Here is a 60948-nt window from a genome sequence, read left to right as displayed (position 1 = left end):
GTTTATGGAATCTTTTTCTCTCTCTTGCTTCAATTTTAACCAAAGTTCGACCCTGGAGAGGAAAAGTATGTTTGGATTAAATGTGGTCAGGAAACGTTCAAATCAGGCACGCAGCTTTAAAAATAAACACCCCATCTCTCTTTGCCCATTCTTTGAAATTCTTCTAGGAGCCTGGCAATATCTAAGCCAGAATGTGGTCCAGATACTGACTAGGTCATTTTTATTCCAACAGGCATGTAGGATAATTGTGAGATCATATATAATGTATAAGATTTTCAAATACAAATATAATATATATAATACAAATTGTTATATACTAAAGCCAGAATGTTTTTTTTTTAAATAACACTGCCATCAGAATTGTTTTGAATGTAATAACTTTATTGATAAGACACACCAGTAGTTACCACCTTCACTTTTTTTTAACCACAAATATACAGGACGTCGTAAACACAGGTGCCAAGTTGGCAGGATTTATGTTAGTTGGTGGAGGGAGAGGTACTGGAGAGGAGAAAACGGGTCAGTTGGGGTGGAGCTTAGAATTGGACATTTTGGGGATCCTGCAGCAGGCCACCCTTTCATTGTCACATATGTATACACGTGTGTGTGCGTGTGTGTGTATAGTTTTATATTATACCTCTTTCTATATAGTATATGTACTATATACACAAGCAATAATGCTGTGAGGGACGCAGAGATCCCCAACAATGTTACGAATGCCCCAAGGGCAGCGAGATTGTCAGAACAAATAGTTTGCGTGTATGGCATGAGGCAAAATGAACTGACCTATGATTCCTTATTCCCAGGTATGTTCCAGTTTAGATTCCTAAGCAGAACAGCCTCTGTCTTGGCATCTGAGGTAATGCCTGTGTGCTTGTTGTGCATGTACAGGGAGCTGGTAGTATACTGAATACCAAGGCACTCCTGATTATTACCAGGATGAGGAAAGAGAAGCGAAAGAGGATACCTAGACTTTATTTTAGCTGCAGTAACAGCTAGAGGAACTGGAATGACAACTGCAGCTGGTGCACATTCACTTGTCTATCTGATTGTACATCAAAATGGCATTATCTAGACACAGGTTGGTAAGTACATAAGTACAGGATCTTCTCTTGTTCATTGTGGAGCACTTAGGAGTCTACAGTAGAGCTGCATGACTTGAGGGCCATCAACCGAAAGACAGCTTTCAAGCCATGTATGTTCAGGGGATCAATTAACATTGTGTGTGTGTGTGTTGTGTGGCCTGGCTAAGACTTTGCATGTAGATCTCAGGTTTGATCTTCAGCATCTCCAGGTATGCTGGAAAAAATCCTGCCTGAAAGCCTGGAGAATGGCTGCCAGTCAGTGTCAACAATATTGGCTAGATAGATCAATAGTCTGACTCAGTATAAGGCAGTTTCCTGTATTCCTATGACTGAAGACACCTGGCTGGTAGCCTGCTTTTGGCATGGTGGGTCAGACGTTGTACAGGCCTGGTTGACATTATAGGGAGAGATCTCACACGCTGGTAAGTTCTACTTAGCAATACGACTGTCTCTGTGCATGGCTTGAATTCCCTCTGTCCGAATAATTCAAAAGTTGCATTCACGCTTGAGAAATATCATGCAGTACTTTAAGCACAAGTTGGGCTTTTAATATCACTTTTAAAGCTGCTTCACATTGGGTGCAGCAGCCAGATTATACCAGCGTTTCCCACAGGAAACATATGAAGTGTGAAAGGCAGGTATTGCTCTTAAAAATACAGGGACGTGCCAGAAATCCATGCTTGGCCATAGTTCCCTGGATGTCCATCATGCAATCTGGCCTTCCCCAACCTGGCACCCTCCTGATGTGTGGGACTACAGCTCCCAACATCCCCCATCCAGCACCACTTTGGGAAAGACTGGTAGAATCTGCCTTTCACACTTCACATGGTAACTGTGGGGGGACACGGGTGTGATACTCCATAAAGTATGAAGTGATTTGGACATCGTATGGTAAATATTTATGCGCAGTACTACTGCACTGCACCTTCACAGGGTGCAAAGGTGTTACAGCAGCATGATCAAAGCGCAACCACAGTAGTGCAGCTTCTGAGTAGCCACTTGACCCATGGAATTGTGGGCCCACTGAAGCATGCCCTTTTATCATTAAAAAATGGCTCGTATTGCATGACAGATAACACAGTTGCACAGATCTTTATCCTTGTGTGAATGCAATATATACTCTCCTGAGGCAAAATGGAAAATGTTCCAATACAAAACACAAACTGGGAAGACGGAGCAAGAAGGCAGAAATGGGACATTGGCCAAGATATGAGCAAAATGTTTATTCCTATGTGGATTCCCACCCACCCACCCCAATGGCAACAATGGAATTAGGTGTGCTAATACTAACTGCAATCAATGGTCTAACTTGCATCTAACATATAGATTGTGGCCTATCAACCTTACATGTTCCATCACAGTTGTGTGTGGAGTCTTCTAGTTACACGAGGGGCAATGTGTGTAAATGGGTGAAGTATTCCTGTTTGGATTTAGGAATCCATCCATATGTGACAGAGAAGGGGGCATAAAAACAATCCCCATAGCATAAGAAGTTTGGATCCATTTTGTATGCATACAGTTTAACACAGTCTTGGCCTATTCCCCAAGGCAGAACCCCGTTTTAATCTCTGGTAAGAGAACAGAACAGATGTTGAGGAATGGAACATCTCCCCTTCCACCCCCACATGAAAGCATGCAATTGACACAAACTTTGCAACACTGGAATTTCCACCCTCCAATCCCACAACTCTCTTTCCCTCCAGGGGGAAGAGATGAAAAGGAAGGACCTCTCCCTGACCTTAGAAAGAAACCCACTCAGTAAAATACCCACCCCACCCACAAGCCTAAATATTAGGCCATCCCACTAGAAGAAAAGCTTTGGGGTGGAGATCATATCCCCCCTCCTTCAAGCCCTATATAATATTGTTTACCTGGGACCATAAAGCAAGGGACTTAGTTCCTCTTTGTGCTTTATGTGAGCAACAGACTATCACTTCTCTCTCTCTCACTCTCTGCTAGCCACACACAGTGCATAATGAATCTCTGGGAAGGAGGTGCCAATAGAAAGGCTGTAGAGGCAATTCCACATAGTCACACCAGCATGCAGACCACACAGCAGGGGAAGAATGGAAACCGTTAAAGGGGTTCCTCCCCCACATTTCACCCTTGCTAGAAGTCCCATGTTCTCTTCTTCTGCAGTTAAAGCCGGGGGGACGGGGGACCCTGCAGACCTCTGGTCACTTAAAGGAAGGCTCCCGTCTTTTATGGGAAAGCTTTATACTATCCTTTTCCTAACCTGGTATTTAGCAAAGGGAAGCAGCAACAGGCAAGAACATAACAATCAAAGAATAGTAGGATTGGAAAGGGCCTATCAGGACATCGCTGGATCAGACCAAGGGTCCATCTAGTCCAGCACTGTGTTCAGTGGCCAGTCAGCTATTAACTAGGGACCCACAGGCAGGACACAGTGCAACAGCACCCTTCCACCCATGTACCCCAGTAACTGGTATATAAGCTTACTGCCTCGGATAGCAGAGGTAGCACATAGCCATCAGGACTAGTAGCCATTGATAGCCTCCTCCTCCAGGAATTTAGCCAGCTCCCTCTTAAAGCCATCCAAATTGGCGACCATTACTACATCTTGGGGTAACGGATTCCAGATGTGCTTCAAATGCTGTACTTCTTTACTCACATTTTAAAATGTGTATAGGGAAGCAGCCACACAAAGGTACTGCTCTTATGTTAGAAAGCTCAGCCACACATACATTAAGTACAAGGTTGTGGGAGCTTTGTAAAATACAAGTATGTGCGTTTAAGGCTCTAACCCTTTCAGCAGTACAAAGATGCACCTTTGGCTTCTTTACATATGGGTAGGGAAGCTTAATGCCTGAAGTATCAGAGTTGATCACTGCCTACCCACCATGGGCTTAGCGCTATGTAATTTCTGGGCTTCGGGCAGGTGGTACTCTGTTCTTCTGACTGTCCTGATCGTCATACTTTTAAGGCTACAGTAAGATGTAGTTCAGCCCTGTGAAATCTCCAGTGTTGTGTGCTTTCCTCTAGGGGAGAAATGGCCCTCGGCAAGACTTGCTGAGCTAAGTAACAGTTAGGGTGGGTTGGATTGCTGCATCAACACATTATAAACCAAGACAAGTGTTTCTGGACTGACCCTTGCCAAATGCTTCCATTGAGGTATAATGCTACAACCAGAAGCAGATCAACATTTCTACAAAAGCATGATTAATGTGCTTTTTTTCTTTTTTCTTGATGCTGGTTAGCTGTATTCCACCAAGGACCGTCTGCAGCTCTGAGAAGATATGAAGTGCTGTTTTAATGGGATTTTCTGCTCCTAGTTGTGTTATTATATGCTGATGGTAAACATTAACCCAGGGACAGGTTAAAATCTTTACAGTGGCCTGCAATACCTTTGTTTCATGATGTGCTCATTCAGAAGTCCATACATCTCACCCTCACCCTTTATTTCTCAGCACAGCAAATCTTATAATTAACCAGAAAGAATGATCTCCAGAGATGTAGAAAGCATAAAACACTTAAGGGTAACAAGGCTCACAAGGAGAGGCACGTGAACAGAGAGCCAGCTTTCTGGAGAGCAGAAATTAGGAATCAAACACAGGACGCAGCAGTGGACCCCGGGTGAAGAAGCTGTAGCACCCTAATTTGGGTCACTTCCTCCACCTGCATGGAAATGTGATCAGAAATCCCCCAAAGGGTGCATATTCTTCCCATCCAGAATAGCAGTGAATTGTGGAACTAGTCCTTATTTCAAACTGATTACTCCCAAGTAAGAGTGTGGTTTTGCAAATGTGTCCCAACAGATGTTTGAAGAAGCAAGGGACGTGCTTTCTTTGTAGCTCTCCCAGCCATTCTGAAATGCTTATGAAAGGTTAGACTCCGATAAGATGAACTGGAGACATACATAATAATGGAGTGGGTGTACTTTGACTGATCCTGTCCAGTCTGGAAAGTGTAGACCCTTCCTGGGCTAACCCAACAGTCTTTTCTCCCAGCACAGCAAAGTATTCATAGTGGGAGTTCTAGTTTGTTATTCTTGAGAACAAAGATAATGGGGATGACAGATGACCCATTTGGCACTAGAGCTAAATAGGCTTCCCTCTTAATTCCAGGAAAGCTACAGAATGGCTGAGTTCACACAACACGCTAATCCACCCAGTGTGGGTTGTCAAATACAGCATGTTGTCTGAACACAGCATGTTTTCCAGAGGGTGGGTTATTTTGTTGTCTGAATGCAGTGTTTTTTCTGGTGTGGCTTGTTAACCATCCTGAACAACCCAACAAGCCATGGGTTCTCAAGGTGGCTTGTTTGAGAAAAATAAATCATGTGCATGGTTAACAAGCCACCCTGTGGAAAATGTGCTGCATTCTGGCAACATGGTAACTGATCCTGCTCTAAACACATTGTGTTCAGACAAGAAGTTAACCCATCCTGTGAAAAATGCACTGTGTTCAGACAACACGATAACCCATGGTTTAGCGTGTTGTATGAACCCAGCCAATGTATCCAGTGGAATAGAAATCTCCCCTTCCCACTTGGCAAAGCCCATGGTAGTCTTGAGGTTGAATGGCAAAGTATCCCAAACAAGCCAGTCCCATGAATTCTTTCTCTAGCATAGTATTCTTCGTCAAAAGGATTGTGACCACTGAGGGTGCCTCTATGTGGCAAGTTAACAAGCAGTCGGGTTTTGCTTTATTACACTATACAGAACATATGGTCATGTTAATGAGGCTCTGTAGAAGGGTTGCTATATGTTAGCTAATACTATGGATGTGGCTTAAGAGCAAGTTTTGATCCTGGTACCTCTCTTTAGAAATTTGTTAGGATGTACGCAACCAGATAGGCACATTGTCTCAGGGGTAAGTCCTACTTAACTGGATGGGGCTTAATTTTGAGTAATCTGCAGTGAATCAGGCTGTCGTACACTTTAACTAACCCATGGGTGTGACTTATTCCTAGGAAATCATTCAGATTATTACCTCCCTTTCACTATTACTTGACTCAGGAAAACAAGCTCCATAAAAACCAACAGCAAAAGACAGCTTTTGGAGAGAGGGTTTGCCTAATATGCTAGAATATAACTGGAGTAATTTTGTACAACTAAGGCTTGATTCAGTCAAGTTGGGTTAATGCTTTCAGGAGTGGGTGTCCCAGGCCCCTGTTGGCAATAGATGGTTGTTTTCCCAAATGAACTCCACTGTGCATTTGGTCATCCTGGGGACAACCAATAGAGGCTGGTGGCTCTGTTTTCAATGGGGTTATGAATCCTCTCTGAGTTTGTCAGAAACAGCCAGAACTCTAAAAGAGCTGTCCAAGATGATGAACCCTGCCCACAAATAGGTTTCAGCACCTTGGATAGCTCTATGAAGAGTTCTGACTGAAACACAGAATGGAATCACACCACTGAAATTGGAGCCATGAGCTTCTACTAAAGGCAAACTATTAGATGGGAATTTGAATCAAAGGGAGAAGAGAATAAAAGGTCTCTATCCTGGATTTGGGATCCCACATCATTCCAGTCTAACACTGGTAAGTCGTGATCAGGACATCTGTTGAACCATTCACAGATCAAAATTCACTGGATTGTCATCACATAAAATAATCAGCCCTTGACCCTCTTGGTTTAAATCTACACATTCCTATGGATTTTGATTGGGACAGAAAATGTTCCCACATGCTTCCACCATACACATGCTCTCAACACCTTTCCTCCATACATTTTTAAAAACAAATTAAACAAAATTCACCAGACTGTGTGGTAGCTTGCTGTGGAATGGGTAGAAATTACGTCCCTCACCCTGATGTCAAGAGCTGTCTTGCACCCCGAACAAATGCTCACAACCAGTTTGACTGTACCTTTTCAGCTTGGATTATCTTTCACCTGCATTTTGCTCTTGGTGAACCAGCTCAACGAGACTTCTACCAGATGCTCAAACTGCAGATGTGCACTCCAAGGGCCTTTCCAAAACACAAGCCGAGGACAAGAGCACCTAGCTGCAGTATGAGATTGTGGTGGGACCTGCTTGTGGCCAATTTCCAAGAGGCAAAATGCAGTCAAAAGGTAAAGGAGGACTCCAGCATAGTCAAAGCATTCATGATAACTAGCCAGTCTAGTGTCCATTTCAGTCCAGTGCTGCCAATCGACAGGACTGGATGTGGGGCTTAAATCCAACCCCTATGATCTCAGCTAAAGGGTAAACCTCAGACCTATTTGAGATCCATTTGCACACAACACACACCTTCCTGCTGCCATTTACATCACTCACCCTTGCATGCCTGCATGCTCACTCACACCCCTCACTCATAGGTGTTTTGTTCCCCACCTGTTCAGGTCATGTTCTGTTTTCACACTACTTATTCTCACGCGCAGCCATGGCACCCTCTGGCTCTACCTCACCCAGTCATCCCTCCGCTGGTCCCACGGCTGTGCCTTACATCACCAGCACTATCTTGAGGTCCTTTCCCTCTTCCCCCTACGGAGAGTGTGAACCACATTCCTGCCTGCAGCAGCTCCCCAGGCAAAGAGAGAGAACAAACTCTCCCTGCAACATGGACAGTAGAACATTTTGCAATCGACAATTTGCTTTGGGTGGAAAATGCGGAAGAGAGAGGAGGTGGTGTTGGGCTTTTTTCTGATTAGAAAATAAGAAATAAAAACAGAGACCCTAGGAGACTGGGAGTGGCTGAGGGCCACTGGTTGCTCTGGAACACACATGTCTGTTTTGCACCTTGGCTTGTTGGTGGCAGAGGGGAGCGAGGGGGGGGGGAGGGAGGGGAGGGCTCCACCGGCTCTCAGTAGTCCTGTGCTTGGTACCCCTGTGTCTCAGCATCAAAAGCATCCACCGAAGGGGGATGTTGGTACGTCCCCATGCTATCTGTAGTGTCATCCTCGTTCGTGTAGGGTGCGTAAGGCATGCCGGCCTCTTGGCTCGGGTCCATGTAGTCCTGGGAGAAGAGGGCTGAATCGGCTCCAAGTTGGTATCGCTGGAATGCCAGAAATGACTGGCCCACCTTTAAGGGAGGATGCGGCAATGTGGGAGAGGTTTTTTGTTTTTGTTTTTTTGGAGAATGGGAAGGAGGAAGACATGGGAAAAGAGAGAGGGAAAGATACCAAGGAGAAACAAACAGAAGCCGGGTTAGTAGAGGTTAGTGCACAAGACATAAATTAGTGCATGAGACATACTGGAATTAACAAGTTGAATGTAAATACATTCTGCAGAACAGCAGGAAGATCTGGCACACCCCGCAGAGAACAGAAGTTCAGGAAAGAAGCCACGGAAGGATCAAGGGCAACTGGGAAGAATACTTAACTTCCGGGAGACACCCTTTTGTGGGAGGCTTGGTTCTACACTTTGTTGTATCTCACTGTTTTCAGAAACAGCTGGCAGAAATGAGCATGGTCCAATTCACCATGCAAAACAAGGTATTTATTTCTGGGATCAGATGTGTTTATTTAGCATATCCAAGCTCCGTTAGCCCAGGTATGTTGAGGGCTTCAGCCTGGACCAATCTCCTACTCATTCACGTGGATGGCAGCAGGAACTGCAGGATGAATGCAAGACTTGCTGCTCTGTGCAGCCGATTTTGCAGTGCTGGCCTTGGGGCCGGTAGTGGTGGCAAGAGAAATGATAGCTAACCTTTTCATGGACATGTCTTGCACATGCAGACACACCTATAACAGCTCTGGCTGACCATGGGTGCTTACAGATGGGACGACAAGGCAATGTGACATCTTCATCACACTTGACTGATCAAAGCTGTGGTTAAGGGAGGCCCAGCAACATCACCAAAACTCTTAATCGCGCAATGCCCTTTGATGAAACAAGGCCAGAGAAAGAGCAAGGGGAGGCTCAGGGGTAGCCATTTTTCAGCTGCCTTCCGACACTATCAGCTTATGGATCATGCCAGGGGAAGAACAAGCGAAGAGAAGCAGAAAATACATTTTGACAATGACCTATTGTGGTTAAACATATTAAGATTGTATCATGGCTGAGAGAAAGGCACATCGGTGTTATTTGGCATTAGTTTGTAGAAGGGAGGAAGGCGCAAAAGGCTGAGGACCAGAAGATGAACAGTGTACATTCTAACTATTTGGAGCTAAAGGATGGGACAGGGGGAGCCTTCCAAAACTCCAAGGAAGGCAGGGCTTCTCCTTCTCCTCACCACATCAGCTGCACAAAGATCCTATCTTTTGTTCCTCTTTCTCGTCTTCCCTCCTGCCCCTGAGCTGGAGAATCGGAAATATTTTCATTCCAAAAATTTCCTCCCTGATATGCCCAGCTTTCATGGGCCCTGGGATTAAGCGAGCACTGGTGGGGAGCTAGGGAACAGTGTGTTGTACTCTTCCTGAAAAGTGATTTCTCCAAGTCTCCGGAAGGCCAGATATGTCAGGAAGCCCTGTAGGGAGAGAACAGGATGGAACGAGGGACATTAGAGAAGAGAGTCAGTGTGGGAAAGGTTTTTGTAGAGCAATAAGGCATGGAATGAGAGGAGGAGGGGGTCCAAATGCCATGTGGTAGCAGAGAGGCAAAAGCTGGGGCGCTCTCAGAGGACCTCCCCTACTTTTACAAAATGGCTCTACATGATATCCAACTCTTTTTGCAAATAAGGGCCCTGGTCTCTGCTCTGGCCAAAACAGATCCAATACCAGCCAGAGTTTAGAACAGGGGTGGGTAACAAGTGGCCTGTGGGTCGCATGGAGTCCCCGTTGCTTCCTCAGTGCAGCCTCCATCAAGTTCAGCTTTGTTATTGTTATAAAACTAAATTTGACCCTTTAAGCGCTCCAGAGCCACACACTAAAATGGTCAAATTTAACACTTTCTGATGCATTTTTTCATGTGCCGCCCCAATGAGTGTGAGATCTTGGGTGTGTGTGTGTTGGGGGGATGGGTTAAAAACACCCCCTGTAACTCCCTGCAACTGCTGGTTTACAAGGTAATAAGCTGCTTTTAAGAAGGCCAAAAATATTTGAGCAAGGCAACTGGAAGACAGTGAATGTCATCGAGAGCAATGGAAAAGAAGGGGACGTGTGCTTCGAATGCCAAAGAAATCCTGCAGTTTTGTTACTGGATAAAATATAAATGAGCTATAGTTGCCAACACAGGAAGTATTCTCGACAGTAGAACACATCTTAAGCCAAAAAAAAATCCATATTGGATCTACTTAGAGAGTTTTTAACGGGCAGACTGGGTTCATCCATGTCAGGATCCTCATTTTCTTGTCTTTTTTTTTTTACTGGCGCTCTCTCCCCTTATGGGATATTTTAAATGTGCATATATTTCAACATACACATGTGAATGAGCAAAAGAGGGCTCTCTTCTCTAGGCAAGGTGGCAGCAGGACTTGCCACTGCAGGGTAACAGCCCCATTGCTCATCTTTCCAATTTTGACAACATGGTAGCATATAAAGCCAAGGAAAATAGCCATGTGAGATCAGCCTTTGTTATACAGTAATGCTGAGCAATGTCAGGCTATAGAAGGCTGGGTGTAGGTTCCTTTTTTAAACCACCCTGAACATTTCGTGTGCTTACTGGAGCTTGTTTTTGTAAGCTTATCAGCTTTAGAGCCAGAGAAAGGGCAAATGTAAATGTAAATAAATAAAAGTGAATTAAGACTTACAAACAAACAATAGATGGGTGTAACACTAGTTGGGAGTTAATTATACTTTTTTCTCCCATGTTATAGAGAAACAACATATAAGCTTTATAAATATATAAAATCCTAACCGGAGCAGTTAGCTACCATATCACCAGATTCAGTGATTTTTAATAAGTCCCATATGACAAATGAGCAATCGTTTTAGCAGTTTTGTTACATTTTTTTAAGCAATTAAAGATTAGAAATATAAAAAGGAAACTATAAAAAGTCCATTAAAAGAAAAAAAACAGTTCAGGGTTTGATCATTAGGAGATTCTTCCTGAGTCAACAGGTAACCGTTTTCTGGATTTAGACCATGGTTCCAAGGAGTTGAGAGGCAGCTTAGGTATAGGTATGCCATAAAAAATGGGACAGTGAGAAAGTGAGGGGGGAAACAGCAGAGTTTTCCAAATGGAATGTTGCACAGAGATGGGAATATTTAAGTAGGTACAGCTTTTCCCATTCTCCTGCTATGAAAACAGGATGTGTCATTAAGAACATAAGGAGGAGCTCTGCAGGATCCGACCAAAGGCCTATTTAGTCCAGGACTGGCCTACCAGATGCTTATGGGACAGCTGGACACAAGTTCAATAGCACCCTCCCGCCTGTGATCCCCAGCACCTGGTCCTCTGAGGCATACTGCCTTTGAATCTGGATGTAATACACAGCCATCAAAAATAGCAGCCATTGATAGCCTTATCCCCCATGAATTTGTCTAATCTCTTTTCAATGCTGTCCAAGTTCATGGCCATTACTACATCTGCGTGCTGTGTGAAGAATTACTTCCTTTTGAATCTCTCACCATTCAGCTTGATTGGATGACCCCAGGTTCTAGTTACAAGGGAGAGAAAACCTTCTCCATATCCACTTTCTCCACACCATAGGTAATTTCATACACCTCTAGCATGTCTCCCCTTACTCACTGTTTTTCTAAGCTAAAAAGCCCCATGTTCATAGCCTTTCATTATAGGGGCATTTCTCCAGCCCAATGATTATTTGGGTTGCCTTCATCTTCATAGTCTCCCTTCTAGGCACAGGAACGATGTCCTATATTTCATGCCAATTCCTCCCCATCATTGCTATACTGGGAGCAACCCTCCACCCCCGCCCCTGTCCAAGAAATATGGAGCAAGAAAATAGGTGCAAGGAGGCTTCAGATAACAGGTATTGTAGCTTAGGGAAATGTTGGGCCTAGTGACATTGGTCCTACAGCCATTGAAGCAGTGGCTCTATACTGCGACAATGGGTTTGGCCTGTTATGCACTCTCACCCTTTACATCAATCTTCTCAAACTGGGGCCTATCAGATGTGTTGGACTGGCTGATGGGGATGATGGAAGCTGTAGTCCAACACATCTGGATGGCACCAGATTGGAGAATGATGCTTCATATTTTAGTCTCACAGGTCTAGGAAGCCATATAGGCTGTAAAGGACAACTGTTCCGCACCCACACACACACCTTCCAGGATGAGATTGTGGTTCCTGTGTGTCTATGCTCTCTCTATTAGGATTGTCCTGATTCAAAGAGATGTAAAAAAAATGGCTATGGAAAGGTCGAAATGTTGCTTGGCTAATAAAATGATCAAGGGTTTTTTGGTTGTTTTTTTTCTATCGTCCAGCCAATGATTATTTGGACCCGTAAGATGACTTTGTGGTTGGTGATGGAGCAATGCAACAAGGGGGATGCGTATAACAGGACTGGAAGATGAGGCAACAGGATACTTCATAGAAGAGTTCCATAGTTACTAGCCAGGGTCCAAGACTGAATTACTTACCCAGGTGAAGACAGAGAAAAAAGAGAATGTGATGGCCGCTCGGGCTGCATCTGCTCCTTCATTCAGCGGGTTGTCTTCTTTCTTTGAAACACGCCATTGGTCAGCCAGGAAACAAAAACTGACAAACCAGAGAAATGCCCAGAAGCCTGAGAGAGACCGACCATTGAAACAAGAGAAGGGGAAAGGGGTGAGAGGAGAACAAGGTACGCATAGACATTTTAGTTCTCACATTTCCCCAGCAACTTCAGCCTTACAGAGTGTTTTGTAGATTGGGACAAATTCCAATTGTGCAACCCAATACAAGTGCATTTAAGGTGGGACTGCAAGTTAAAAGACAAACACAAAATTCCCAACCTCATGTTTCTCTCCTCGTACTCACTTGGGGACTGGGAGGAATTTGAAGAGAGAAACTGGTGGTGGGTAGGAGGGCCTTTCCTCCATCTGCTAGTGGCAAATACCATCCCAGCCATTTTTAGCCTCCCTCTTGCAGCTGGGCTCCAATATTTGAAGCAATCCCAGCTGCAGAAATACATGGCCATGGGTGTGTGTGGGGGGGAGGTATTTCTTTTTACATTCACATTTGACCTTTGTTCCATTATGGAAGTCAAGATGCTCTAGTATGTAAGGTTCCCCCATGGTCTCCCATCCAAGGACTGACCAGACCCGGATCTGCTTAGCGTCAAACCATGTACTTCCAATCATGTCCTGAGACTTTTGCAAGGGAGAATCAGTAAATCTGGGGAAAGGTTAATTATCCCTCCCATCCACCCGTTCTCTCCTACAAATGCCCTCATCCAGCTCTGGAATCCTTGTACCCCAGCAAACACCGGTTTGAAAACATGTGTTTGTGGAGAAAACGTGCAGTTCTGCCCTAAGTGAGGTAGAACCCAAATGCTGTGGAATGGCCAGGGAAGACAGCTTTACCAGCACTGGAGCTCACTGCATAAGTCACAGCTGGTACATCCATTACCCAAGCGGGGTCTATTGAGCATCCATAACAATGGTGCCACTTGCTCATTTATTCCTGAAATGCAGCCCCTCTGCAGAACTGAGCCCCAGAAAGAAACACTGTCCTGGTGATGAGGATGGAAAAGACAGCAGAAGGACACAAGTCTCCCAAATCAATTGCAGAGGAACTCTCTAGTCTGCAAAGAAAGCTACTAGAATCTTGCCAAAACTCTAGGTCAGCCTTCCCCAACCAGGTGCCCCCCAAATGTGTTGTACTACAATGCCCATGTTAGCTGGGGATGATGGAAGTTGCATTCCAACACACCTGGAGGGAACCAGATCAGGAAAGACTGCATTAAGCAAACAATCAAAGCACAACGTTTTCCATAGGAAACCTACTGGGATATTGTCAAAACTCTAGGGCAGCCTTCCCCAACCAATGGCCATGCTAGCTGGGATGATGGGAGTTGTAGTAAGCTACAACTACCTGTAGTAAGCTACAACTACCTTAGGGCTAGTTCCCTTATCCTTAGGGAGGAAAAGTGTCAGGAAATCTTTAATCAAATATTTTTTGAGAGGCTTTGGTATGACGTGGGTTTCATTCTGCACTTAACATTTGAGTTTCATCTACAGAATGCAGAGAACAATAACATCAGAAAATAGTAACAGAGAAAACAAAGGGACAGAAATATTCCACACTTCTAAGTTTAGAACTACAGGAATGAGGCCTGTGTGGGAAGAGACAGATATTGGCCACGTTCATACATAACTCTAAACCATAATTTATTGTGATAAGCATGTGCGAAAAGGAGCCTGCATGAAGTGCTAGGTTCTCACACTTGCACCTCCTCCCATGCGAGCAAAAGGAGGAAGAATAAACCAGAATTTAGCTTCACTTTAGCAGATTCCTGGCTTGTTGTTATGTGTGAAGTGAACCAAGAATTGTGGTTTTAAAAGTAAATGTTCTATTCTGGTTGTGTTCTTATATTTTATTTTATACTATGCTTTTATACTGTTTGCTTTATATGTTGAATGCTTTTCATGGTTTCAATTTTTGTAAACCGCCCAGAGAGCTTCAGCTATTGGGTGGTATAAAAACGCAATAAATAAATAATAAATAAAATTGTTACACAAACCAGGAAAGCAATCCAGGGTTTGTTGTTTAGTAATTGACCTGAATTTATTTTAAAACACAATGCTTGGATTGCATGTAATAATCCAGGAATCTGCTAAATTGGAATGGATTTCTAGTTTATTCTTCCTCCTGGTCGTGGGACAGGGGAGTGTGTGAGCCAGAGACTTCTCACGGCTCTCTTCTGCCCATGCATATAGTGCTAAACTACAAGTTAGCAATATGTGCGAATGCGGCCAATGTGTTCTTCAGACTGTTGAAGGGAGTTTAGAAGAGGGATTGCTGCTTGCAGCGTATATAGTCATCCCACTCTTGCCTCTGGTAAACAGGTCTTGCATTGTTTCAAAAACCTACAAACCCTGTTTCACTAGAGGCAACACTGGGACAAAAGAAATATGTGGGGACAGCCTGGGAAGTGAAACCTCTCCCAAACCACAGGAAGTACAATCTCTCTCGATCCATTTCCAACTTCCTTGAAAGCTATTTTCTGCCTCCAGTCTTTCAGTGGAACTCAGTGGTGGAAGTGAAGACGTGTCCACTTTTATTTATTTTTATACTTAAAAATAAGTATATTTTTAATCAAAACGGATTCAAATTTTGGTTATCCGCCCTCTTCCTGAGGGTTGCTTCCCTTGATGCATTTTAACAGACATGAGAATAATTTTGCAGCTCACATCTGCTTTAAAACATGTACGAAGAGCAACATGAGAGAACACTTATAAGTCATTATGTAAGAAGGCACCTTGGGTGGAGCAAAATACTTTCAGAATGGTAGCCTCTTTGGTCTCTTACGGCAAACAAACAAAAAGTCTTGTGGCAACTTAAATTGTAGTGTGAACTTTTGTGGACGAGAGAGCACCATTAAATGCATGAAGTGTTTTCCTCAACCCGCATGTATTTATATATACACACAGGATATAGATCAGGCTATTTGCCATTCTATATTGTATTTAGGCTGCAGTTCTAAGCATTACCATCATCATCATGTTCTTGAAAGTCTTCACATCCACTATCTCAGTAATCCTTACAACAACCCTATAATGTAGGCCAGTGTTACTATACTTGTATTTGCAGATGTAAGTGAAGTCAAGAGATAATAGCCTGCCTAAAGCCACCTAAGGAGGGGAACGCTTTAAACTGGGAAGACCTTGATTCATAATTCAGCCTCTGAGTCATGTCACTACAATACCTCCCAAATAAGCATAATTATGTGGAAGTCATACTGAAATCAGAGGAACTTACTTCCAAGTAATCATGGCTACAAGGATTGGGCTCTTAGTCGAAAATGTGCTTCCTTCTACTTATTTTTATTTCATTATTACATTTATATACTGCCATTTTTCATCAAGGGACCCAATGAGGCTTACAGAATCCTCCTCCTCTCTATTTTTTCCTCACAACAACCCTGTGAGTTGATTTAGGCTGAGAGACAGTGACTGGCCCAAAGTCATCCAGTGAGCTTCATGACCACGTGGGGAACAGAACCTGGATCTCCCAAATCCCAGCATGACACTCTAACCGCTACATCACACTGACTCTCGCCCTTCACTGGCTGTTGCCCTTCACTGCATCTAATGCTTCTTAGCAATGTAGTATTCCCCTGACTGCACTACAGAATTTGCCAAAGGGAAAGAAAATTCACCCCAGATAGCTTGCAAACTTGATTACAAAACCGAGACGGAGAAAGCAAACAAGCACTGAGCCAACGTCCCTCTCATGCTGTTCTGATCTGCACTGACGTCATTAACTGCGGGAGAGCGGTGTCTCGAATGTACACTTCAGTACAATTAGAATCAAGCTCTTAGAATGAATATGCTGTTCTTAGAATGACTGGATGACTTGCTTTTAGGAGGATAGTGGAACAGTTTGCACTACTAATGAAAGAGAATGCATTTGGCCTGGCATAGTTATGAAATTAACCAAAGCAGCACACCGATTTACTAGTGTAAATCCTGTCTCATCATGGGCGCTAGTAGTCCTCCTCCGTTCCTGCTGTTTTGCTCCTCAGTCCCCTCACCACAGAGGGGCTCATAAATAATAGAAATGTGGCTCATGCAAAGTGAATCCCCCCTCCAAAATTTGCATGTGGCACAGCCCTGGCGCCTGCCTTGCGTGTCCCGATTAGCCTCCTCTGTCCCCTTCCCACTCCCTGTCGGCAGCAGCAGCCTGACCACACGGCTGTGCCTGGAGCCTGCCTTCATGCCACACTGATGGGCTGAACAGGGCTGTCCATCACCCTGCTGCTGGAGGGGCTGTCCTGCCTGTTTGGTGTGGAGGAAATTAATTGCTATTAAAGCCTGAGCCTTGAACTTCCTTGAACTTTCAAACTTTTCTGAATACCTACACTGCTCAAGCTTTAGCTTAAGACAAAAATGAGAATAACTGGTTTGGTAGATCACAAATAATAAGCCTTATACTGCAGTATTCTTATATAAGATTCCTCTGAAGGCACCATGATATACTGAGGCCCAAATGCCTCCTATAAATCAGTCCTAAAAAATGTCACAGCAGAAGGTATACTACATATTACCATCAACTCTGAGAAAGGTTAAAGAGCTACCAAGCTGCTTCTGTATTCTTGGGGGCTACCTTCACGGCACCAAGTTGGCACCGCATCCCCCCAAACCTTGCACTTTCGCTTCTGCGGGGTTGCGCCAGATAATCCCCATGCCAAGGAGCAAGCACGGGTTTACAGCGGTCATCCGCCCTCTCCCCCAAACCCACGTAAATCAATGTAGGGGGAGGAGGAGGAGGTGTCTGGCTCGCTCTCTGCCCTCTGCCCATGTGGACGGTGACCAATTAGGGGTCGCCATCCATTGGGAACGCCCCCGAGTGGCTACGGAGCGAGGACAGACCAACAGAAGAGCCTTTGCTCTGGCTGAAAAAGTCGGGTAAGTCCCCGACTTTTCATCCACACATCTTTGGCTCTTTGCCCCGGTGTGGCTTCGAACCTGCATCATCTAACTGACACCACGCAGATTCAGAGCCACCCCAGGGCAAAGAAGACATCCCTTGGGAAAACCTATGTTTCTTTCACTGGGATATTCATGAATAATATTTATTGAATCTTCCTTCTTCTCAAGAACACACTAGAGTTCCCTTTGGCTCCCTTCTGCTTTTTAAAAGTTTATCATATCCTTTGAACATGTTTTCAAATTCTACATCTAGGAAGATTATACTAAACTCTTGCTTTGAAACAAAAGAAAAGCAGGAACCATCTCATAAATGTGTGACTCGAAGAAGGGAGGTTTAAAAGTAAAAGTTCTAAATATTTGTCTGTCTGAATTTGGAACTTACTTATTCAGAAGCTGTTCCAATTGGAAGGGTCAAGAAAAAGGAAGAATCAAAATGGGGAGTAGCGAGGCTAGGAACTAGTTCCAAAATAAGCGTAATCGTTATGGAAAATGGACACACTAGAACAAAATACATGTGGTGATCAGCAGTTGGAATTTACATTGCCAAGGCATCTTTGTGAAACTGCGTTTTGGAGACAGATGCTCTAATTTGATGATGGGGGGTTCAATCGTGGTAACCCAAGGGCTGAGTTGCTACAGAGCAACTTCCAAGCAGAGTATATCTGGTAGTCTATGAACTGTGTGCTTTTCAAAATTGTTTTTAAAATTCAATCAAGTCAGCATTCCTAAAACAGTAAAATGGCCTGAACGCCAAATCCCACTGTAGTGTTTTAAAAATGCTAAATCTATTGTCCTGGTTGCTTACAACTATTTCAGAAATCTACAGGTGGCAATTACTAAACTCTATTTCCTGGATACCTGGCGTAATTCTTAATCTCCACCAGTTTCCAAGTGACTAGCTTAGAGCCAGTGGGCTGGTTTGGAGGATCACTGAGGGTTAAAATAAGCCAACATGGTTGTTTAATGCTTGGCGAGCAGCAGCATGTGTGGGGCGTAATTTGCCTAATTACTCATCTGGGCATGGCTTGTCATGTCATCTGAACAACAGGCCATGAGTTATTTGAGGGTTGTTTACCCCTCCAAGAATCCATGCCACTCGGGTTTGGACCACGCAACAGCCCATGCAAATCACACCCCATATACACTGGCATATGCAACAAGCCACCATGGCCTTTTAACTTTCAATAATTGTGCAAACCATGTGAATATGCTGTAGTGGAAAGAGTATTGAGCTTAGACCATGGAGACCCAAGTTCTAATCCTTCGTAAACCACACATCTCACTGGGTGACCCAGGGCCAGTTACCACCTCTTAACCTAACCTATCTCACAAGAGCTGCAAGGATCAAAATGGAAGATCCTGAGCTCCTTGGAGGAAGGGCAAAAAAACATATAATAAATATTTACAAAGCTAATCTAGAGTCTCCAGTGTAAAACATCTAATCTAAGATTATGGAGAATACAGCTATCAATGGCTCCTAGTCTTGATGGCTATATGCTACCTCCAGGATCAGAGGCAATATAACTACGTAAATCAGTTGCTGGGGAACATGGACAGGAGGGTGCTGCTGCACTCAGGTCCTGCTTGTGGGTTTCCCACAGGCAGCTGGTTGGCCATTGTGTGAACAGAATGCTGGACCAGATGGACCCATGGTCTGATCCAGCATTGCTCTTCTTGTGCTCTTAAGGCTGCAGTTAAGGCTTGGCCTGAAGAGAATTCACATTTTGTGAGTAAGCGGATAAAACAGATATTAATCAATACTGATTGGGAACTTGAAGAGCAACCCCAGTTCACGGAAGCTATGCACTGGATGTGGCTTCTTCTATTAGAGAGCATGAAAAAATAGTTTTCACGGTCACAATTTTTCCTAAAAGCAGATTTCATAGTAATGGAGAAGCAAATGGGCCTATCGCCAAGGAAAATCTTGTTTACCCTTCAAAAGCTGTGAGTAAACATTTCACAGTATAGTTTGCAAGACATATAAAGGTCTTATGCTTTCTGCAAAGGTCTCAGCAATTCTATGAGAGACAGGGCTTGCTGCGAGTTTGCTGCAAGACGGGAACCAGATATATTTGTTTAAAAAAACTGCAACTTAAAGTAAAATACCCTCTGGATTTAGAGACCTTTATACACCAGAGACGGGTTGTACAGAATAGCAATTACGGGGCTGGGCAAGATATTTCTCTGGCTGAGGCGAATTATGCCCTTCCTGCCCACCCAGAGTCAAGGTGCATGGGTACCCAAGGTTGGCCAATTATATATTGTTTTAACTTGGTTTATGGTTTAATTTGTTTTTCGCTGTGTATATTTACTGTTTTATACTGTATGCTTTTATCTGTACGCCACCCTGAGATATTGATATAGGGTGGGATATAAATATTTTAAATAAATAATAATAAATAACTTATTTGGGCATCTAAACCAGAGCATCCCACAAGTGCCTCTTCCACTCAATAATAAAAGAGGATGTCTGTCTCTTCATCCGTGCCATAGTAGCAAGAGAGTAAAACCTAAACACATGAAATTTGGCATACACACTAAGGAGACCTTAGGCATATGCACCTCAGGATTATTTTGTTTTTACAACACATTTATTTTAATTGATTTAAATGTGTCCGAGTAGTGGAAGCCTGCAGCCATTAGTGGCAAATCTTCAGTGACTAGTGGCAATGTCCCCTAATTGGAACATAGCTTTGCTGTCCATACAGTTTGAAGTCAGGGGAGATGAGGAGAGCAAGGCCATAGTTCTACATCTGTCTCCTGCTGTGGGGTACCCCCCCACACACACACACACTCAGGAGAATGGGATGGACAGATTCCTCCCTCAAAGGACTATAGGGGTGCCAGCAAGCATGGCTTCACTCAGATGAGGTGAACACAAAATATCCAGCTCTGACAACTGAGAATGTTCGCTTGAAGGCTTTGCCGTATCAAACTAAGGGCTATCCCAACCCGTGCAAAGCTGGGTCCATTTGCAAATTTACAATAATAATAAATTAAATAACTATCAATTACCTGCTTTTCAGGGACCCAAATTCAACTGTTTGGGGCAGCTGCCTCACTCTGCCTAACATAAAGTGGGCCTTGAGTATTTCTGTTTTATTTTCTATGCTATGATTATATTACTCCCTTCTTTTGAAATACAAATTTCCTTTTTTTAAAATCAGAAACAGTGGAATTCATGGAATTCTCCCCATCTCTTGACAGGGAGCTGGTCTAACCTATGTGGTTGTGTGCTCTGAAAGAGCCTTACATTCATAGCTGATAGCTTTAGGGTAGAAAGGCTATGAGTGGGGATGCATTTGCTGCGGTTTTCAAACTGTGCTCCAAGGAACCCTGTGGTTTCCTGGAAACTTATCAGTAGCTCTTCATTGCGATCAGTAGTGGCAGACTGGTTTCCCTGATAGATAACTCGCCCACCACTTCCAATCTTCTCCTGCTATGCACAGCCAGAGAGGAGTTTTACGGGTGCTCCTGTGTGTCACCCCTTAAACAACGCACACACACACACTGCCAGTGTGGAGCCACCATTTAAAAATTTCCACAATGTCCTGATGTAGCATTGCTCTGAGAAATTGTGGAAACCAGTTTAATTTCCCACAATGCCCTGGGGCGCTGACACATCAGGGCACTATAGGCAATTAAAACAGACTGATGAGAATATCATTGCGGCTGTCGTCTGCCACTGTTAAGTAAGTCTGCTAGGATGACCCATTGATGCAGGAGGGAGACCCCCCCAGAAGGCCCCTTATCATGGGCCTCTTCTAACCTTGAACTTAGGCTTGCAGGCTGAAGAATCCCTAAGGGGGAATCCCTTTAGTGTAGAATCAATTCCCTGAGGGTAGAAAATGTGACAACGTGGCCTGTTGAATTATGCATAGGCAAATCCTATCTAGTGAATCACCTGTTCAGTTCTGTGACAGATACTTAAAGAGACAGAAAATGATTGAATTTATCACATGAAAAAGACTTTGAATCCAAGACTTAGTCTTAGACCAGCTTTCCCCAACCTGATTCTCTCCAGATGTTTTGGACTCCAACTCCCAGGATTGGCCAGGCTGGCTGGGGCTGATGGGAATTGAAGTCCAAAACATCTGGAGGGTACCAGGTTGGAGTAGACCCATTGAAGTCAATGGGATTGAAGCTGGTCATGATTAATTAAATCCTATTGATTTAAATGGTTCTACTCTGAGCTTGACTAGATCTAGATCCAACTCTCTATGCACAAATTTGCATTGGAACCAGACTGAGAGAGCAAAATGAGGAAAAGCGTATCACAGGGAAGAGGGAATTGCAGTGAGGCCAGTAGAAAGGAGGACTAGAGAAGATGGAGGGAGGAAAGACAGAAAGGAAGGAAGAAGCCGGGCATGCAATAAATGATGTGGTATGAGCACAAGGATTTTCCTCATGACTCCACAACCCTCCAGCTGATAATATCAGGCGCACATAGGCTGCTCTAAATACTCGCAGCAGTTTTCAGTTCCACTCCAAAGCTCTTGGCTACTGTTCGAGCATAATATTCCCTGCATGGAGAGAGAATTACCATCACAACCCCGGGCCGATGAAAGCCTCTGAGTTCCCCCACTCCACATTTATTTGGATTTGGTTCTTTTGGCTCATAGGAAGCAGGAAATAACTTGGGTCTCGCTGTGAATGTCAGAGATTGGGAAGGGTCTTGCAAAGCTCCAGAATGTGCTGAGGGAGTGGGTTACAAAGGTTTAAATTTGGTGTATTTGAAACAGGCTTGAGGCTTATACTTTATACCTATTTGGCTGGAAAAGTTAATCAGCAATTAGGTTGAAGGACAAGTTCTGCGACTCAGCATATCTCATCCCTACATATGAACGATTTGAAACGTAGTTGATGCCATTTTGTCCATGCGCTCTCACACAATACATGACATGTCTAGGAAGGGAAATAAAAATAAGGGGTGATGGTGATTGTGAAATCTTTCAGGCTACTCCTGTTCAGGCACTTTGAGATGGAGGCTCCTAGCACTGCCAATCGAAATACGTTACACAACTATTCCATTGTTCTCTCCTTAATGGATTGTTTGTGGAAAGAAAAAGAAGAAAAGACAGAAGAAGTGCTTGGAAAACGTTTGGACTTCCTGTAAAATTCTGGGTTTGAGGCAGAGAAATGGCACAATAAAAGCCTAGTTTTGAAATACCCTTCATTACCATGAAACAAAAAGGGATGCAAACCTAATGTTTACCTCCCCTGCAGGTCACTTATGGGATGTTCTTTTCAACAGTAGGACTTCAACATGCAGATACAATTAATTATACCGCAGTATAATTAATTGTTGGATGACCCAAAGGAAGCCTGCTATAGTCAATTTATCTCCTGGGCTAATTGTTCTAGGAGTACTTGACGTAGCATGGCCTAATCCAGTCTTTCCTAATCTGGAGCCCTCCAGATGTTTTGGATTGCAACTTCCATCATCTCCACTCCGCATGGCAACTTACCAGATACACCTGTATCAAAGCATGGAAGTTGTAGTCCAACACACCTGGGGGGCACCAGATTGGGGAAGGCTGGTCTAATCAATAAATTATTCTTGGAAAGATAAGGCTGTGAAAGGGGCAAGAGTTGCAGAAAGGAACGTCTCTAGAACTTTGGAATTAGTAAATTCTTCAGATGCTGCTGCAAATGACATTATGGAAGTGGGTGATTAGAAGGGACAGAACCCACCCAATTCTCCAAAGAGCTAGAATAGCTTTCAGTTCTCAAGGAACAAGGGAACTGATCATTCTTTTCCCTGCAGGAATTATGTTTTCATTCCTGCACACATAAAGATGGCCTGACTGGAGGCTAATTCTGGTTCCCAATTGGGTAAAAAAATGGTGACCACACCATTTTTCTTTTATCTCCCACTTGAAATTTCCAACAGTAGCTTTGGGGACTGAGGGATTTTGCTTGGAGGAAAAGAAACTACTGAGCTTAACACAGTCCTGCAAACCAGCTCAGTGCAGCACAAATTAACATTTTGTGGTTATTCTAGAACAAATGTTTCTGATTGACATGGGTGTAGTTTATGCCAATTTGTTCCATGGAAGTGTACTGATATTGATCCTTGTCCTTTGAGTATAGGAAAATGGGAGGGCAAATGGTTCATTTGAAGAAAGGTCAGTCAGGGCATGAACTGATTGCTTTTCAACGGACAAAGAAACCTTTGTGGAATTGGTCAGAGAAATTATAAAATAGGAAACCATTGACGAGATAGGAACGTAAGAAGCTGCCGAATGCTTAGTGGGATCATTACTCCATCTAGCCTAGTACTGATAGATGTTCTCAGATATCCTTTTAGCTGGAATTGGTGGGGATTTTCTGCATGTGAAATAGGTGTTCTACCACTGAGCTGTGGTCTCTTCTCCAAACAAGAATGAGTGAAGCAAGGAAGGAAAATCGATAATACAAGTGGTAAGAGGGGTGAAAGTGGTGGAACAAAAAAAAATCAAAGGAGGAAAAAAGGGGGAACGAAGTTGACGGCAAAAAGGTAGAGAAAGAGGCATGTCTTACTACAGTGGCTCATCAATTATTTTATGAAATCAGGCAGACCCTTGTGTAACACAATTCTATGCATGATTATTAAGACATAACTTCACAATGGAACTTACTCCTGAGTGAGCATAGGACTGCAGCCATATTCACAGTTACACACACCACCCCTACAGAAACCCATGTAGTGCTGATCTACTGGGAGCTCACCAGATACACCAATATCAGACAGCACAGCTTTCTTGCGGTCCTTGACACTGCTGATCTGTGGAAAGTAGACATCTAGCGCCAGGTAAAGAAGGCAGCTGAGGAAGGCAAGGACTCCCACGGTGATGCCATAGTTGCAGGCATTCTGGTTGCTGTTGTAGATGCAGTACTCCTTCGACTCACTTGGCTTGTTGATGTAGCCTTCATTCACAATGGAGCCAAATACAACGATGGAGAAAAGCTGGATTCAGGGAGGTAAGAGAATGGTTAAGAGGATTTACCTTAGAAACACAGAATCTACACCAGGATCATGTTCCAGCCAGTGAGAAGAACTTTTAAACCCCCTTCACACTAATGGAAGGGAGCTAAGCACATGCCTAACTAAGACTAAGATGGGCTTCAGCATGGCTGGATTGAACCCCAAGTGTTTTAGTGCAGCATTCTAAAAGCCCACTAGATTTAAGTAGCTCCTATTTGCTTTCAGCCTCAGCTGCTAACTAATCTGCTTGAAATATGCTTGAAAATACCAGCAGTGCTACCCAGATCTAGTAATTTACAGCACCATAATTCAACCACCTACTCAATCTTCTGCCTACTATTTCTCTGTACTCTATTTTCTCACATGTCTGATCTATCCAAATTTTACTCCTAAAGTGCTCCACCCCATTCACTGATTTATTATGCTTTGTTTTCATTTGTTATTCAATAATCATTCTTTTCTTCCAATTTCCTTATCTTTTCCATTATTTTGCCAAATGCTGCACATCTATCTGGTACGGCCCAGGGATATTTACATGATCCAACAGTAGAAACACACCATCAGCTTTTGGCAAAAGATGAACAGGCTTGGGATCCAAATCTTCAGACCTGTTCCTTGAAAAGATTTAGGGACCAGCTACTACCAGCTGCTTCTCTTTTCCCCTTCTCCACCATAGTAACTTTTGAACTGACAGCGCTAGAAGTATTCTGCGCATACATATTAAAATGGTTGTTCCATGGCAACCAATTGCCATTTCCCTCCCCTAATCTGGCCCTATGAGGTTCCCCAGATGCCACCCCCCCCAATGATCTTTTTGTGCTTTCTATGCTTTTGTGCTGTTCTTTCCCCATTCTAAAAGTTTGGAATGCCTCTGCTAAGGCTTAATTACTGGAAATAAAGAACTTTAAGGCTGCCCCCAAGAGTTTCTCTGAAATAGGACTGAAAGAGGTCCAACACCTCTGCTCAACAGAAAACAAATATGGTAGCAGAGACAACAAAAATCAAGGCTGAGGATTGGTGGAGGGGAGGGCATGGCGCGTTCGCAGGAGCTAAGGTACCTCTTCCCCCTTCAGTCTGCAGAACATGGTCTGACACTCAGGCCTACCAAACAGCAACAGTAATTATTATTTGATAGTCCAGCAAAGCTATTGCCAATTCCATACTGCCTCTCTTCATACTCAGCCCCTCTTCATCATTGCCTGTTATGGTTATACTGGCTTGACAACTGCAGGAAGTCCCTAAAACAGCCGTAACCTTGGCCATGTTTGCCTTGTCAGGTGATTTTAATGTAAAATCACCTGACATGTATGATTCTCAACAGTGACCACCCAAGGCAGAAAATCCAATAGATGCATGCCTAGGATGGTAAAAAATATCACAATTAACTACATAATTGAAAAATTTACTGCCCCATACTGAAACTCCAAAATCTACCAGCTGAGGCAGTTTCTCGCCCCCTACCCCATAGCAAGGCCTGGTTCTCAAACTCTAGGGCAAGGGGGGACTCAGACCCTTGCAACAGAGGCAAACCATGGGACTCTTGGAGTTATCCGGAACACATGCAGATGTAGATTCTGGGACTGCTTACCCCTTAGGAATTATTTTTGCACACTTTTGCCATCTCTGGTTGCGTCCTCCCTCAAAGCCAGGCTCTAGGCGGAAGAGGGGAAAACAAGAACCCCAAGCAGTAACTTAGCAAGCAGCAGCTGATGGAAGAAGCCATTCGGTTCCTCCTATTTCAGATTGGCTACAGGAGCATGGTGAGGCTTAGTTACTACTTCCCTTGCAGGGGGAGGTAGTTCCCCAGCCTAATAGCATGAAGGGTGGTGGGGGACTCCTCATATTCTGAGAAGAAGGCAAACCTTCTCCAATTCCGGGGGAGTGAAAAGACTGGGGGGAAATAAATATTTAATGTTTTGATATGGGGCAGGGGTGGGCAGAGAGGGAGAGAGAGAAAGCGATTTTAAGTTTTTAAGCCAGGAATTAGAATAGGGAGAGCCCTGGATAGGAAGGCCATGTATGTCTCCCTCAGAATATTCTTTCTTTTTAAGTTCCCATTTACAAAAACATCCTCCGGCTGCCCTGAAAAGCACACAAGCCAGGAGTTATTTTCATTGCTGGCATAATGTTCAACAGACTCCCTGTTGAATGTGGATGTGCATTCCATATCTCGGCTAAACACTACATAGAAATGAAGATTTACTTTGTTTTCCTTCCTGTTTGGAATCCAGAGCAGTGCAGGGACATCTGGTGTTTTATCCAACCATGCAGCATAACCAATAGTATTTCGTCCATTTAAAAGTCATACATACACACATTTATTTAACATATTTTAAAATCCCACTTTATCAGGCAACTAATGCATCATTTTTTTTAAAAAAATGGCAATTATTCATTTTAAAAGAGAAAGAAAACCCAAGATAAAAACAGTGCAGCACACTTACTGCTTTAATGGAAGTACCTTCCACTGAATGAGTGGAACTTAGTTCCAAGTAAACATGCATAATGATTGTGCAGTAAAAGATCTGGATTAAAAAAACAGTCTTTGCCTGGCTCTGGAAAGACAGCTTCAGAGCCAGGCAAGTCTCTCTAGGGAAAGATTTCTAACATTGGGGCGCCACAATTGAAAAGGCCCTCTCCCAAGCCCCCTCTGAACACAGCTAATTCAAAGCACAATTTTCCTTCCTCCGTTCTCCTGTTTCGTGTGTCATAAAAAATTAAAAGCTGCAGTTCAGAGCAGAGTGTTTCCGTTTTGACCCAAAGCGCAGCATCTGAGAAATGTTTTAATAGTGAAGCAGGCTCATGTGGGAAGCAGTGGTCCTTAGAACAGACTTGTGCCAAGTTGTTTAAGTTTTATTAAGTTTTTCTACAGAACGTTTGTGTGGGTTTCTGCAAATCAGCAAAAGGAACTGATTCCCTAATCATGGAGCAATCACCAAGGATATCTGTATACAAGCCCTTTTTTTTGATCTACTGGCACCCCAAGATCTTACTAGTATACATATCTTGCTTAGAGACTAACTAGATTTATTAAGTGGTGATGAAAAGATGCTTATTCTCAAAGTCACTCTCTTCCCCAGCCTAATCTTTAGGTAGGGAAGGAAACAATCACAGGTAAACTTTGATATGGAAGACTCTGAAAGATTCCAGGGTGAGCTCACTCCAAAAATAAGCACTGATAATAGTTCTGCTTACCATGACATGCTTTCACCTGAAGTAAGGTCAAAATGGAAATACTCTGCTCTGAACTGCAGCTTTTCTTTTACGTGACACACAAAGGAGATTGGAGGCAGAAAGATTGTCCTTAGAATTAGCAGCCTGCAGCAACTGCTTTGCATTGCTTCATGCTAAAATCAACCCTGTTTCTATGATTTCATTGCTAGAAAACAATCTGGCCACATAATAAACATCCTCCAGTTATTGATCGAGAATAGAATGAATTGGCTCTCTATCTCCTGAGCCAATCGGTGCAAAAACAAAACAAAAACCAGACCAATAGAGGAGTCTGGAAAAAGCATGTATCTCACATTGCCTGTACAGCTTTAGCAAGAAAGTATTTTCCAAAGGAGCTGAAAGAATCAGAGAATGAAAACCATGGGAGAAATTATAAATTGCATAGAACACTAAAGTTGCACTCCCTAGCTACTGGAAATCTTGCTCAGGCCTAACATAACTTATAAATCTTTACTAGATATTTCCATCAACGTCACATTCAGTAATCAAAGGCTGCTAATGTGATCTCCCTTCTTCTGGCCCCAGTATTGCACAATAAACAGAGCAGTTGCACAGGCAGTGAACCGCCTGAGTGCCATGTGATGCATGCAGCATGATACCAATTTCCAGCAGTTTATTAGGCCCTCCTGAGTATCATGTGATGCCTCTGCAATTCAGCCCATTAATGGTTTTGAACACCATAGGAAGGAAACTATCAGTCTGCCTCAGAATCGTACTGCTTAATTTTCGAAGATGCCCATCTTGTTTTGGCTTGAATGTCCATGTGTCCCTTAACTTAGAGGCCTTAACTCACCATGATCTCTTTCTCCTTTGTTCCTTTTTAAATTCTGTTATAAAAAGGAAATTACTGTTACATATTTTTCCCCATCAGATTTATAATCAAATCGACTTTAGATAGAATAAAGCAAAATATTTTTCTTGTATTTGAAGAGTCACTTGCCAATTATTAAATATGTTTTCAAGTTCACAGCAAGAAAAATGACCAGACTGCTGGGTACAGATTATCCAACTCCCATTTTATTTTTATGCAGCCATTTTCAGCTGCAAGCTTTGGAAACCTCTGAAAAGTCAGGAAGAAGCTTATGTTTTCCTTTGTGTGTTCTTATTATTATTGCATTTTTTTAAAAAAAAATACTATTATATGAATTTCTAAGCCTAACAGGCTGGGACAATTATAATTTGTAAATATAAAGTAATAGACTTAAGAGTCATGATTTTAATGTTGTCTATGTGCTGTATTATGTTTTATATCAGTTGTTAGCTGCAGGGCAGGATATCAATCAAATAAATCAGCACCTTTCCTGCTTGAAACCCTAGAGAGTTGCTGTCAGCCAATGTAGACAATACCGACCCAGAGCAATTCTGTAACTGGGGGTAAAACGTTTGTGTTTGTGTGTTGTGTGAGTTGCTTCTGCTGTTTGAGCAACTGTGGCTACACAAGTGATTGCGCATTATGCTTGTGCAACCCATCATACAACCTGGTGTGCAACCAATTGCACAAGCAAAATGGGCCATCACTTGCAGAACGGAAAGATTTGATGGAGCCCCACTATCACTATCTGAGTTTGCAGAATGATACTGTTGGATGCTGCCCAACAGGATTGGGCTGCAAATTTAATCAACCATTCACTACCTAAAACTATCTGCCTCAACCTGGCACCCTTCAGAAGTGCTGGACTACAATTCCCATCATCCCCAGCCAGCATGGCTATGAATGTCTGATGGATGATTCTTTGTGGCAGCGGAGAACAAAGCTTTCACTGCCACAATGGAGTCTTTAAAAATAGACACACATCACAAAATGGAAAACTTAATGTTTTTACTACTATCAGATGATTTCTGCTGGAACAACTGCTTGGAGAAATGACATTATCCATTTACACACAAAATCAGTAAGTGTGCAGCTAGCAAAAGCTTCACACACACTTCCCTGATAATATGTCTGAGCCATGGCCTGGAATAACCTGTGAGAGAGGAGGCGAGGTCAGATTTCTGACCCAATTCCACTCTCAAGAGTTCTTAGGACCATGCTGTTAAAATATGTGCATATTTTCAGAATACAAAGCACAATTCCGCTTTCAAGATTTCTTAAGACCATCCATACTTTTAAAGTATGTGTATATTTCAGAATAAGAAGTGAACAGAAACCAACTAGTGCTGCACTTTTCAGAAATGTCTGCACTGCATCCATCTAGAATTGTGTTGTTTGGATTTTGAAGACAAGAAGATTCAGTACTTCAACGCTGAAGGCATTCCTGGTGGCAGAACCAAACATGTCCTCCATGGGACTCTACCAATAGAAACACAGAGAACAGCTCACACAATTACAATTGCTTTTGGTAAATGTTGCCTACAGCAAGCACATAACTTGTGAATGCTACACTTGTGAACATACATCTGAAAAACTTGACTGTGCCAGGGTCTCCAGATGTATATATGACAAACAAGTTACATGACCACTGTATGCAATACCAGTGTGGAACAATCATCATTTGTATGTGGAGCTGCCAGGAGAAATGCAGGGTTAATACATATTCCATATCTCAATCCACATTATTATTTTTTAAGGCAACCTTCAGCAACCTGATGTGCTCCAGATGTGTTGGACTACAACTCCCAGTATGCCCAAGCCAGCCATGCTGAGAATTGTAGCCCAACATATCTGGTGGGCACCATGTTGGGAAAGTTTGCCTTAAGGAAATTAGTTGCTTTGGAAATATTTATTGGTTCTGTTGTACTTCAAGCCGCAAAAACATTTATTGCCTATGAACAGCAGGCGATTGAACTGCAATGAATGATAAAGAGATGAACTGCTCTCTAATCTCAATTTTGCCATAGCTTTCTTGCCTGTTAATGGTATTACAAACTATGCCAATGGCCCTTATCCTCTACCCACTCCCCACGTTTCATTGCTGATCCCACAGCATTAACTGGCTCACCTCTACCTAAAGAGGTCAAAACCAATGAAGCAAACACACAGCAATAATTCTGTTCCCTTGGAGACTACTTGACTGGATTCCACTGTGATGTCGTTTGCAAAAGCAGTTACTTTATTTTAACTGTGTGTTTTTTCAAGACAGGACTTGGAGCTGTGCTAAAGACTGAGTAAAGCAAGGAGGGAGTAAGTAAGGTTGCCAGGTCCAGATTCCAAGACTGCCTTTAATAATTGCACGGAAGTGAACATTCTATCAGATATGACTACTCCTGTCATTGCAGCACTTTGATGGGAAAAGGCACAACATGAAAAATTGTTCCTTCTGTGCAATTCTGGAAGAGTCCTAGTAGGGCTCCTATAGGGAGGGTTCATAGCTCAGTTCCTCCTCTGGGTGCCTCCTTGAAGATAGGCTCGGAAGGTGGCAACAAGGAAGATGGCCTTCTAGGTGGTTGCCCCCTAATTTTGGAATGATCTCTCCAACCATGTTGGAGCCAACATTGTTATCTTTTTGGTGCCAGGTTAAGACCTTTCTCTTTTCTCAGGCATTTGGCAGCATATGATGAGTTTTAATCAGGTCCTGGGTTTGTCCTATGGTTTTGGTTTATTGCTCAAAGTTGTTTTAGATATATGTTGTTTCTGTATTGGTTTATGTAAATAGTTTTAAATTTTATATACTGTATTTTTAATGGTTTTAATCTTTGTAAACCACCCAGAGAGCTTCAACTATGAGATGGTATAGAATGTAATAAATAATAAATAATGCTTTGTATGCAGGTCCCTGGATCAATCCCTGACATCTCCAGTTAAAAGGTCCAGGTATCACAATGATGTAAAAGACCTCTCCCTGGACAGCCACTGCTGGTAGATTGTGGTGGGCTAGCTACACACATAAGTCTGACCTGGAGTAAGACAGCTTCCTATAATCCTGTACCCACCCATACTAGCTGCATGGAAAGCAAAAACCCAGCAGGTGAAGCTCTCCCCATCACAGCACTTTAATACAATGAAAAACTTTACCTGCTAAATGTCTCCTTGTACTAAACGATATATCTTATTCCTGATCTGTTTGTCCACAAGAGTTCATGAATCTCTGGCCAAAGAGATCATTAGTAGTAGCAGTACATGTCTTGAAATCAAAGCAAAGGTGCTCTGGTAAATTCTACCTGACTTCACCCAATGTAATCCTGAAGAATGTGTGCACAGAAATAAGGTAATTACTTCCCACTTATCCGTGGTGGAGTATCTAATTGCCTCTGTGTGCACACAGCACACATCATGTACAATGCAGCATTGTATGCATGCAGCACTCTGTATTTGGATTATCTGGAACAGCCAATAAAGCACACACACACTTTAATCTTTTCAGCCTCTGCATGGTCTGTTTAAATGTCTAGCACGAGCTATTCACTGCTGACTTTAGAACAGGTGTGGGCAGCTTGTGGCCTTCCAAGTGTTTGTGTACTGCAATTCTCACCAGCCCCCGCCAGCATCACCAAAGATGGAAGACTGTAGGTGGTGAATCCACCGTCTGGAAGGCCACAAATTGCCCAGCCCTGCTTTAGAAATATAACATATGTGGGGAAGGCTGTTCCCCAAATAATCTAGATTGAAACTCAAATGGGAATAAGGCATCTGAATCCCCTCAATACACCCAGACATTAACAATTATACTCTAATCTGATGGCTCTGCTGTTAAATTCATGCATGCATATTCTAGAATACAGGAGAGATGGGCGACAGACAGTAGTCCTTAAACTGTGGTAATTTTTTCTTCATTGGCTGGCTTTTGTGATACTATATGAACTGACAGCAGCATGGGACATATGGCTGGCAGAGTGCCTTGCAGGAGATAAGACTATAGTACTTTCCACTGTTGCTATGGAAGCTAATGACCAAACACACCTGCCTTGGGCAGCCCTCAAGGATGTTCATCACCTGGAGACTGGTCTCTGACTAATTTCTCTAAAAGAAGAATCCATCTGAATCCCCCTTATTTTGTGTAGAAGACTGCCAAGCTAACATTACACATTGAGGACCACTTGCTTTGCTGCTCTTTTTTCTTTTCTTAAAAATTTGAGAGCCATCAACGGTTTATACATCCGATTGCAATCTGGAAGCCCATATGTGCTTCTGGTACTGTGCCAAATAGGGTGCTAGGTTGAGATCTAGAGTTTTTGGACTTTTATGATCTGCGGGGGAGGTGGAGAGAAGTCATCCCAATTCTCCTCTCCCTGCAACAAGAAAGCAACTCCTGGTGAAACTCCGCTATGTAGTTTTTAAAAGGCACAGGAGCAATCTTGAGCTCAAACCCTGGCAATCATATGCTGCTAGAAAGTATTTTAATGCCTTTCAAACAGTCTTATGGTATAACGGATTCCCCCCCACCCCCACCGCCCCTTTAGCTGTCGTTCAAAACCATTTAGAATGTTTCCAACGCGTGTATCAAGCAGGATTTATTAAACACAATATTTTTGAATTTTGAGCATTTAGAATTTCATCTGGGGAATATTTTAGAAGTCTACTTATTTTTATTCCACCTCCTCTCATTTTATCCACATCCACCCTGTGAGGTAGGATTGGCTGAGAGTTAGTTACTGGCGAACGTCAACTTGTAACTGTAAGCTTCACAGCAGAGGATTTAAATATGGGTCTCCCCAGTTCTAATCCAACTACACCACAAAGGCTCTCTTGCTTCAAAAAGATACTCTCCTAAGTACAGTCTACTTAACTCCAAAATATGCTACTGAAAAACATTCCCATGGTGAACACTGAAATGCTTGGAATTCATTAAGACCATTGTTTCACTTCTTACTGCTTGCTGCAGCTGCATCCATCAGATTCATTCTCTTTGCATTTGGATTTGCAGTGCTATCCTCTTCACTATAATTTGATAATACAATAAAGATGAACACTATCTCTCTCTCTCAATCTGTCTTCATAAAAATGGAAATTCACAAGAGCAGTTTATAAGGTTAACGTTGCTTAGAATGTCCTAGTACAGTGTTTGTAACCAATAGTCCAATCCTTTGCATGTCTACTCAGAAGCAAGACCTATTCAATTCAATGGGACTTACTCCTAGGTAATACATAGGATTGCAGCCGAAGAGGTTGAATACGTTTTCATATACAGACGAAAATGGAGATTTTTTTCCACTCAGTTAATACATACTTCTACATATGTTGCTTCAAACAAGAAGTATCTCTGCTACTGCAAGTTCACATTTAATTCACAGTGTAGCTGCCAACTCTGACCTTTCTCACCATTTAATCTTCATGCCATGAGCCCTTCTCAGTTTGTGTTTTCCCATAGAAATGCTTTCTCTGCTGTTTCCTGAAAACAAATCCAATGTATCCAAATTTCCCCCAAAATTGTTCCCTGTCTGCTAGTTCTCTGTACTGCATTGATAAATTCAGCTCTGCTCAATTTAGCATATAGTCTGGAAACCTCATCTGTATTATATTTAAGAGCTTCCAGATAAAAGGTTGGCTTTAAATATGTCTTGGATGTTTTTGTTTTTTAAATATAGACCCTACTTTGCAAACCAGTCAACAAACTGCAGCTTAAGTATTTAATCATTATTATACAATTATGGTTTTTCAAGCCAGCCATTTCCCTACTCACATGACACAGTTCCTATCCAAGAGCTTTTAAACAAATGTGAGGAGTAAGATCTCCCAAGACAATGCGTAAGGTTTTAATAGAATGTGAATGGATGACATAGAGTGCTATGGGCTGCTCAATGTCAAAGCTGCTTACATAACAAAACACAAGTAGCAAGGGTACCAATTGCAGTAGACCATGTGACAAGTAAGGTTGCCAACTTTCTTAGCAGGCAGAGCTCCTGTGTCTTGAATATCTTCCTGACAAGAGATTAATCTTTTCCTGGCAGTGACAAGGAAAGCATTTCTTACTGGGGTGCAAACACCTGCTGAATTTTTGCTTTTCACACATTTGTTAAAGGCTATGCTCTGATGAGGGACTGGTTCCCCTCTATTTGGCACTGGTTAGGTCTCATCTTGAGTATTGCATCCAGTTCTGGGCACCACACTTCAAGGATGCAGACAAGCTGGAGCATGTTCAGAGGAGAGTAACGAGGATGATCAAGGGTCTAGAAACAAAGCCCTTTGAGGAGAGACTGAACGAAATGGGCATGTTTAGAGCAGTATGACAATGGAACCAGTGAACTAGGAAAGTCGGGGGCTCTCCCACACTAGAGGCATTCAAGATGCAGCTGGACAACCATCTCTCAGGGATGCTTTAAGATGGATTCCTGCATTGAGCAGGGGATTGGACTCCATGGCTTTATAGGCCCCATTCCAACTCTACTATTCTAAGCTTCTACCCTTTACTGCACTACCCCAGGCTTCCGAAGGAAGTCCCAATTAATGGGGCTTATTCTTTGATAAGTGTGCATAAGCCTTTGTGCTTAGAGGGCTGCTAGAAGCACAAGAGCAAGGCCAAAATAAAAGGTGGTAAACCTACTCTCTTCTGAGCATCTTGCATTTGAAGAACAGCTGTCCACTCATGTGGAATAGTCTTGTACACTAGCTTTCTTGAACATACGTCACTTCAAAAGACTATATATTCTAAAACAAAGACACCCCAAAGCTGATTGCTTATTTTAAACAGAACAGTCCAGATGTCTGCAGAATGAATCTCTCCCCGGGCAATCTGGAAAACCTAACAACAGGCAACAGGCATACCTCATTACAACAAAACATTTCATTTGTTGATGGAGACTAAAATCTCTCTTCAAAGCATGCATGCCACATTTGGCTTTGCAGACCTGACCCCACAGAATGAAACAGCCTCTTCCTATGACTTCAGCCTCCATTATCCTATTCATGCATTAAAAGTGAACAATCTAGCACAAAAATTGTAAGGAAGGTTAAAAATAAGATATGTCTGCCCTCCCAAATAACTCTTGCAAGCAAGAATACTTTGCCTTTTGCTTGTGTGAATGTAGGCTTCCCAGTGGGACTGCTGCTGGTGGATTACTATTGGCCATAGCCCCTTTCCTTCATAAGAGTTAGCACCAGAAATGGTTTAACAACAGCTGTTATTCTGTTTCATGCATAAAAAATGACTTACCTGATCACCTCTGGCAATTTAAGGAGACCAAGCAGAAAAACTTTTGCAAATGTGGAAAGTATTGTTTCTTTTGCTATGTGTTAAAAGCAATTAATAAAATATGTGAGAGTGAATTAATTAAAACTGCATACTCTTGTTTTTAGGTGATGCAAATATGTGACATAGTGCACATGGCTTTAAAAGGAGATTAGTCAAATTCATGGAAGAAACGGCTACTAGTGACTACTAGTCAGGTTGGCTGTATATAGGGTAGGGCAATTATTTTTGTGGTCTTATTTAGAAGGTGATTCCAATTGGCTGTGAATATAGTGCTGGGTATTTCCAGTCATAGAAATGCTCTCACATACACTTCAATTCTAGATTGTATACAATCTAGGTCTATGATATATAATAGATAAAAGAACATAATGGTTTAATTTGTTTTTAACTGTGCATATTTATTGTTTTATACTGTATGCTTTTATCTGTACGCCGCTCTGAGATCTTAATGATATAGGGCGGGATATAAATGTTTTAATTAAATAAATAAATAATCATGCTGGATCAGACCAGAGTCCATCTAGACCAGCATTCTGTTCACACGGTGGCCAACCAGCTGCCTATGGGAAGCCCATAAGAGAGACATGAGAGCAACAACACCCTTCCGCTCATGTTCTCCAACAACTGGTACAAAGAGGCATAATCCGGAGGTGATATGCAGCCATCCTGACTAGTAGTTACTGGTAGCCATTTCCTCCATGAATTTGCCAATCTCCTTTTAAAGCCATGTGTGCTATGTCACATATTTGCATCATCTAAAAACAAGAGTACGCAGTTTTAATTAACTGAAACATATACAGGTCATTGGCTAAACATTTCTTTAATTAGGTGATACCCTGAATATAATCTCACTACCAGTGATCACAATAATCAGTTTAATGGAAGTTGGGTTTCCTTTCTTCTAAAAATTATCAAAGCAAGAATGGGCGTGTGGCCTTCCAGATGTTTTGACCTACAACTACCATCATCTCTCATCCTTGGCTCTACTAGCTACAGATGATGGGAGCTGTAGGCCAAAACATCTGGAGGATCACAACTTGTCCATCCCTGCATTAGATACCAGTCTTGTCTTCTACAGCATCTCATCACTATACCGTTCTATTACCATCAAAACGGCCATACACTGAGGACTGATACGTTAATGATGTAACCTGAACCATATTTACTTGGAAGTAAACTCCACTGAATAAGGTTTCCAAACATGATTTGAAATTGTAAGCCAGAAGCACAACCACCAAGGGTGAGGTTGTTTTGCCTTCGTTCCTGTAGACTGCATGTATCACTGTTGAGTTCAAAGGAACACATGCTGATTTTTGCACATTAAGCTGCCTAGGAGCAGGCTAAACTACTTTTTATGGTCAGTTGGCAACCCTGAACAGATGTGGCATTTGGGATGCCAACTGACCATAAAAACTAGCTTGGCCTGCAGCTAAGCAGCTTCATGGGCAAAAATCAGCATCTGAACCTTTTCACACAATGGAAATACATACTTGCTTGTTAGAGGGGTAGCCAAGGTAGTCTGTTGCAGCAAAAGCAACCAAGTCTTGTGGCACCTTAAAGACCAACAAATGTATTCTGGCATAAGCTTTCATGAACACTGCCCACTTCATAAAATACATGAAGTGTTAGCCTCAAATGCTTTTAAGTATCTTCACATCAACCTGACACTAAAGGCACAACTCCAGTGGCCAATTGAAAAGCTGGCAATGCTGTAGAGCATTGCCCCAGATTACATAGCTTGCAGGCTGATTCTAAACATGTTTATTCAGAAAAATTATATCCTAAATATAATTTAAACATGTACATACTTAAGGAGATATTGTGCAAAGTGGGAATGCTTTCAAACTAACCAGTTCACGCAAGAAGAGCGTGTTTATCTAGGGCGGCCAGTTTTTATTCCTACGGGCAGCCTGTATCTTTCACAACAGAATGACAAGCACAGATCCAGCAAGTGAACCTTTTCTTAACATAGAAATAGGAAAAGCTTTGTTGCTTGTTTGTATGTAGCTGCTCAAGCCAAAGAATCCCTATCAGAAAAGTGCTGGTAAGATTAGGTCAAGTGAATGCATTTTAGTTGGGAACCCGCTACCTAATAGGCCATATCTGCATCTGTCATGCCCACTCTGCATCTGCTTGTTATGGCCCATATTCAAAGAGAATGTTACAGCATCAAGCTGTTCTAGTGAGTTGTACTAGTTTGAACAAGAGCAACTTTCCCCTGCCCACATTTTAACCCAGATCCTCCTGTTATCACTGGAAGAACATCTACGCTGGCATGCATCTTTGCAGAGGAGGGAGATGTGCAATTGCCTAATGTCAGAAAGACCTGCTTATTTGTATGTTTAAGTTCATATCACAGAAGTGGAAATGCTGTAAGTGCAAAAAGGAGAGAAACGAGTTCTCAAGATGTTGAACTTGATAATAATAATAATTATTATTATTATTAGGCCACTAATAATCAGTGAAAGACATTTTGTTGTTAAGAAGAACTCTGCAGACTACTTCCTACAACCCCCTGAGGAAGGCCTAGCAAAAATACAGGCCGAAACACATCGGGCTTCTCAACCTAACATAAAAAAACCAAAAAGTTCAGCATCTTGAGGACTCATTTCTCTCCTTTTTGCACCTTTCTTGGATACTTCTCTCCTCCCATTTTTGCTTTTGAAATGCTGTAAGTGACACAACAACTGAGAGATAGGTGCTGATTCAAGGCGCTGGTTTTAACCTATAAAGCCTTACACAGCTTGGGACCACAATACCTGACGGAATGCCTTTCCCGACATGAACCTACCCGAACACTATGTTCAACAATTAAGGTCCTCCTCCGGGTGCCTACTCCGAGGGAAGCTCGGAGGACAGCAACAAGGAAGAGGGCCTTCTCTGTGGCGGCCCCCCAACTGTGAAGCAATCTCCCTGACGAGGCCTGCCTGGCACCGACATTGTTATCTTTCCAGTGCCAGCTGAAGACTTTTCTCTTCTCCCAGATATTTAGCAATATGAAATGAGCCTGGGTCTGTTTTTTAGGCTCATCATTTCTAAGTTGTTATAGTGGTTTTAAATGTATGTGTATACTGTATGTTTCTGTGGTTTTTAATTTTTGTATATTGTTTTTAAGTGTCTTAATTTTATGTAAACCACCCAGCAAGCTTCAGCAATGGGGCAGTATACAAATGCAGTTAATAATAAATTGGACCTATTCTGCAATATTTTAATCCAGTATTGCCAAGTCTCAGTGGTAAAGACTCGAATCACTCCCTTGAAGTTTATTAACTGGGTTTGGAAGTCTCAATGTTGAAAATCTAAACTTGGTTCTTATCTTCTGATTTCTGAGCCATTAGCAGACATTCCATTGCATTTTTAGTTTTATCATTATGATCATGAGGACTAGCACACTGCTGTTTAAAAAGAAAACCCGAGGGCCTCCAAGGCCTAAGCAGCTGCTGCAGGAATCTATCTGGACTCAGCATTACAGGGTAATATACAAAATAAATAGTCCTCACGTTTTGGAGAATGCATGCAGGCTGTAAATTCTATGTAGGCCACTACTGCAATATACAATTCCAAAAACTATAACAGGATTAATGTTTTGTACCTCATTTGTTAAACATTTCAGACTTGTAGAGAGGGGCCATATCTTTAACCACGCAGAGTTAATGCACAGAGCACATCTCTAATTATTCATAATAATATGACGGGGCTCAGGAAATTTACAGCTTCAAGTGCCATTGAACTTAGTGGGAGCTACTTCTGAGTAAACATGTTTAAGCTTGCAGCAAATGCAGGTTTGCAACCAACAGCAGGGAAGCAAAAGCAAGTGAGAGTTGCATAGACTGATATGTGACCAAAAGAAAGAAGAGATAAAGGAAGAGAATTCAAATAAGGACGAAAAGAGGTCATATTCAATTGCTCCTCTAAGCCAGAGTTCCAATTCTTGAGACTTCAGACCTATATGCATGTGTTGTGGAGTAATCCTATTGAACTCAGTGAGACTTACTCCCAGGCAAACATGCCCAGGAATGCCCTGCAAGTTTTTTTGCTGTTCTACCACTGATGTTTATCAAGCAAAGTTAACCCCATGGCATGAAATAGAAGGGCATCAAAGTCACTTCGAAGGTCAAAGTACATCAGACAGCTGATGGCTCTGGGGAAACAGAAGCACATCCAAGAAAAATTGGATGCAAGATATTTTTCTGCAGCTGGGAAGTCGTCTCACGAGAGCCAATAAGGCGGTATTCTGAAGCAGAAAGCAGCACACCGCAGAAACCCTCTCTCCTCTCCTGTACTTGGGAAGCCCTGCAGTAACAGAATGAAGTCACAGCTTTAAAGGGGAGAACATTCTGTCCCAGATGATCAAGGACAGAAGTATCCATCTAATGTCACATTACGTCAATCATTTATTGTCACCTGTGCTCTTTGCCTCATTCAGAATGGAAGTGTTCATGCAAGGAAAGTTTCTTCCACCACTTCATGTTGAATTTTAGTGGCAGATGAGCACCAAGAGAGTATTCCTAGAATGTCTTCTACCGTCTGGTAAGAACACTAGTGCACTGTACTGTAAAATAAGTCCACACAGACACACCAACCAACTAGATTAATATCGTATTCGGTTTTCCAAAGGCGCTGGCATTTCTGCAAGACTCATTCTCTTCCCCACCACCACCGCTCCTCCTCCCAACACTTCCCAATGTCATACACAATCAGGCAGCACAGGAAGGGCATTGTCTGTTAAGAAAGTATGGGTGGCAGCACATTGATCATACAATTGCAGCCTTCCCCAACCAGATGTGCTGGATTCCAACTCTCATCATTCCCAGCCACCATGGCTGGAGTGATGGGAGCTGTAGTCCAACACCAGATTGTAGGAAGGATGAGGAGTAAGTGACTCTTGCACAAGAGCAAAACTCTTTAAGGAAGTGTTATAGCTCAGCAGTGTCACACAGGCTTTGCACACAAAAAGACTCAGGTCTAGTCCTTGGTATGCCCAGAGCGAGTTAAGAAAAACCATTGCCAGAAACCCTGGGGCAACCTTTGTTTTAAGCGCCATTTGGGAGTGGAAAAGTGGGGTCTAACTCAAATAAATATAAATGTTGTACTACAATTCCCATAATCCCTAACCACTGATCATGCTGGTTGAGGTTGATGGAAACTGAAGACCAAAACATCTGGAGGGCACCAGGTTGGGGAAGACTGCCTTGGAATGTGGCTGCCATTCAGTGTACATAATATTGGGCTAAATGGAGAAATGGCAGCTTTTCGATGCTCTTCGCTCTTCGAGGTTAATCTGAATTTCTCCAAGGGCTGACAACAGACTGGCCAAGTTTCCATGCACCTCTCGCCCACGGTCATCTGTTCAAACAGCCGCTTTCCTGGCCCTCTCTTATCTAATCTGTCGTCTTTCCTGGCCTGCTGGGGGAGGGGAAGGAAAAGGCACCTCATTTTCATGATCCTTCTTTCCCTCTCCCTCTCCCTCTCCCTGCAACTCCTGCAGGAGACAAATCTCTCTAGCTTTGTGTTTGCAGCTTGTTCTCTTAATCCCAATGACCTTCTTGCATATGCTACAGGCACAGAGGCAGCCGTGGCAAAAGTGTCACAAGATAAAGTGACCTCCCACACTACAGCCATTCCAAGGCAAATGCACATACACACACAGGAACCCTCCCTGCTTGCTGAGTGATCCCATTAACTCCATCACTTCCATCATACATCCATGCTCTTACATAAAAATCGCTACACATTAAAGTGGGGATGGGGAAATATTTAAATTGAATGGGGGGAGGGAATATCACAGCACACGTTTTCACCCCTCATCTCTACCACCCCACTTCCTTAGCCTGCCCTGCCCTTTAAACATACAGAATTAAGCAGCCAGTAAACTAAAAGAAATCAAGGGTGGGGTTAAGAAAAGGTAGATAATTCAAAATCACTTTTATAATTCCCTCTGCCAACTTTCCCTCCCAGCATTAGATCGCCTTGTGCATCTTATGTGAAATGCTGTGTGAGTGTGTGTGTTGTCTGCACATTTTTATTAAAATTATTAATAGCAGAGTCAGGATTAAGGGTGGGGAGAACCGGTTAAACTATTTCCTTCTTTAAAAAACGAAAAAGAAAAAAAGAAGGCAGTGCTTTGAGGAGACGAAAAGGAGAAAAGAAGCCCCAATGCACACACAAAGATATATAAAACTGTTTCCCACTTTTCAAAGAAATTCACCCTAGGAGATCTTTAGGCGATGGAGGGGAGGGAGCCGAGCACGACACTTCTTGCCATCCTGCCAGCTGGGCTTGCTCTGCTCCAAGGCTTCTCCCGCCGCCCCACCCGCTCGCCGCCCCCAGCACACACTCAGCACCACCAGTTTACAAACATTGCGCCTTCGCTGCAACGGGGACGACTTGCGAGAGAGAAAACCGAGAGGGAAGCAGCAACCCGAGCCGGCGGTTCCATGAGACAACACCGCAGCCTCGCTCCCATCTTTAGAGGTCACTTTGGAGGAGGCACCGGCGCTGCGCGGCTCACCCACACGGTGGCTTGGATGGCGCCCCCAATCCCCCCCCCCGTCTCTTTCTCCCCACTGGGAGGATTGAGGGGAGGCGGGGGGAGAAGAGAGACGGAATTCTCCTCCACGTCCAGAGGGGCGTGTAAAAAGCCGGCCAGCGGCCCTGCAATTCCTAATCTGTTTTCTCCATGATCTCCTTCTCACGCACACAGACTGGGAAGGACATTATTCCTCCTCCTCCTCCTCCAAGCCCCGCCGAATGCCAGATATAGTTTGCCCCGGGGCGGGAGAAGCGGCTCTTAAGCACGCGGGGGTGGGGGAGAAACAGGGATCCGTTCACAGTTCCTGCCAACTGAGGCCACAGCTAGATCTAAGGTTTATCCTGGGATCATCCAGGTTTCGCTCCTGCCTGAGCACTGGATCCCCTGTGTGTCACCTAGATGAACAGGTTTGACCCCTGGACAATCCAGGGATAAACCTTAAGTCTAGCTAAGGCCCAAGCCTCACTGGCCCAGCGCCGGCGCTTTCCCGCAAACGATCCCTCACCCTCAACGTTGTATTTTAAACAGGACGGCAGGCGGCTTTGCACGTGTTTTGTCCGAAATGCAGACACCCCCATCTCATCCCGAACAGCCCAAGACGCGTCCTCCTTACCCAGGAGACAAGCCGGAGGATGGTGTGAGGTTGCCGGAGGAAGGTCTGAGGGTCGAAGGCGCCTCCGGCTTTGCCCGCTCCATACGCGCCCGCTTCCATCCTCGGAGCTGCCCCGTCACAAGACCCGCCGAGCTGCCGCCGCCTCTCGCAGCGCTTCCCCTCTGCAGCTAAAGTTTATTGCACCGACCGGGAAGGGGGTGGGTATGCTTAGCGAGGGCAAGAAGACCAGTGCACGGCGGCGTGAACCGGGGCAGCGCTGCAAAGGTGGCGCGGCGGGCAACGCAACGCGAGGGGGGCTGCTGGAGGCAGCTAGCTGTGCATGACAGCCCCGGACGTCGCTGCTCTCGCTCAGCGCCTCCTTGACTCGCCCGGCTGGGAAAAGGCAGCGAGAAACGCGCTCGCAGCCAGGGCGGCAGCGGCAGGCTCCGGCTTGGCTCGAGCAAGCCAGCAAGGTGCGCTCCCGCTTAGCAGCAATCCAAGGGCGGGCGCGAGCGCCGGAGAGCAGAGCGCGCGCCGGCGCGCCCCCTCCAGCCCCTAGCAACTTGGAGGAGGGCGGGGCGAGGGGAGAGTGGCGGGGACGCGGCGGAGCTCGGCTGGCCGCTCCCTGGAGACCGGCGGTGGGGACGCAGCCGCCTCGTAGCAGGCCTTGTCGGACCCGGGACCTACTTTCTGCGCCTCGTAGCAGGCCTTGTCGGACCCGGGACCTGCTTTCTGCGCCTCGTAGCAGGCCTTGGGCAGACCCGGGAACTGCTTTCTGCGCAAGTGATGCATTGTGGGACCCAGTCCGGCTGCAAGCCTAATCCTCTATAGGCTGCCATCATGGGAAGAAGGCCGGCTGAACCCAATGGGACTTCTTTCCGAGTAGACATGCATAGGACTGCACTGTTATCCATTATTATTGTTGTTGTTGTTGTTCTTGTCACGACCGGCTATCTACCAACAGTGCGGTAAAAAAAAAATATGGAAGTCCACAAAAGCTTGTTCTGGCAGTAAATCTGTTAGGGTTTAAGGTTGATTGATTTTTAGGATTTACAGACTGCCTTTTTTTAAATAAATGTCTCAAGACAGCTGTCAAGATTCAAACAAGGAAATGTAATAAAAGCAAATTAAAAATGCTACAAGAGAGAGTCTACACCATTCTGTTCCCACATTGGTCAACCAGATGCCTCTGGGAAGTCCAAAAGGAGGGCATAAAGACTAATAGCCCTCGCCCCGCCGTGTGCTCTATAGCCATAACTAGTAGCCATTGATAGTGTGGTGTAGTGGCTAGAGTGTTGGACTGAGAGTCAAGAGATCTGCGTTCTAGTCCTCACTTGGCCATGGAACTGACTTTCAGCCCAGCCTACTTCACAGGGTTGTTGCTGCAAGGATAAAATGGAGAAGAGAAGGGTTATGTAGGCCACCTTGGGTTCCTTGGAGGAAAAAAGATAGGATTTAAATGTAATAAATAAAATTATTTTCCAGGGTCAGCCGTAAAATGAGGCAAAGTGAGACTTTTCTTCAAACTGCATATTCTGGGGTGATAGTGATGACATCATCATCACTATATTATATTCCAGGCACCAACATTTCTTGTACTACCTGTTGCGTACTGCTAATATGTTCACAAAACAATCCCATATTACAAAAGTCACCCCTGTTCACCACACTATGGTAAACTGACGTGTGAATAACAGAACTGAACAACGAATAGTAATTTAGATTTGCTACATTCCTTTTGGGCAGCAGGAGTCATCTGCCTAGTCTCTCCACCTAATAATCTGAGCCCATACATGTTTACTCCAAAGCAAGTCCTGCTGAATTCAGTGGGTCTTACTTCCAAGTGCACAGGATTGCAACATTCCAGATTACCGGTGCTCCGATTGTGCTGCCTGTAGAGCTTCTAATCTAGAGGAAGGACAGTCAGAGCAATTCTGCACAAGAAGATTAGCATTCACCTTTCACAAAAGTTTTAAAAATAGGAGCAGCAACAACAACAACAACAAACTCGGTAAAAGCAGTTCTACAAATTTGCTGGCTATGGTGTGTATGCTTTGTTCGATATCAGTGATGTCACAGACTCTGCCCAGTATGTACCCATGACAGTAGTACAGTGCCTGTGTGTAACAGGACAGGACAGCTTTCGTTCAGCAGTACTGGTTAGAGATCTGAGGAAACTGCTTCACAATTCAGCAGGTAGTTGCTGGAAACATCTTGCCCTGAGGGAATGTGAGAAGAAACAGATTGGGCTTGAAGAAAATCTGCAGAAGAGAAGAAAAGAGCAGCAGGGCAGCCCAGGTGGACAATAACAGATGCAGTGCATACCTGAGTTCAACTGCTATATTCCCATCCATCTCATCCCTTCCATCAAGCATCACCTCCCTCCCAGTCCCTTTCTTCTCATGTCTTTTTCAATTGTGAGCATGAGAGCAGGGACTGTTGATTTTTACAATCTGTTCTGGGAGTCTGATTCTTGCAAGCTGCTCTTGGAGCAGGACATAAATGCTTTGAATCATTAATAAATAAATAGAAACCCTGAAAAACTAATGTTACAGTAGTGCAACATTATAAATAAATGTGTTTTATCTTCTACAACTAGAAAACAAGAGCATAACCACATCCTGCAGCTTAACACCAGAAAAGCAACTGAAATAAAAGACATACCTTACTGGTGCTAAAATTCTTTAAACTCTTTAAAAAGTCATCTTCAAAATTCTTTAAACTCCAAAATTTAATAGCTCGGGAACCGCCACTGAAAACACTTCACTGCATGCTTTACTTATTTTATGAAACTGGTCACCCAATGTCATATGCTCCAGATGCCATTTCTGGTTGATATGCAAGATCATATTAGTGAGAAAGGAAGTGATCTTTAAAGTACCTGCGAGTGACAAAGTATGATGCATGAGCATCTGCGTCCCTTCCAAAGCACCTTGAAAAAGTATGACCCACTTAAAGAGTGTGAAGCTGCCTGCCTCTGCACTGTTGGAAATAGCCATGAAAATGCAAGGCGAGTGAATAAATAGAAATGTTACAAGCCTATGGGCTTCTGCGATGGCTTTGGGAATACCAGTTTAACTAGGTCATTTCTCCAGCAAAAATTAGGGACACTGTTTTGCAGAAAAAGGTGCTGGAAATGTGTGCAACATTTGAGGGGGATGAGCAGATCTGCTTGATTTGTCAGACTTTTACTCTATACCCGGTAAAGCAATATAGTAGTAATTAGGATATTGTAGGGAAGGGTCAATCTTTCCAACCTGTAATATCTGGAAGCATATAACGCAGTGGTAACCCACCCAGGGGGTCCGTGGCACCATTCACATATTCACCATTCATTTCTGGAGTCCACTGATGATGAATTCCTATCAGAAGTAAAATATAACATCACTGAGCACCTGCATGATTTAGCGACTAGCTTCAGAGATTACTTCCCTGCACCTAATCCTGAAAACTCATGGAGAAGGAATCCTTTTGAATTTGGTGATGTACAACTAACAACTCTGTCTGCGGAAGAGCAAGATGCACTTGCTGACGTGACTTGTGATGGTTCATTGAAATTATTTTTCAAAGAATATAGACTGGACCAATTCTGGGTGAAGGTTTTTCCTGATTGTAAGAAGTTAGGTGAAAAAGCTTTGAAACATCTAGTTCCCTTTTGTTCCACATATCTTTGTGAACAAACATTTTCGACATTTTGTTATATGAGGAACAAGCATAGAAATCAGCTCAATGTTGATCCAGATTTGAGGTTAAAAGTAGGAAATATTGAACCAGATGTGGAAGGGATTGTTCAGGACAAAAAGAGGCATGATTTCTCCCATCACATTTAGGTTTAGTAGCTGCTAGACAAGTCATAATTTGTTCAATTGTAAACTAGACGTTAGTAAAATTAAATTCGTCGTTATATTCCTAACCAAATCATTGTCATTTTTGCGTGGTAATATCACAAATATCACAAATTTTATGGTCTGTTTTTTAGTATACCTAAAATCCTTTGCTTATTAGGGGCTACCCCTTATTTTCTCCAAAAAATTGCTTTGCACAGGTAACCACCATAGAGATAACATTTTTTTCAAAAGTAGGGGGTCCATGGCTTGGCATTTGAAAAACAAGGTGTCCGCAGTAGTTAGCTAATTGGGAACCACTGATATAACACATTTCAGAAAGGCAGTGAGGGCAAGTTATGTGCCGTGCAACAATACCGTGGTTAGATTTTATTATGCACAGACTGGGCATTTGTTTTTGAACCGTCCTGTACACATAGTTCCATTGGTGCAGGAGCAGGCAGATGTGGCCCCTGCATAGGGTTGCCAAGTTTTACTGGCTTTGCTCTTGTACTTTTAATTATAGCAACCTGACCTACAGTTATTGAGTGAGTGAAAAACTTCACCCAGATTACTGTTAATGCACAGGAGCACAGCCAGCACAAGCTTGCAGCCCAATTCTTGCCACATGACTTCATGTGCTATGCTTAGGGTTGGCCTGCAGACTGACATTTGTCATCAACTGGCATCCCTGATCCAAATCCTGCTAATGTTTGAGGTGCTGCTGATAATGAATTCATTCAAAGATTTTCCAAAGTTGATCAACTTGCATGACCTTAGAATTCAGTTATAAGACAATACTTTTTTTTTTTACGGGACAAACATGCAGATAAAACTGAAAAGGAAAAGGCCAGAGATCAGTTTTCAAAATTAATTGGATGTTAGCTTTCAAATAAGGTGAAAACAATATCCAGAATGGGAGAAATTATCTTTCAGATCAGGCGTTTGACATTCAAATAGGAAGTTAGCAAGTCTGATTTTGTGGCTGGTAGAATACTTGCTTTACTGCTTTGGGTACAGGATGGGCAATACTTGCTGAAACTTCCCTTTACTGGATAGAAGCAAGAATTGAGGTGCTTTCAAACAGTACTTTTATTTTGCCCTCCTAGCGCTGCCTTTGCATCATAATATGCATGTATTATTGTGATTTGCTGTCTATACTACTGTTCCTGAGCCATTTTTTCCTTGCTGCATATCACTATGTGCCATCCAGATTGGTGGATAAGATGTTGCCAGGTCAACCACCCACTCTCTGCCCACTCCGGTATATCCTTTCCACTTCCTTGACATGAACCTCTACAGGCATTGGCATAGCCGTTGAACAACGCCTAGGCTGAGCTTTCAGCCACTTCTTACTGCACTGCATAGGCGCAACGGTTCCTGCATGTCTGCAGTCATGATACCTGTGGCCATGTATGTAGAGGTTACAGATCAGAAGTCACAAAGATGAGTTTTTACAAGATAATATACATGGAAATTGTTTGTGGGGAGGGCACACAGGATTTTGCACATGTTCTAAAGTCCGCTCTTCCCCAAAAGCAAAGCAAGGCCTGTTCCACCAACACCAACCACCGCTGCCCCACCCAAAAGGTCACTCAGGTGCAGTGATCAGTCCTGCAACCACATGTGCAATGGCCACAGGTAGAAATCTGGTGATTCCAAGCCTAGTTTCCCTATTTAATGTGCCTTGAATGGAAGGAGTGGTAGTCTTGTGTAAGTTCAAAAGTCCACTCTTCCTCCCAAAAAGCAAAGCAATGCTTGCCACATTGACCACAACCACCTGCCCCACACAGTATGAAAAGTCATCCATAGATTCCATGCCAACTTTCCCTATTAAATATGTATTGAATTTGGAGCACCACTCAAATACAGTGTGGTTATAGCTGTGTGCAGCCATCTCCTTGCCAATATTTTCAAAGGAGTAGAGTGCTCCTTAGCTGGCCCTATATTTTACACCCCCAGCAAGCAAATCCTGTGTTTCCTGCTGCCACCGTGAAATCCCTCTGCCCTTGTGGCATGTCACATGATTCCTTGCAAAAGTAAAACTGAGCCTGCTGCTGTTTATGCCAGGAAGGGGCTAGCTGTGCTCAGGTGCAGAGCAACAGAAAGAGGAAGGTGTGATGTTAGGATACACCAAAACTGTAGGAGACCATGTGAAAATAGCACTCCCTCCTAAGAAGGAGCACTACTCCTATGCAACTTCAACACCTATGGAACACAGCAATACTGTTACAAGACGTCTTTAAAAAACCAGTGAAGTTTTGCAGTTAAAGATGGATCAGCACCTGTAAGATGTGGGCTGTTTACAAACTGTTGACGTTGTGAGGACTGTGTATCAAACACAGGCAACAAATCATGACGCTTGCCAAATAAAAAGCCTTGTGTGAAAGTGCACTTGGGTTACTGGAACTGAGCACAATGAATGATTTGTATGGAATAAGCAGCACTAAGCTACAAGCAAAGGCAAAAACTTGGAATAGTTATCAGAGGCAGTGTGCCTATGTACACCAGTTGCTGGGGAGCATGGGCGGGAGGATGCTGTTGCACTCATGTCCTACTTGTGGGTTTCCCACAGGCAGCTGGTTGGCCACTGTGTCAACCGAATGTTGGACTAGATAGACTCTTGGACCGATCCAGCTTGGTTCTTCTTATGATATCGCAAATGGTTGCAAACTCCTTAGATCCAGTATATAATCATAACATAAGCATATAACAGTACAACATTATACGCAGTATATGAGATGGACAGTTTAAAGAACAGCCTCAATCTTTGTCATCCATGGCAACTGATAAAAAAAAATGTGTTCAATATACTGTATTATAGGCATACATTTGCAATGTAAGTATATAGAGGAGGATCACAGTGATCCAAATATATGCCCCAACCACAGATGCTGAAGAAGCAGAAGTAGATCAGTTCTATGAGGATCTGCAGCACCTACTGGATAATACACCAAAAAGAGATGTTATTTTCGTTACAGGAGACTGGAACGCTAAGGTGGGCAGTCAAATGACATCTGGAATTACAGGTAAGCATGGTCTAGGAGAACAAAATGAAGCGGGACATAGGCTGATAGAATTCTGCCAGGACAACTCACTGTGCATAACAAACACTCTCTTCCAACAACCGAAAAGACAACTTTATACATGGACTTCACCAGATGGCCGACACCGAAATCAGATTGACGACATCCTTTGCAGCCAAAGGTGGCGGACATCTATACAGACAGTAAAAACAAGACCTGGAGCTGACTGTAGTTCAGATCACGAACTTCTAATTGCACAATTTAGAATCAAACTAAAGAGAATAGGGAAGACCCACAGATCAGTTAGATAGGAGCTCACTAATATTCCTAATGAATATGCAGTGGAAGTGAAGAATAGATTTAAGGGACTAGATTTAGTAGATAGGGTCCCGGAAGAACTATGGACAGAAGTTCGCAACATTGTCCAAGAGGTGGCAACAAAAAACGTCCCAAAGAAAAAGAAAACCCAGAAGGCAAGATGGCTGTCTGCTGAGACACTGGAAGTAGCCCAAGAAAGAAGGAAAGCAAAAGGCAACAGTGATAGGGAGAGATATGCCCAATTAAATGCAAAATTCCAGAGGTTAACCAGAAGAGATAAGGAATTATTTTTAAACAAGCAATGTGCGGAAGTGGAAGAAGACAATAGAATAGGAAGGACAAGAGACCTCTTCCAGAAAATTAGAAACATCAGAGGTAAATTCCAGGCAAAAATGGGTATGATCAAAAACAAAGATGGCAAGGACCTAACAGAAACAGAAGAGATCAAGAAAAGGTGGCAAGAATATACGGAAGAACTGTATAGGAAGGATAATAATATCGGGGATAGCTCAGACAGTGTGGTCAGTGAGTTAGAGCCAGACATCTTGAAGAGTGAGGTTGAATGGGCCTTAAGAAGCATTGCTAATAACAAGGCAGCAGGAGACGACGGTATCCCAGCTGAACTGTTTAAAATATTGCAAGAGGATGCTGTCAAGGTGATGCATGCCATATGCCAGCAAATTTGGAAAACACAAGAATGGCCATCAGACTGGAAAAAATCAACTTATATCCCCATACCAAAAAAGGGAAACACTAAAGAATGTTCCAACTATCGTACAGTGGCACTTATTTCACATGCCAGCAAGGTAATGCTCAAGATCCTGCAAGGTAGACTCCAGCAATTCATGGAGCGAGAATTGCCAGATGTACAAGCTGGGTTTAGAAAAGGCAGAGGAACTAGAGACCAAATTGCCAATATCCGCTGGATAATGGAGAAAGCCAGGGAGTTCCAGAAAAACATCTATTTCTGTTTTATTGACTATTCTAAAGCCTTTGACTGTGCGGATCATAACAAACTGTGGCAAGTTCTTGGTGGTATGGGGATACCAAGTCATCTTGTCTGCCTCCTGAGGAATCTGTATAACGAACAAGTAGCAACGGTAAGAACAGACCACGGAACAACGGACTGGTTTAAGATTGGGAAAGGAGTACAGCAGGGTTGTATACTCTCACCTTACCTATTCAACTTGTATGCAGAACACATCATGCGACGTGCTGGGCTTGACGAATCCAAGGCTGGAGTTAAAATCGCAGGAAGAAACATTAACAATCTCAGATATGCAGATGACACCACATTGATGGCTGAAAGCGAGGAGGAGCTGAGGAGCCTTATGATGAAGGTGAAAGAAGAAAGTGCAAAAGCTGGGTTGCAGTTAAACCTCAAAAAAACCAAGATTATGGCAACCAGCTTGATTGATAACTGGCAAATAGAGGGAGAAAACGTGGAGGCAGTGACAGACTTTGTATTTCTGGGCGCAAAGATTACTGCAGACGCTGACTGCAGCCAGGAAATCAGAAGACATAGAATCATAGAATCATAGAATAGCAGAGTTGGAAGGGGCCTACAAGGCCATCGAGTCCAACCCCCTGCTCAATGCAGGAATCCACCCTAAAGCATCCCTGACAGATGCTTGTCCAGCTGCCTCTGGAAGGCCTCTAGTGTGGGAGAGCCCACAACCTCCCTAGGTAGCTGATTCCATTGTCGCACTGCTCTAACAGTCAGGAAGTTTTTCCTGATGTCCAGCCGGAATCTGGCTTCCTTTAACTTGAGCCCGTTATTCCGTGTCCTGCACTCTGGGAGGATCGAGAAGAGATCCCGGCCCTCCTCTGTGTGACAACCTTTTAAGTATTTGAAGAGTGCTATCATGTCTCCCCTCAATCTTCTCTTCTCCAGGCTAAACATGCCCAGTTCTTTCAGTCTCTCTTCATAGGGCTTTGTTTCTAGACCTCTGATCATCCTGGTTGCCCTCTTCTGAAATTTACTTCTTGGGAGGAGAGCAATGACAAATCTTGATAAAATAGTTAAGAGCAGAGACACCACACTGACAACAAAGGTCCGCATAGTTAAAGCAATGGTATTCCCAGTAGTAACCTATGGCTGCGAGAGCTGGACCATAAGGAAGGCTGAGCGAAGGAAGATAGATGCTTTTGAACTGTGGTGTTGGAGGAAAATTCTGAGAGCGCCTTGGACTGCAAGAAGATCAAACCAGTCCATACTCCAGGAAATAAAGCCAGACTGCTCACTTGAGGGAATGGTATTAAAGGCAAAACTGAAGTACTTTGGCCACATAATGAGAAGACAGGAGACCCTGGAGAAGATGCTGATGCTAGGGAAAGTGGAAGGCAAAAGGAAGAGGGGCCGACCAAGGGCAAGATGGATGGATGATATTCTGGAGGTGACAGACTTGACCTTGGGGGAGCTAGGGGTGGCAACGGCCGACAGAAAGCTCCGGCGTGGGCTGGTCCATGAAGTCACGAAGAGTCAGAAACGACTGAACGAATAAACAACAAAGCTGAAACAGAGGTTTAGCTTGAAAAGTGGTTGTGAAGCAGCCAATCTGAACCTGCTTAAGAGGATATACCTTGCCTGGATGTACCTTGCCTACAGCGTTATCTTCCATTTGCCAAAAGAAGAGTTAATAATTCATCACTGATCCTCTAGTTCTCACTTAATACCTGTTCAGATTGCAATTCTGATCCACTTAGACAGCATTATACACAATGCCTTATCAGAAAAATTCAGGTTTCAATCAGTGAATGACACAATTATATCCAACAACAGTCAGTGATATTGCTGATGTATATCACATCTGTTTTGTATGCTGAATAATATGATGAGGAAGATAATATTACAGTATTGTATTTATTTTATTTTACAATGTAAAGGTGGTAACCCTATAGTCATGACTGCTGCAGCCATGTTCCATGCTAAGCTTTATTTTTATTTCCTCCTTTGCCCTCTCCTCCTTCAAAATTTAATATTTACAGAAATATAACTTTTCCATGATGGGTCAGATCTGGCATCACGTTGTCAACATACCTTTCAGAAATGCTAGCTACAGTCATACTTTGACGGGGGGGGGGGAAGAAATACTGTGTGTAATAACTAGGGCATACTGTTGGCACTGGAAAGATCTGGATAAGGGCCCAGGGTTTGTTGTCCACACTGGAACCCACTCCAGTTCTCCCACAGACCTATACTGTACCTTCTCTTCTCTCAGACATGCAAAGCCCCAGACAAAGACCAGGAAAAAAATCAGAAACGAAACGGGAATGCTAGAAGTTGTAGAACTTTTTTCTGTCTATACATGCACAGGATTGCACCCTAACAAGTCATTTTACAGTTTGCAATGTATGACCTTGACAAAGAGTACCTTTAGAGAATTGTAATCACCAGCTTTAAGCAGCTGTAGTTTCAGCAGGAAAACCTCTTGACAAGGTGAGAAACCTCTGACAGGGTAGCTCAGTAAAGCTTCCTGCCAACTGCAGCACAGACAGGGCAAGCTTATGCTCACTCAGAAGTAAGTCATGAGACCAAAGAAGAGCGTTGCTGGATCAGACCAAAGGCCTATCTATCTAGTCCAGCATTTTCACAATGGCTGAAAAACAGGACATGAAGGCAATAGTCGTCTTGCTGTTGTACTCCAGCAAATGGTATTCACTGATAAGCTTTAGGTCTCATGGTATCCAGTGGGACTCATTCCCTGGTACAATGGAGAGGGACCATAGCTCAGTTTTGCAGGCTGAAAGTTCCAGGTTTAATCCCTGTCATTGCCAGATTAGGTAGCAGCTGATGTGAAAGACTTAAGAACCTGGAGAATCACTGCCCAAATAAACAATATTGGAATAGATGGAGAAATAGTCTTACCTGCTATAACACCACTTCCTATGTCTAGAGCTGCATTCTGATAGCACAAGGCCAAACATGTTTAATCAGAATGTAAGAAGAGCCATGCTGAATCAGACCAAAGTCTATCTAGTCCAGTGTTCTGTTCCTACAGTGGCCAATCAGCTGCCCACGAAAAACCACAAGCAGGACACGGTGAAACAGCACCCTCCCACCCGTGTTCCCCAGCAATTGGTATGTATAGGCTTACTGCCTCTGATACTGGAGGTAACATTTAGCCATCAGGACTAGTAATTGATAGCCTTATCCTCCATGAATTTGTCCAATCCCCCTTTAAAGCCATGCAAATCAATCTTGTGGTCATCAATCTTGTGGAACTGAATTCCATAGTTTAACTTCCTGAGGTGACCCCAGTTCCTAGTATTATGAATGAGGGAAAATATTTCCCTATCCATTTTCTCCTCACCATGCAGACTCTTGTACACCTCTATCATGTCTCCCACTACTTGCGCCTTTTCTAAGCTATGTAGTCCCGGATGTTGCAACCTTTCCTCATAGGAGAGATGCTCCAGCCCCTTGACCATCTTAGGGAGCAATCCTATTGCAATTCCCATCCGCCTCCGATTTCGGAGGCGAATAGGAACCCTATGCAGAGCAGGAGCAGCAGAGAGGTGATCTTTGCCTCTGTGATCCAGCCCACCCTGCATTTCTCCTAGATGAGTGATTTCGCCCATCTAGCAGCAGCGCCTCAGAGGGGATGGGAAAGAGGCTGGGGCAGCCATAGGAAACTGTATGAAAGCGGTATATGGTATGTGTCAATGGGCCCCAACAGTTGTCAGTGCACTTCAATACCACTATAAAGCAGCAGTGTGGCTCCTGCCTTTTACATACCAATTTCATAGTGCAATATCCTGTTTGGTGTAGATTAGGCCCCAGTCTTCTCCCTTCCCACCACAGGAAACCCTCTTTTCCTGTCTCCATGTTTTGCTTTCTGAGTGCGGAGAGGTAGCTGCATGGTTCTCTCCGCACCAACTCTGAGAGGGAGGGGGGTGCGGTTTTCTGGCTCCGAGCTCTGAGCCTGGTCTACTAGCTCGGAGCCAGGAAACCAAACAATCTTATGTCCCTCCAGTTGCTGTCTAGAGGACACAAGAATGCTCCCTTAGTTGCCCTTTTCTGCACTTTTTCCAGTTCTTGAAGTCCCAGCGTGATCAATGAGATGAACTCACTAGTTGGTGGGTTTAGGACTGCAGCCCAAGTCCGCTTTCTCTCAGCTCTTACTCTGAAGCTGCCGTTAGCTGCAGGGACTAGATGGCTCAGTGGAGCTTTTCACCACACTCATATGACTCCTGTGCAAAAAACTCTCCACTGGCTTCCAATTAGCTACTGAGCCATGTTCAAGATGTTGCTGCTGGTTTCTTAGGTCCTAAACAGCTCAGGAACTGTTTATCCGAGAGACTGCCTTCTCCTGTATAGGCTGCCCTGGTCTCTGCATCTGAGGGGAGGCCTTGGTTACTGTACTGCAGCCTACTAAGTATTGGTTTGCTCTGGTGTAGAGGAAGGCGGGCCTTCTCAATTGCGACTCCTACCATATGGAGTGATCTCCCCATTGAGATCAGGCGGGCTCCTAGTGTGTAGCACTTCCACCAACAACGTAAAACACATTTCTTTGCTCAGGCATTTCTCTGATTATTTTAATGAGATTTTATTTCTTTATTACTGCTTTATTGCTTGAATTATTGGTTTTATTGTATTTTGTATCTAACTGCAGCCTTTGACACGGTTGATCATGATCTTCTCTTAGATTCCCTTCATGACCTTGGATTTTGTGGCTCTGTCTATAACTGGTTTGCCTCCTATCTAGCGGGTCGCTCTTTCAGCGTGTTGACTAATGGCAGCTCGTCTTCCTCCTTTCCCCTTTCAGTAGGGGTTCCGCAAGGCTCGGTGCTTGGCCCGTTGTTGTTTTCCTTATACATGTTGCCCTTGGGCAAGCTTATTCAATCTCATGGTCTCCAATATCATCTGTACGCCGATGATACACAACTATATCTGTCATCTCCGGAACTTTCTCCTGATGTTCACGATCGTCTCTCGGCATGTCTTTCAGATATCTCAGCTTGGCTGCTTCATCGTCGCTTGAAGCTTAACATGGCAAAGACTGAATTGCTTGTTTTTCCTCCTAAACCTTCTCCTCATCTCTCATTCTCTCTTACTGTCAATGATGTTACGCTTACTCCGGTCAAGGAAGCTCGTAGCCTTGGCTTTATCTTCGACTCCTCGCTCTCCTTTATTCCTCATATTGAGGCAGTAGCTAAATCTTGTCGATTTTTCCTGTATAATATTGCCAGGATTCGATCATTTTTGTCTGTCTCTTCTGCCAAGACGCTTGTTCATGCACTGGTTATTTCACGGTTGGACTACTGCAACCTTCTTCTCTCTGGCCTTCCTTCTTCTCACATCAGCCCGTTGGTTTCTGTTCACCACTCTGCCGCAAAGATCATCTTCTTAGCACGCCGCTCCGACCATGTTACTCCGCTTCTGAAATCTCTTCATTGGTTTCCAATTCACTTCAGAATCCAATATAAACTTCTCCTGTTAACCTTCAAAGCTTTTCACGGTCTAGCTCCTTCCTATCTCTCCTCTCTCATCTCACACTATTGCCCCGCTCGTGCTCTTCGCTCCTCTGATGCCATGTTTCTTGCCTGCCCAAGGGCCTCTACTTCCCTTGCTCGGCTTCGTCCATTTTCGTCTGCTGCCCCTTACGCCTGGAACGCTCTTCCAGAACATTTGAGAACTACAAGTTCAACCACAGCTTTTAAAGCTCAACTAAAAACTTTTCTTTTTCCTAAAGCTTTTAAAACTTGATGTTGTGCAGACTTCTACTGTTCCTTTCTACTGTTAGTTTTTCCCTACCCTGTGCCTGCTTACCCTACCCTGTACCTGTTTGCATTCTCTTCCCCTCCTTATTGTTTTACTATGATTTTATTAGATTGTAAGCCTATGCGGCAGGGTCTTGCTATTTACTGTTTTACTCTGTACAGCACCATGTACATTGATGGTGCTATATAAATAAATAAATAAATAATAATAATAATAATAATAATAATAATAATTTTATCTTGTAAACTGCTTTGAGATTTATTTTATGAAAAGTGGTATAGAAATTCTATGAAATAAATTTTACAAAGAGCAACATGAGCAGCATAAATTAGGAATTGAAGCTCATATGCCCCTGCGACCTAAAATAATGTTTGGTTGGACTCCCCCATATCATACATCACAATAATAATACCTCTCCCTCTAGATCAAGGTGGGGAACAACATTGAATACAAAATATAAAATACATAAAACTGATTAAAAACATAAAACCAATACATTATTGAAATCTCAAAATCTTTTAAGACATTTTAAAATTCGACCGGGTAGGCCTGCAGGAAGAGATCCATCTTTATAGCTTTTTTAAATTCAGAAAGACTATTAAGATGACGGATCTCTCCCGGCAGGCCATTCCACAGTCTGGAAGTGGCAGAAAAGAAGGTCCTCTGCGTAATGGTTGTCAGCCTAGTTTTGGCTGACTGAAGTAAATTCTTCCCAGAGGACCTAAGTGTGTGGGGCAGATTGTATGGGAGAAGGTGATCCCGCAGGTAACCTGGACCCAAACCATGCAGGGCTTTAATAACCAACACTTTATAATTCACCCAGAAACTAATTGGCAGCCAGTGAAGTGATTTTAAAGTTGGTGTAATATGGTGACCCCTAAGCGTACCGGTGACCAACCTGGCTGCCATATTTTGAACTAGTTGAAGTTTCCAGACTAGGCACAAAGGTAGTCCTATGTAGAGCGCATTACAGAAGTCGAGCCTCGAAGTTACCAGTGTGTGCACTACCGTCTTTAGGTCTTCCAACTCTAGGAAGGCGCGCAGCTGGTGTATCAGCTGAAACTGACAGTAGGCACTCCATGACTGGGGAGGTTTAGGTGGGGAAGCAATCTGAGTGCTGGTATTAAAGCAAGAAGGATTTTCATAAAAGAACCATCAACATATAAAAGGTTGCACATCCGGTCTGTTTATTTGATGTTCTTAATAACACTGGAGAACATGGAAATGTAGAGTATAATGAAGACCACACAGGCCACTTTCATTCGCTTCACTGCTGCATTTGTCTCTTGCATAGAAGAAGATGCATTCTTCATCCCAATGTTGCTCTGGAATCTCACATGAAGAGGAATATTTGTGACATCTAAACCGTACTTGCCTGGTCCACTGACTATGCGCTCCGTGGCCACAACAAACTTAAGCGCAGCAAAGGTCTGGGGTAAGTCTCTGGGGATGGAAGTAGCAGGGCCATTGAAACGGGTGTACAAGGGGATGCAGGAATGTGGAAGGACACAGGTGATGTCATCGAAGATGGTCTTCTTGCAGGCTGAATACCGTGTGGGCCTGATGGAGTAAAAAGCTTGGGCCAGTACATATTTCATTGCTTGTGCCGACAGGCGGAAAGCATCCTGGACTCCGTCGAGGAATCCCAGGAAGAGTGAGACAATTATGTGCTTCATGACCGGCCGCAACGCTGCCTGGTATGCTTCCGTGTTCTCTTGGGGAAAAGGGTGCACGGAGTGGTATAATTGGCCCCCCGCAGATGAAATGGCTGGCAACACACTCCATTTCAGGAGCACTAGTAGCAAGCCTAGAGACCATTTGGCAGCACAGTCTTGCAAGGTGTTGACCAAATCAATGCCAAAGCTCCTTACAGCTGCCTGGGAACGCCACAGGATGTGGACTGCTGGGGCTGCCACTTCCCTCCAAAGCTTCCTCATGAGAATTAAATGCACAGCACGTGACAACTTTAGGCTGAAGTGCCATAGGATGAAGATCCCAGTCACATGGACAGTGACCCAATAGAAGACTAGCTTGCCTATGGTGGTCAGGGAGTGCAGCAGTGGCCTGTAGACTTTCACAAAGAGAGAATACACCAAAAGGCAGAGTACCATGAACTGGGCTTGGGGCAGTCTCAGAGTCCCTTCTGCCCTATGCAGCATCGTTTGCTTCCCAGTCGGCTGGTGATTTGCAAGCCCACTAGGGCCCATCATTTTATTAACTTTGCTCCTTTAGGTGTAAGGCCACGATCATCCCAGCACAATCATCTTTCCTTCTTAGCCCAGCATCTGTTTCGGGACTCCCTTTATGGGACTGGGTGATGTCACAACTGATTGCATCAGAAAGAGGACTGAGTATGGTCTTGCTGAGGTAGGATTGCTACCTTTGGGCTCCCGGCTAAGACACCAGGCTTAAAACAACAACAACGGACATGAATCAGATCCATGGCCTTCCCTCATTCCCACAGCAGGGGAAAGTGCAGAGAGGCTGGAGTGAAGAAGGCATGGCTGAGGATAGAGGGGAAGTGTTGGAAAGAGGTGGGACAGTACAGGACATTCCTGCTGCCTCCCTGCCATGCTGAATCAACTCCCCTCTATGCATCAGTAGCAGTGAGGAGCTATGTGGGCAGGAATTCTGGAGAAGCAAGTGGCAGGGGGAAAGGAATCTTTCGTGTGGAATCTTTTCTCCATGTCAGCCTGCTCTATTCCACTCCAGCCACATCTTCACTCTGCCTTCCTGTTCTCCCCACACATGGGTCCATTCCATCTCCTTCTACTTGGAGATGGAAGAACTGGATCTTCTCCAATTTTTAGTAACTACTATCTTTTTAAAATAAAAATGTGCAAGTGCCAGGTTAATACTGTGATGTCTTATAATTTACTGGTATATATATACATATATATATATATATATATATATATATATATATATAATTTTGTGAGATGAATCTTCCTTAAGTGACTCTGGTTGTATGTTGTTATTATGTAGCTGTGGAAGTCACCACAAGACATCAACCTTGGGTTGTATCTAACATTAGCTCTACTGAGAGCAGACACACTGAAATAAACAGGACTTGCACCATTCATTTTAATGGGTCTACTCTTAAGAAAGACTAACATCGATACAATCCATTTAATTTGCACTGACGATTTTAGCATGAAAATGGCTTTGTTAATTTGTTCAGTTATTGCACATTATGGATAATTCACAATCCATACAACTATAGTTAATAAGAAATTGACATTATATACTGCATAACCTTGTAAACACAACCTCCCCGCCCCAAACAGTAGCTTCATTCACTTATCTTCACAACAATTTTCAGATGTTGCTTTTACTTTGGCATAAAGGTAGGGTTGTGGGGCTAAATCCAGTGGCTCATAAAATCTAACTCCAAACATATGGCTTGTTTAAGCTGTAATCCTATACCCACTTAATTGGGGTAAGGCCCACTGAACTCAATGCGTCACTTATGATGAGACACATACTGTGGTGTTCTAGGATTTGAAAAACTCATAGAGGTCTGTAAACAGCTACAAGCCAGCTAAATGGAACCTCCAAATCCAGAGGCAGTCTAACTCTGTATACCTCATATACCAGATGCTGGGGACAAACAACAAGGGAAGGCTGCTACTTTCATGCCTTTCTTGTAAGATTTCCAGGAGCATGTGACTGACCACTGCTGCGAACAGAACTTCATGGAATCTTGGAGGGAAGCAAGCAGGAGAGGAATTGAAGATCTATGCCCTCTCTGCTGTCAGCTGACTCACCAAATGATTCACACAGGCATGGTTCGTCTTTTTCTAATCCTAAACCTAGGCCCCCAACAAAGCAGCATGAGATGAGCTAAGTGGCAAGAAAAGGGGAGGAACAGCAAGGGGAAAAATACTGTCCTAACTAAGCCACCCCTTCTTCCCTTGCCTTCTCTCTCCCCCAACCCCCTCCACCACTGTGCTCAGAGGTGGAGTTGGGCAATGAATTCATAGCCCCGTTGGGGGTGAGTCAAAAAGAGAGCTGGACAATCGATCTTTCATTTACAGATCTTTAATTCTTATACTGTCTGAGTGAAACACACAGGCTAGGGAGGATCTTATGCTGAGGTTTAATTGAGTTAAAAACACAGTAGAGGGTGTTCATGACATCAGAAAGGAAAGATTCACGAAAACATACAAAAGGCAACCAATATGTCCCAAACCTGCTTGG

At 43.5% G+C, this 60948-nt stretch overlaps 1 protein-coding gene across 2 annotated transcripts; it reads right to left on the bottom strand.

Moving 5' to 3' along the window:
• Nucleotides 1-2349: 2349 nt before the first annotated feature.
• On the bottom strand, nt 2350-43153 carry SYNGR1 (synaptogyrin 1). 2 transcript variants are annotated; one of them, XM_063133559.1, is made up of 4 exons: nt 42878-43153; nt 24177-24414; nt 12471-12616; nt 2350-8070 (listed from the first exon to the last, which is right to left on the bottom strand). In XM_063133559.1, exons 1-4 carry the CDS (start codon nt 42974-42976, stop codon nt 7852-7854), a joined length of 702 nt encoding a protein of 233 aa, XP_062989629.1. In that variant the 5' UTR covers nt 42977-43153; the 3' UTR covers nt 2350-7851. The 2 variants fall into 2 exon arrangements, with proteins under 2 accessions (XP_062989629.1, XP_062989630.1); XM_063133560.1 differs by lacking the exon at nt 2350-8070 and adding an exon at nt 8465-9456 and having other exon boundaries at nt 42878-43151.
• Nucleotides 43154-60948: the final 17795 nt, after the last annotated feature.

Source organism: Elgaria multicarinata, chromosome 9 (genome assembly GCF_023053635.1).
Source record: "Elgaria multicarinata webbii isolate HBS135686 ecotype San Diego chromosome 9, rElgMul1.1.pri, whole genome shotgun sequence".
In the NCBI taxonomy this organism is placed as follows: Eukaryota; Metazoa; Chordata; class Lepidosauria; order Squamata; family Anguidae; genus Elgaria; species Elgaria multicarinata.
Note: the sequence above shows the minus strand (reverse complement) of the source record. Positions and strands in the feature narration are given on the sequence as shown.

Excerpts from the sequence above, each read along its gene's own strand:
- SYNGR1 (XM_063133559.1), bottom strand. The coding sequence starts at position 42,976 with ATGGAAGCGGGCGCGTATGGAGCGGGCAAAGCCGGAGGCGCCTTCGAC. Across the intron at positions 24,415-42,877 it reads TCCTCCGGCTTGTCTCCTGG|CTTTTCTCCATCGTTGTATT; the intron begins GTAAGGAGGACG and ends CCCTGAATCCAG. Across the intron at positions 12,617-24,176 it reads GTCTGATATTGGTGTATCTG|GCTTCTGGGCATTTCTCTGG; the intron begins GTGAGCTCCCAG and ends GGTCTCTCTCAG.